At 35.0% G+C, this 72,089-nt stretch overlaps 1 protein-coding gene across 1 annotated transcript; it reads right to left on the bottom strand.

Annotated features, from left to right (window-relative positions):
- Window positions 1–42,089: 42,089 nt before the first annotated feature.
- On the bottom strand, window positions 42,090–66,588 carry LOC131154164 (uncharacterized). The gene is made up of 2 exons (XM_058106741.1): window positions 66,397–66,588; window positions 42,090–42,736 (listed from the first exon to the last, which is right to left on the bottom strand). Exon 2 carries the CDS (start codon window positions 42,732–42,734, stop codon window positions 42,390–42,392), a length of 345 nt encoding a protein of 114 aa, XP_057962724.1. The 5' UTR covers window positions 42,735–42,736; window positions 66,397–66,588; the 3' UTR covers window positions 42,090–42,389.
- Window positions 66,589–72,089: the final 5,501 nt, after the last annotated feature.

The following is a 72,089-nucleotide window of genomic DNA, read 5'->3' as shown; positions in this document are numbered from 1 at the left end:
TTTTGAAGTTATAGTATTTAATATTATTTTACAAAATTATAAAAAGTCATTTTGACCACACACTAATAATAATCTTATTTACTTACTGAGCGTCATTTCATCTCAATCATTATTTTATATTTCAGATCATTTTGAGAAGCGTACCAGAAATCTGGAGTAACAAGTGCATGGATAGGAGTAGAAAGAGTAGAGTAGAATAAAAATTTAGCATAATACAATTTAAAATATGTTTGTGTATTTTAAAATTTTAGAATTTTACATTTTAATAATTGAGACATATATTTGTAATAAAACTTATTAGTGCTCTTGTAATAAAAAATAATTTAAATTTATTTGCGTCCGCTGAAAAATTTATATATAGGAACTCACTCGAGTTCAGGTCCTTACAAAACAGGCCAACCCACATTTAACATTTATATGTTGAAAACACAATTCATTTCTTGCATAATTATCCAAAAAATTCCTTCAACTTTCCTTCAGTTCATTTCCACAAATACATAACTAAATAAGTGGTCCTAGGCTCTGAAATCATTGTTTTACATGGTTAGCATTTTAATAATTCACACCAAAACATACATATATTATAACATAATTTAATACCTTTAATTTCATAAAATCTTTTTTAATATATAATTTCCCCTTACTTGGTTCTTAAACTACGTCAACAGGGACCCCGAAAAATACCTACGGCGCTCATCCGGACCCTGAATGAAAAATCCAAATTTCATTAAATTAATCATAAATAAAATACTATTTTAATATTTCTTAAGCCCTTAAATATCAAATAAATAGTTATATCCTTAAATATAACCAATTTGCTAAATTTCCCAAATCCCACTCTCGCTTTGGAGTGGGGCCTAAAAAATCCCAATTGAAAATTTACTCATGTCAAAATGACGACGATCATGACTAGGACCCCGTGGTAGTGCTTGATCGTCAATTTAACAACAGATTTAATGAGAAATTAGAAAAAAATTGTCTTACCCCAGGAATGGTGCTGACAGCGCTTCCACGACAAATCCGCTCTTGTAGAAATGTCATTGGCGGAGTTAGGAATTCGACCACATCTTTCGTTTCCTGATCGATCGAATATTCGTCGAGAAATGAGGGGAGAGAGAAAGGAAACGGAGGAAAGTCACAAATTGAAAGTGAGAGAGAGCACAAGAAGCAGGTAAGCTTTTTGCAATTCCATTGCAAAGGAAGCGGGTATGCTTTCTTTATCCTTTTTCTTTTCCTTTACTTACTTTATCTAATAACATTATATTATATATATACTTTAACTGTTATATATATATATATATATATATATATATATATATATATCATATTATTTATTCAACAAATCAAATTTAATAATACTTAATTAATTAATTGTTTAATAATATATAATTTTAATTTTAATTAATTTTAATTTTTTTTCGGGTTATTACACCAGTTTAAATAATTTTCAGGAAACCCAGAGAGGCCGGCGGAGTAAGGCCGCCATTGAGTTAGTTGTGCTACCCCGCTAGGAGGGTAAATTTTGAACTAGGATCAGGAGATTTTTGATGTGGGATCCTAGATATACTTTTGGATATTTTGGGGATTGTATAAGTACAGTATTATTGTGGATTGTAGTTAACTCTGGCATTATGTATTTTATGGTCTGATGGATGTAATTTATATTTATTGCTGTTTAGGTTTTCGCTATATACGTTAGGTGTATCCCCGTTACCCATGGGTTTGGGTTGACTGTATTTTGTGTGTTATTATATGGTAAATTGAGCAGGTCGTTACACCTTTGCCCACAATGCTGCCATTGCTATCAATGATCTTAGCTTTTGTTTTCATAAATCGTACTTTATAGTCACGGTCAATGATAATAGCTACAGATAAAAGATTCCTCTTAATTTGAGGAACATAAAGGACATTTGAAAGAGTTTTACCTTGGCCATTCGTGGTTTTTAAGGAAATGGATCCAGTGCCCTCTACTGGACACTTTGCATTATTTCTGACAATCACATTCATAGGTTCATATAGAGGCTTAAGGGAACCATACCAGTCCCTTTCGTTGGTTATGTGTTGGGAAGCTCCATTGTCAAGTACCCATTAGCAATCTCCTGGTACTGTTTGAGCAGTTGAGCACATTTCTTCTGTAACCATGAAAAGATTTAATTATGGTTTAGCACAATTTGCTACCTATCTGACATTCCACATAGGCTTCAATGTGTTATTCTTTTCATCGTGGATACGTTTTCTACAATCCTTGGCTACATGCCCCCTTTTGTTGCAGTAGTAGCACGTACCAGAAAATCTCTTCTTGTTCTTTCCCTTCTTCTTTTCAACATTATTGTCCTTGCCTTTGATCTGCATGGTGAAAGCACTACTGCTTTCATTTTCTTTGGTTCTCAACCTCATCTCCTCCTCTAGCAGTAAAGCACAGAATTCCTTGAAGGTTAGTGCAGGAGTTCTAATCTGCGTGTTAAGAGTAATTACCAGACTGTCATATTTTGATGGCAGTACTCGAATACATCTTCGAGCTAACTCCTCACTGGTCTTTTCTATGCCCATTGCCGCCATCTGATCACACAAATTTTTGATTCTGGTGATGAATACATCTGCCAATTTTCCATTATGTAGCTTTTCTGCAATAGGTTGATTCTCCAAGTTCTGAATGTGTGTCTGGTTTCTTGTTTCATATTAATTCTTTAGACCATTCCAAGCATTTGCATCCTTGGATGTATGTTGGATCAATGTAAGTACAGAATCAGATACACTAGTGACAATAGCACAAAGTGCATCTGCATTCTGCCTTTTCCATGCTTTGACGAGGGCAACATCTGGAGGGATGATTACCTTAGGAATGGTGTGATCAGGCATGCCAATCGGTTCTGAATCCATACCTTGAGTTGTATCTAGTTGTATCAAGTAATTCATATGAATCCATAATAGCACTCATCTTGAACTTCCACAAAGTGTAGTTCATGCCGTCTAGCTTTCCTTCTGTGAATGCTGGTGGACGTATCCGAAGTGTTGGTGGAGATGCAGTAGCGGAAGATGAAGTTCCTGCCATTGCAATGTCTCAACAATTATAGTTGTTCCTTCTTAGAAGCCTTCAGCTCTAATACCATGTAGAATAACAACACCAAGATTTGTTTTGAAGAAATGATTGAAGAGATAACACAAAGTTTTATCACAACAATCGAATTACAACAATCTATCCAACCATGCACTTACTAAATGAGCTTCAATGACGAAAGGACAACAAATAGAAAAACAAAATAAGACACAATCTTGCACTCGAGATGTGTAGTGCTACGATGGGGGGGGGGGGTCTTATTTATAGCCTCTGGTTCGTGGAAGAAGCACATGGGTGGCTCACCTACCATTGTAACGCCCCGAACCCGTAAACCCGGGTCCGGTGCGTTATACCTGATCATATCTTGATAAATCATAAACCAATATATACGCAGTGGAAAATATAAACATAATCTCCATATAACACAATACCAGAGTTTACTAATTGTAACTATAATCCATATTAAATCATCCATCACCTGCATTTCCATAAATCTACATAACTCCCAAAACAATTTAGTATTTTCACAATCATTATTTACTTAATAGCCTTAAAAACATAAAGACATAAAACTTAAATATTTACATTCTCCAAAATTAACATAGAAATATACACTTTTCTTTTTCTATTCCCCAATAATGCTATAAAAACCTCGAGCTCTTAAAGCTCGATCTCGAGGAAATCCTGAAAAAGATAAATTCACATTCGGGTGAGGCACATCTCAGTATGGGAAGAAACAATATATTAAACTCATCGTGTGGCCATTATGAGATTATACATATCATTTTATAATATTTGCAAATCATTAACATAATACTGAAAGTAATTTTTTGAACCTAACAATCATATGCAAAGGTTTACCCACAAGATTACCCAAGGATAGGGGTGATTACCCGCCCATACAAGTAACACCCCTCTGCTCTGATATTTAGGCAACTCAAAGGTCGCAACTAAAGCATACTAGGGCACTCACCTTACTCAGTAAGCCCTCAAGTGATAAATTGATCTTGTACTCACATAGTTCATACAATAGTTTACTAGTAAAGGCCCTAAGGATAAGGAAATCTATCCGCCCACACAAGTAGGCTCCCTCTGCCCTAGTACGTTATGTGGCTACTGCCACATCTGTAGCTACTAGTGCACTCGCCTTACTCAGCAAGCCCTCAGGCAAAAGGTACGTCTCGCCCAATCGTAACATGTTTTACGTACATACATACTTCTAATATCATAATACATCATTCTTTCTATCATTATTCAATCATACACATCTGTTCATATTCATAGCTTAAAATTGCATTGCATTTCACTTTAAGTGACTCTTTCCCATTCGTATCATTCACGTTTCACATTTCATTTCATTGCATTGTCATTCCATTGTCATTTCATTGCATAACGTTTTCATTACATTCCTTTGTACTACAGCCGCTCTTTAGCCGTCATTAGTTAGTCCACATAGAAATGCGATAGAATCTGCTAACAGTTAGTCCACAAAGAAATGAGATAGATCTACTAACCCGGCTTTCAGCTGTCGTACATTTACCCAGCATCTTTCAACTATTTTACCCAACATCTTTAAGCTATTTACATGGTTGCATTAACACACACAAGCAACATAGTCCATATCATGTTTTATTCACAATGCATTACTTACTTAACCTGCATCTCATACATTTAACATATATTTGTACAAAATTTACATTTACTCATGTCACACAATTTAGCAATAAAATTCATACACTGTCTGTAAAATAAGCCAATCAACATTTAACGTTTATATGCTAAAAATACCTTTCATTTCTTACATAATTACACTGAAAATATTTTTCCACTTTCATCCGTTCATTTTCGGATATACATATCTAATAAATAGCCCTAAACTTAAAAAAAATATATAATTTAAATGGCTGGCATTTTACCCATACTGAAAAATTATACGTACATATAACACAATTTTTTTTTCATTTAATTCATAAAAATTCTGACTTAATATATATTTTTCCCCTTACCTTGTTTCTTGAACTACGCCAATAGGGACCTCGAAAAGATGCCTGTGGTGCTCACCAGGACCCTGAAAATAAATTCCTAATTCCAATAAATTATTCTTGAATAAAATATTATTTATATATTTTCTAGGGCCATAATTCCTAAATAAATAATAATACCCTTAAATTTATCCAAATTTTTAAATCCCACTCTCGCTTTGGAGTAGGGCCTAGAAAATCTCAATTGAAAAATTACTTATGTCAAAATGACGATGATGACGACTAGGACCACGTGGTGGTGTCCGATCGTCGATTTAACCGCATATTAATAGCGAAATTGAGAAAATGGAAAAAAATTACCTTTCCCGAGAAGCAGTGCCTAAGTCGTTCCCATGAAAAATTTGCTTCAGTAGAAATGTCGACAGCGGAACCAGGAATCTAATGGCACCTTTCGTTTCTTGATCCACCGCAAACTCTTCAAGAAATTAAGAGAAGGAGAGAGACGGAGACGGACGTGGAGCGCGCTGCAGGAATGAAGTTCAGAGTGGGGGGTGGGGGCGTTCTGTTCTGACATTTTCTTCTTCTTCTTTCTTCTTTCACTTTATATATATATATATATATATATATATATATATATTATATTAACTTACTATATAAGTGTATATATATATATATTTCTCTTATTTCAATTAGTTTGTTCATTTTTTAAATCCAATGTAAAAATATATAATTTAATAACTAATTATTTAATTATTTAATTCATCTTAATTTAATTTAATTTCTTTATTTTTATTTTTTTCTTTTTTTCACGTCATTCCGTTTATTTATTTATCTGTTATTTTATTTATTATTATTTTTTCAAATTATTTTAATCTTTTTAAATTTCCGAGTCTTTACAACCATGGTAGGTGGTGGTAGCTCACCTACCATGGCCGATTTTGACATTAGTGGCCGACTTTGACATTAGTGGCCGTCTTTGACATTAGTAGCTGTCTTTGACATTAGTGGCTATCTTTAACATTAGTGGCCTTCTTTGACATTAGTGGTCATCTTTGACATATCGTGCCCATCGTTCACACTGGATAGGCCATACTGTCTTGGGGGGCGTTGCCCCCTATACCTTCCACCGTGGCACTACCCCCAGATCCTCGTGACTCAAAGGGGAATGTCTTCTATCTTCATAGTACCATTATGGTCTACTGCTTTGACCTCATCTGAACCATACGTCAAGTATGTGTGCCAATTAACTCGTGGGAGGTGGGTATTGCATACATATACACCAACAGATTGTTGGGTAGGTTTGAAGAGAGAGCTTAAGACCCAATATTTCTTGAGAATGTTGAGCACAATGCTAGGAAGAAGCTGTGAGACCTCAAGCAAACTAGGTCAATCAAGGAATATGTGAAATAATTTTCTGCTTTGATGTTGGATATCAGGGACATGTCGAAAAAGGAAAAGTTGTCCTATTTTCTTGAGGGTTTGAAACTGTGGGCAAGATCATAACTTCATAGGTAAATAGTTCAAGACTTGTCTACTGCACAAGATGCCGCAGAATGCTTGATTGACTATGCTGGTGATAATACCATTTCGTCCAAATATTTTGGCATAGAGAGAAACATTGAAAAGTATTTTAAGAAGGGCAAACCCAAAAATGGGGGAGCCGACTACAAGATATCAACTTCAAAAGAAGCTTCATTGTCTCGAGGGTTCAACATACCCACTGGAAAGAGTAGAATTTCATGCTACTTGTGTCAACGTCGTCACAGAGTTGCTGAGTGCTCTCACAAGGCATCACTCAATGCCTTACAAGCTTCCACTGTGGAGTAGGTAGGGGAAAGTGACAGAGAAGAGGAGGATACCTTGAGGATGGGTGCAATGCGGCTGGTGAATGCATTGGAAAAGTAAGAAAATGCACCGAAAGTTACATAAGTGAAAGGATTGTTGTTTGTGGACTTAAGGATTAATAGGAAGAGTACCAATGCTATGGTGGATACCGGGGCTACCCATAATTTTATTTCAAAGACATAAGTAAGGAGACTCAACTTATCCTTGGAGAAGGATTCAGGATGCATGAAAGTGATGAATTCTGTAGCCTAGCCTACTCTAATAGTAGCCAAGCAAGTGACTGTGAAGCTTGGACAGTGGGAAGGTTATGCAAATTTCACAGCGGTGCCATTGGATGACTTCTAAGTCATTTTGGGGATGAAATTCTTGAGGAAGACTAAGAAGGGTTGAGGAAAGTGAGTGTTGGCCTTACAAGGCTTAAAATCTTGTTTTGATGATAACAAATCAGAGGAACTTAACATATTTGGTGAAGTGATCATGTTTCAGGAAACAAGCATATAAGTTCAAGATCGAATGCTCAAAATGCTCACAAGCCTTATCAAAGGAGAAAGCTTATATTTCAAAGACAATCAAATGAAAGCTCTCCGGATATTGAAGCTTGGATTTAATGAGAGATAATAGACAACTCTAATGAAGCTTGAAGTATATTGAGACATGAAGTCAAGATGGGCTCAAAGACATGGAAAAAGCATGAAGACTTAGTGCTTAAAGTGTTTACATTTAAGAAGTCTTATGTAAGTACTTCATTCAATATCAATATGATTATATGAAACTCTTTAGGATACATTATAGACTTAGAGACCAATTTTTTAAAACCCCAAAAAATGATTTTTAAAGTTATATTTGAGTTTTTCAAAAATTAAGGATTCAAAGTATTGAAAAATTGAAAATTGTGAAAATACCTAGCCGACTAACCTCAAACAGAATAGGCCCAGTTGACTGACCTGCGGAAATTTCAAATTTTAAACAGCAATGGGAATTTTTTAAAAATAAAATTTTGAAATCTAAATGTTGTAAAAACTTGGGAAACATTCCAAGTAATGTGGGGAACAAGGAATTACTTTCTAAAACTCTATAAATACTCCCTAAACCCAAAAATTTTTACACATCAAGCAATACAATCAGCATTCAAGCATTGATATTGCAAATTCTTCTAAAGCCCTCTCTTGCTCAAACTCTTGTTGAAGAATATTACTGATATTCTGCTGATCAAAAGCCTACGGTTCTTAATTTGCTACTGCATTTTCAATTCTAAGAAAGAACCTCTAGTGATATTCATTCTTGAGCTTCATATTGTCTTTATTTGATATTAGATTTGAAGTATATTTAGTGCTGAATTGTTGTACTAATTTGCACTGGTTTGAGAGTGTCTTTGTACACCGATATTTGTTTCTTATTTTGTAGACGGTTTAGGTTCTTGAATAATTGTTGGACCAAGTGTGGGGTATCACTTGGAGATGAAAGTTCAATCCTATTGAAGGAGTGACCGAGCATGGGGTATCGCTTGGAAAGGGAGCTCCACCCTAAAGGAGGGATTGTAAAAGGTTTGTTCCGCCCAGAAAGGAATAGTATAGTGGAATCCTTAGGTGGTCTTGCCTAAGGTGAGGACTTAGGCTGGGTATAAGCCGAACCTCGTAAAAACTTTCATCTCACTCTCCTCCCTACTCTTTTTAATTTTTTGTTCATATTAACAGCGTGATTGATTGTTTATTTTTCAGTTCATATACACTGCGTGGATTGAAATATAAATAAACTAAAAATTAATTTGACGTTGGGATTGCGGAAACCAAAGGGGAGTATGTTGGTTAATCAATACTAATTGTGGAAACCATAAGGGAGTACGTTGATTAGTTAACACCTAATACTCATTAATTGAAAGCTTATTTAAAATCTGAGTTTTGGAAGCGTATTGAAAATTCATATTGTGTTTCATATTGAGAAATCAAGTTCACTAATACAGGGCTATTATCAGCTACATGCATACACTCTACTTTGAGTTACACAAGGTGCTGTAACTTTGAAAGTATTGTCGGAATCATTGTGGATTGTGTTGTGGTCATCTTGATTGAATTGAATTAAATTGCTGAAAGAGATATTCAAATTGGTATACTCATTCATAAAGTTTTTAACTAAGTTAATTTTTCGCTGAACTTATAATTGTACAAACAACTTTTCTTGTAAGGTTGCTGAACTTCTTAAGATAAGTTGAAAAAGAATTATTCAAAGTAAGCATACTCATTCATTAAGGTTGATAACTAATTTAATCTTTCGTTGTACTTATTGTTGTTAATCAATTTTACATGTGTAATTGTTAAAACTAAAGAGGATTAAGAAAAAGTTTAATAAAAAGGATTTAAAGAAAATTTTAAAATCCCAATTCACCCCTTCTTGTGAGCATACATATCTAGCCACGGTGGTGGTAGATCAAGAAGTAGGCTAAGAGCTTCTTCCTATGACCTTCCAAGCTGTGTTAAATAAGTACAAGGAGGTGATGTTGGATAAGCTGCCTCATAACTTGCCTCCATGACAGGGTGTGCAACATGAGATTGAGTTGTTTCTAGGAGTGAAACCACCTGCTAAGGGTCCATATTGGATGGCGCCTTCATAGCTAACAAAGTTGAGAAAACAACTTGATGATTTCTTGGAAGTGGGATATATTCTCCCCTACAAAGCACCGTTCACAGCACCGATGTTGTTTCAGAGGAAACATAATGGGAGCATGTGAATATGTGTTGACTACTGTGCCCTCAACAAGGTGACTGTGTGCAACAAGAATCTTATTTCATTGATTGTCGATCTGCTGGATTAGCTGAGTCATGCCAAGTACTTCACAAAAAATGACTAGCGGTCAAACTACTATCAGGTGAGAATTGCTGATGAGGATGAGCCAAAGATAACTTGTGCGACGCGGTATGGGGCATACGAATTCTTGGTGATGTCATTTGGGTTGACGAATGTGCTTGCGACATTCTGTACCTTGATGAACCAGGTATTTTGTGAATACCTTGACAAGTTTGTCGTGGTGTACCTGGATGATATTGTTGTCTACAATTCCACTTTAGAGGATCATAAAGAGCATCTATAGAAGGTGTTCGAAAAACTAAAAGAAAATAGTCTGTATGTAAACAAAGAGTAGTGCTCTTTCACTCAGCAGAGCATCAAATTCCTTGGCCATGTGATTGAGCAAGGTTATATCAAGATGGATATGGAGAAGGTAAGAGCGATTCAAGAATGGAAGATCCCAACAACAATGAAGAACCTACGTTCCTTTCTTGGTCTTGCCAACTATTACAGGAAGTTCATAGAGGGGTACTCACGGAGAACTGCCCTAATGACAGAACTATCGAAGAAGGGTCAGTGGTGGAACTGGATAGAGAAGTGCCAGAGAGCCTTTGACAACTTGAAGGATGCCATGATAGATCTGGTACTTGCTCTTCCGGATGTCATGAAACCTTTTGAGGTACAAAAAAAAAAGCATCAGACTTCGCCCTTGGACGAGTCTTGTTATAGGAGGGACATCCTGTTGTGTATAAGAATCATAAGCTTAGTGAAGTAGAACAGAAGTACACAACTCAAGAGAAGGAGATGCCAGCGGTGGTACATTGTCTTTACATATGGCAGCATTACTTACTTGGGTCAAGGTTTGTGGTGAAAACAGATAATTCAAGTATTAGCCACTTCTTCACACAACCAAAGTTGACACCCAAAAAAGGCTGATGGCAGGAACTCTTGACAGAATTTGATTTCTCATTTGAGTACAAAGTGGGGCACCTGAACCAAGTTGCTAATGCACTGAGTAAGAAGGCCAAGCTGGTGGCCTTGCAGATGCTAACACACTTGACTATGAGTAATGTTACCTTGATGATGCGGGAACGCATCAAAGAGAATTTAGCTAAAGATCCAATTGTGTAGAACCTTATGAAGCTGATCAAAGAGGGGAAATCACGTTAATTTTGGATGGAAGATGGATTGTTGATGACCTATGGCAGCCAACTCTTTGTGCCATGAGCTGGGGATCTAAGGAAGACACTTTTGAGAGAGAGTCATGATACCATATGGGCCGGACATCCAATAGGGAGCGCACTTTGGCCTTAATGAACTAGAGGTTTTACTAGCCGGATATGCGTGATGATATGGTTGATTATACATGGACTTGTCTCACCAGCCAACAAGACAAAGTGGAGCAGAAGAAGATATTAAGGTTGCTGGAGCCCCAACAAGTACCATCCAAATCGTGAGAAAGTGTTTCACTGGACTTCATCACCAACCTGCTTAGAGTGGGAGACGTAAGGTCTATACTTGTGGTTATAGACAGGTTTCAAAGTATGATACGTTTATACCCCCACCAAAGTACTATTCGACGAAGGAGACAACACAGTTATTCTTCAATAATATTATAAAGTATTGGGGTGTTCCCCAAGATATTGTTAGTGACTGAGACTCAAGATTCACCAGTAACTTTTGGACAAAACTTTTTAGAATTCTCAATTTATAGCTTGACATCTCTTCGAGTTACCATCCACAGACGAATAGACAAATGGAGAGATTCAATGGACTACTAGAAGAGTACTTACACTATTTTATCAATGCTAACTAGAAGAATTAGGTGCAACTAATTGACGTGGCTCAGTATTGTTTCAATACCCAAAGGAGCTCAACAAACAACAAGAGCCCTTTTGAGCTTGTTACAGGCTAGCAGCCGCTTTTACCTCACATAGTAAACAAGCCATATAGCGGAAAGAGTCCTAGGGTGTACATCTTCACTAGAGAATGGAGACAAAATGCTGAGATTACCTGAGCCTACCTAGAGAAAGCTTTTAAGTGGATGAAGACGTGGGAAGATCAGGAGAGAAGACTGTAACACTTCAACGTAAGGGACTTGATTCTTGTTAAGCTCAATCCTGAACAAATCAGGTCACTACGAGGGCGAGATAAGAGACTACTTCATAAATACGAAGAATCTGTCCCCATCTTGGCCAAAGTCAAGAAGGCCTCTTATAGAATTGAACCTCCGGCTTGGATGAAAGTGCATCCTGTGTTTCACGTCAGTTGCCTCAAGCCATTCAGTGCCAACATTGAAGATCTAAGCAAGAGTTAGTCAATTGGAGCAAAATTGAAGATAGTGCAATCTGACAGACGTGAAGTTGAAGGCATCCTTGCAAACGGGAGTTCACATCCTCAAGGAAGAAGGGATGAGAGTTCTTAGTGAAGTGGAAAGACCTTGGCGATGAAGAAATTAACCGGATTTCTATGAAAGATATGCAACCATTCGTGGACAAAGTTAAAGTGTACCTAGCGTCAAAGTCTACAAGGATGTTGACCACATAAGCGAGGAGCGTCACGAGCTGAGCTTGTTCAGAGCATTATGTTTACCTATAACCACTTATACCGTGTGTTTGGGATGCTTTTCCATCATATAAATAATAGTGTAGTGTCATTTTCTAGTAGTAGTTTTTCCCTATGCTAACAAAGGCAGTATGACTCCTCGATCACTTTGATGTTTCCTAGTGTGAAAGTGAGAATAGCATAGAAAGCTCTTTAGGGGAGGGAGAGTGTTCATCAGCTTGTAAAACTCACTAGCTACTGTCAATGTGTTTAGCCGACTTACTCCCTCACTAGGCACACAATGTTAACAAAGGTGTAAAAAAATGTCATTCATTAAGGGTAGAATTTATTTTTTTCATATACGCTTAAAGGTTGACTATGTAGGGACCCGAATTCAGAAAATAAATAAAGGAAAAGAGAAGGGAAATTAAAAAGGATAAAACAACAGAGCTCGTCGATGAGATTCCATTTCTCATCGACGAAGCCTATTTTGTTGCTCGGCGACGAGACACAAAGACTCATCGATGAGGAGATACCAATGGATTTTTAGAGATTCTGAAATCTCAGGCTCGTCGACAAGAACTCCGACTTGTTGACGAGGCTGGCCGGATCAAACTAGTTATAAATAGAATATCCTTTTCTTCCTTGCTAAGTTATCCTATATTCTCTCTCTCTCTCTCTCTCTCTAGAACTCGAACCAACCCTCTCTCTCTCTTTAGGATTCCATGCCATCTGATGCGGGAATCAACAATTCGACATCACTACGTGGATTAGGAGGAGAATCTCTACAATTATAGCAGAACATATTTTCGTTCTGAAGATTTTCAGGTTTTTTTCCTAAAATCGAGGTAAGGATCTGATTTCATTTTTGGTTTGGTATATATGTAGTGGTCGAGACTATAGTGAAGTATTGTTCTTTAGTTTTTTGGTTTTATGGATCCCGAGTCATTGTTTTGGATCAATTCGTTCGTGTTCCGGTTTTTGGGATTAAGTTAAGGGGATTTGTTTACATCATTATTTTTAGAAAACTAAACTGCTAGAAAGATGGCTTATGTCCTTATGCACATTTTGACTGCTTATCTGCAAAATTTTACCGAGTATAAATGTTGTTTCTTACAATTTTACAGTTTTACGATTTTTGGAAAAAATAGGGGTTTTGGTATTTGAACTCCAAACTTTCCAAAACTACTTTAATTGTTTTAAAACTGCAGTAGGAGCTGCTTAATACCCATGTTTGCGGTCCAAATGGCATTTTTCGAGTTAAACACTGTTTATAGCGGATTTCGACGAAACGAGCGTGACATATGATATGAAGTGGAATATACTAAACTGTTATAATTGTAAATGATCTTTGAAAATTGGAATCCTTTATGTTATCTGAAAATGTGAAAAAATAGGTGCAGGTTAATCACCGATCTATATATGCAAAAAAGGTTGAACTGAGAGCATTTGTACCAGTTAACACCACTGTTTGACAGAAAGAAAGAATGCATGAAAGATTGCATGATTATGATTGTGAAAATACTAAAACCGCACAGGTTGTTATGTTTTATTGTAAATTATATGTATGACTAATTGGAACCACAACTTGTTACTGAAGGAGTTGAAAGACACTCCAAAGGAGTTGAAAGATACTCTAGGTTATCTGAAGCTTTGAATAGCTTGAGGCTCAATTCCGTTGCTAACTGAGGTACAGTGCAACCACACATGTGAATCAGTGTGGGTATCAAGAAAGTCGACTTGTAGGAGTGTATGGGGCCACTGGTGAAATAATAGACCAGGTGGGACAACCAGACTATATCTGTGACACTTGACAATACCTGCACGAATAGGGTTTTGTCAGAGTTATCAGTGCACAACCCGTGCCATGGGGTAATTAGGCATATTCTGAAAGTTCCAAAGCTGGTCATTGTCTTAAATTTTCATATACATGATTTAAAAACTCAAATGAGTAAAGTCACAGGGTTGAGTACCGTGTGGAGGGAATCGTACATTGTATGGGCTTGTACCCTACCCTAACCTCGGGGAATCTCACTTGTAATGATGTTGTATTATGTTTATATATCTCTTATATTACTGGACTGTGAATGTGATAATGTACAACTGTCTTTAAATTGAAATAAACTCATGTAGTCACGTGCTAATGTAATATTTTCCACCTTACTGAGAAGTGTCTCACCCCAATCTTACAACCTTTGTTTCAGGTCCTATAGGGCGTCGGTCCTAGTTCTTCTAGAGGGACTTTGGCGTGTATAGTCTTGTTAGTAGACGTAAGTTTTTGTATCAGTACTAGGTTATTAGCCTGGTAGAATGTAAGAGGGTGTAATATGTTTATGTTTTAAACATGAATCTTTTGTACGGAGGAATACAGATAAAACTATGGTATATGTCTAATAGAACCCCGAATGAGAATGTTTATGTTTTCCGCTATGCATGAATACAGATATGTATGAGATACACCCGTTTGTCCCTATTTAGGGCGGGTTGTTTATATATGTTTATCACATACATGTATAACATATGTGTAGTAGCACTATAGGTCCGTATAAAGGACCGGGACATTACAGACTAACCCAATCATTAAAATTGCATAACAAGATAATTTTGCTATTATTTGGGAAAAAAATTAAAATATAAAAAAAATTAAGGATTACTTAAGTACTTATAATTGTAATACTAGCTAGAAAATGTTTATTAGTAACATTGGAATTTGCTTGTTTTTTAGGAAAAAAAAAAAGTTAATATTATATTCCTAACATACCAACCATAATAAAATTGAGAAAAACTAGCAAATCGATCTACTCGAACAAACTAACTCAAACTTTAGAATCAATCAACTAATGTAAATTTGAATTAATTTTTTAAACTATTTATTATTTACATTTTAAACATAAAAGGGACTAACTTTGGGCCTATATTCTTTTGTCCTTTCCTTATAAAACATAATAATTAGAAGTCGAAAAAGGTAGACAAATGTGGTGCCACATCATACTAACATGAATGTAAAAAAAATATTGGGTATGAGGTGGGTCTCACTTTATTGACTAAAATGTACCTTTCCTAGAAAAATGGTACTGGCCAAAATGATGATGTGCCGATATATTTTTAGCATGGAGAGCCGATATATTCTTAGCATGGAGAGGATACATGAGTTAATACTATGAACATATAGAAAGAATTAAATTAATTGCACCGGATAAATTCTTGCACATCAAATAAACCTATAGATGAAATCTTTTTAAATACAAATATTCTGATAATTATGGTGCAACCCCAAAAGGGGGGGGGGGTGAATTGGGTATTTAAAAATTTGTTGCCTAGGTCTATTGATTTTAACAACAATGTAATTTAGCCTAGGGTTAGTCTATGCAATCATCAAACACACATACATGTTCAGTAAATGTAAATTGCGGAAATGTAAAGAACACGCACGATATGTTATCAGGGTTCGGCCAACAGTGCCTACGTCCCCGCCTTGGCCACACCAGCACAAGGATTACCACTATAATGCTTACTTAAACGGGTGGAGCGGCACCTATACAAATCAAGTCAATTCAAGGGGCTGACCTCAACCGACACACCTTAACAGGATGACGCACCTAGCTTTCCTAATCGGGTCTAAGCCAATCCGGAACTATTCCATAGGGCTAGTCTCCCTCTTCAGGCCCATGCTTGGAATACAACCAATGTGTATAAATTGTTTGTACACGGAAATGTGCTTCAACACAAGCAGATGTGTGCACCAATATAGCTCAGTCAATAATGCAAGCACAAATGATATGTAAATATGCTCAGTGCTCTAATGTGTGCTAAACACTCAATCACGTATATATTTTCAGTCCAAATCTAGAGTGTATATCTAAGCAAGATTTGAAACACAATATTTGAGTATCACAATGTCATATCAGGGTTTCAAATATGCTAAGCAAGATAAATCATATAAACTCAATAGTATATTTCAATGTGTAAAGCTCAATGGAGTTGTTTGAAAGACTAGCTTTTTAAGAAAAGATTTTTGCACACAAAATCTAGGTTTAGGTAACTTGCAACAATAATGCAAGAACCAAAAACCCTCAAAGTCTTTCCACACTAGATTTATCAAATGAAATCGGTGGAAGAACTTTAGGCTATACTCTCAAATAAAATCAATCAATCAATATACATAAGAGAGTATATGCTAGAGAGATTTAAGCACAATAGCCTTATAGAGATACTCACAATGCTTAAAGAAAGAGAATGAGGAGTATGTGAGTGTTTTCAAGAAGTATTTGGCTAATATAGGGTTTTTAGGGTTTTGAGAGTTGAGAGAATTTTTGCCCTAATCAAGTTTGCTAATCCTTACTAATTAAGACAAATGAACCGGTATATATAGGCAAGGAGGATTTTTTGACCGTTGGGGACACAATGGGTGTAATTAGAATTGTTTAAAACATCATTAAGAAAATTAACCCAGTTTACCCTATTTAAAAATCAGTAAAACTTATTTTAACCCGCAATGTTTGGGTGCCCGGCCTGTGGTTCGGGTGCTCAAACAGACACAGTCAAAAATTCAATTTTAAGAGGTTCGGGTGCCTGACTTGAGGACCGGTTGGCTGAAACAAAGTCAGTAGCCACATTTCCGTGGTTTGGGTGCCCGAAGCTAAGTTCGGTTAACCGAACTAGTCAATTTGGTTGCTCGAGCCTTTATTTGAACATAAACATTCGGTCGCCCTACTAGTTGAAAAGTGCTCTGACAAGCATTTGGGTGCCCGACGACGATACGTTCAAAAGAGGTTCGGTCGCCCAAAGCTAAGTCAACATGTTGACTTGTTCGGTCGCCCGAGTCGCCTTACACAGCATAGGTTCGGTCGCCCGAACCCTCTCAACCTTTTCAATTTTTAGTCCAATTTTAGCCAATTTAAAATTCCCCTGATATGAAGATGATAATGGGGACTTTTTGTACATTTGTTTAGAGACATAAGGACTTTCTATCCTATTGGAAAAGATCCGGTGTCGGTCGACCTTCGATCGACTGAAGGGTGATCCCTAAGGTCTGTGTAGGTACCTAAAGTCCAACTATGGTCGTTTTGAGCATACCTACCTACCATGCATGATGCAAATTATTATAAGTCATACACGCGCACAGTTCATAATAAATTAAATCCTAGAATGAAGAAATAATCAAATGAATACAAAATACAACACATAAATCTTTATTCTTCGGCACGAACACCTCACGCCATCATGATACGTCTTTCAGTCCTAAAGCGCGCACAAGGTGAACCTGCATGCACTTCTCAGTACAATCGTCAGTACCAAGAGTATTTGTCATAATCAAAACTAGGTGTGACCAATGAGGTCAATAATCTCCCCCCTTTTGATGATGATAAATACCTTATGCAAAAGTGGGTTTAGCCAAAAAAGGCACCCCCTAACTTTATGCATAAAGATAATTAACGTAAAAAGTAATAAGAGATGTAAGCATAATTCATCACAGTATTACCCACTTTTGCCTCTTCTCCCCCTTTTGGCAACAGCAAAAAGGTTTAAGCAATAAAGCGCAAAGGCAAAGGACTTCAATTAGATACAAGAGGTATATTGGGAAGATTAAAAAAATTTGGCAGCATGCCATTTGAAAGTAGACTATTCCCAATCATATTACTGTACCTAAGTTACCTATTTGGAGTTATAGTGAATAGTATATAGCATATTTCAATCAATTAACTCAAACAGAATATGCATCAAGGAAGTATAAGTAGCATGCAGCACGTCAACAATCTTAATATTCTATACTCCCCCAATGGATGATTATGCAAGGATGAAGATTAATTTTTCATTTGGTTTTCACTCATCATTTCAAAAATATTTTAAAGTTAATTTTATCATAATTATGTCTAGTTTCCAGAACAAACAAGTATGCCCATAAGGTATAGTATTTTAAACGGGTGAGTCTGATACCAATCGTTATAACTACGTGGTAGAGAAGATTCCAATTGTTAAAACCGCTAGTTATAAGGACATATTGTTAGTTTTGAAATGAACATGATATCAAATATAGATTTACCAAGATGTGCACATTGATACCAATTGTTATTATATTTTCCAAAAGATATAGTGGTGAATGCAAAAAATATATATTTATTTTCTCAGAGTCTAATGATTTTGAGATAAATGACTCCCCCTAAGAATATGCATTTTTTTTTTTATAAATCAACTTGAGTAAAATTCACAATTATCTTAGAAACGCACTCAAGTTTTAAGGAGTTTAGTATTAAGAAAATGATATTAGGTTATGTGCAAAGGTTTCAAAAATTTTGGCAGCATTTTGTCTAAAGATGTAAGCAATCCATAAGAATCTGCCAGTATTCTAAATAAATATGCACAATCCGGCCCTAAGGAGTTTAACCAAATAACGCAAATGAGCTAAGCGTAAATATTTAGACTTTAAGTATAAATCATATTTGCACACAACAAAGTAAATCATCTCAATTATTTTGGGCAAATGTCTACAGAAAATTCGGCAGCATGCCGGCTGTAAACAAAACATTTCCCAAAATCAACCTGCACAAAAATGATTCCCAAACAAACAGTATTTCAAGAGTAAGGCATGCGAGAACCTATAATCTACCAACAGAAAATTCTCATCCACTACATCCGCCATGTAGGAGGCTTTTTATACTAAGCATGTATTTCAACAGAATAACCATTTAAACACAAACACATGCAAATCAAAGTACTGCATATATATATCATAATCAAAGGCACAGTCACCATATCATAGTATCTGTGTGTGTGTGTGGTGAATGTGAATGTCAAATAGGAACAGATATATAAGCTGTTTTAAGTATAGATACAGACCAAATAAAAGAAAATGTATCTAAATAAAATAAAATAGATAATCAAATAAGGAGTTGTAGAATGACGGACTGGATCCTCATGAAGCACTCCTAGGTCTCTCTGTCGTCATGATCGTCATCTCCCTCCTCCCCACTGAACTCCATCTGGTCATCCTCACTGATATCTTCATCATTCATCTCTCGTAGTTGCTCACCAAGGATGTGGAAGTTAGCCCACACCTCGGACTAAAAGTCGGTGAACTTGCTATAAAGGGAGTCAAGTCTAGCCTAAGAAGAAGATGCCTACTCAATCATGGAGACTTGAAACTCCTAAAACGAGGCGGAGAGATCGGTGATGGCTGCCATGATCTCAGCGGTAGATGGTACATGGGGCAGCTCCTGTGGGACCTCCTGAGCTTCTGGCTCTCTCTCATGTGCAGTAGGCAACCACATGTTGCTAGTGAGCTCGTAACCCATCAACTTTAGAGTAGTGGAGTTAAAGAAGTTGGATGGTCGTACTTTCTTAATGGTGGCAAGTGGTGACCTATTCAGCCTTTCCCTAAAAAATATCTTAGATAGAATCCCACCGTAGGGCAAAATGATCCTCTTTCCCACGGTTTTGACAAACATCCACCGTAGGATCAATCTAGGCAGGTCTAGCTTCTTCTTGGTGAAGAGGAACCACATGACGAAGCAGTCCAAGTAGGACACATGATCCCTCGATCAGGTGGTGTACCACCTTTGCCTCTAGAGTCAAGGATCTGTAGCTGGGGGTATGGGTCAAATCAGCTACTGGATGTGCCATGACCAAATTAACGAAGGTACTTACAGTGAAGTCCTGCTCAGCTATCCAGGTAGAGGAAGAATCGGGGCAGATGAAGTCGCCACGTTGAATATCCAACGTCTCCACCAGGTATGCATCATCAAAATGGATATCTTTCTCTAGAACCTTGGTGTAGTAGCCCTGGCCATCTTGGGCAAGATTGGCATAGAAGAGCTGGACGAGCAGCAGGTACATCCCCCTGGGCTGAAAGGCAATGAGCTCGTACCATCCCTGATATCGAAACATGTCTAGAACATTGTTGAAGTGGGTTTGCATGAATTCAATATCGAGGATTTTTCCTAGAATAGGATCCTTCAGATGAAACACCCTCTCATATTTTATTCTCCGATCGGGTGTGGGAAACCACTGATCCAATGGGACACCCGTGAAAACACTTCTCTCATCTCTGGCCATGGAAATGAATCTAACAAAGGCTGGGGAAGGATGTGAGAGGAAAAGCTAAGGAGGCTCTCAAATGTGTGGAGAAAATGAACCATTTTTCGCGTAGAACCATATATATAAATGCGGTTCGGGCGCCTGAGCCTTGGTTTGGTCGTCCGAACTGCTTTAATTATGAGGGGTCATTAAGTCTGTTCGGAGGCTCGAAGCTAGGTTCGGTCGACTGAATTTCAAGTGCCATTTTGTATTTTCTAGGGTCGGCCGCCCGAACAGTTTTTGAACTGAATCAATCGGTCGCCCAAAATACTCAGTTCGGTAGCCCAAATATATATTCAAGGACCCGAAGACGGTTTGGCAGCCCGAGCATATTTGAACACGAAGATTCAGCCGCTCGAAATGTGGTCAACGGCTTGGTCAACCTTCTGGTTCGGTTGACCGAAGTACAAATGTACTTGAAGGTTCGGTTTCCCGACTTGGGTCTATTTATTCTTATTTTATTTGTTTCTTGAAGCAAGAGACCCTATGGATTATTTGTAGGGGTTAGGACAATGAAATGGCTTTAAGGTAAGATTGGGGGTAGGATTTATGACTTTAATTCCAAATCTTAAGGCTGAACAATGGATTATCTATACTTAATGTAAGATGTTCGCAGGGGTTAAGAAATTTGAAGTTTAAATGCAAGGCACTCATGCCATGTCCATTTAGGAGAGGATTTTAATTTAAACAGCCAATGATTTATATTTAAACCAACAAGAATATTCATTTAGACCAGATTGGTTTTGTACTTGAATTTACGTATTGGCTTAATTCTCCGAGATGCTTGGTATGCTTTTGAATGGTGAATATATAGGATTTCATATTAATTAGCCCCAAGTCACTACCTAACCCTTTAGAGAATGCTACCCCCTACAGCTAATCCTATCTACTAAGGAAGAGTTATGTGAACATGTAATTCTTGTTTGAGCAAGTCCTTCATTTTCTTTCTTAACTACCCATACCATTTTTCTTTGATGGGTTAAGAGTTGGTGATTCTATGGCTTTCCATACTTGTTGAGGTTTCATACCTTTTCTTTTAAACGGGCAATCAAATTTTGTGTGCCCCTTCTTTTTACATAAGATGCATGTGGTATGAGTGTATGGACTAGAGAAGGTACTGACATAGTGTTTCAATTCTTTTACAAAGTACCCCATGTATGGGTTCTTTCTTTTCTTATTTTTAATCCCATTATAACCTATACCTTCTTTATCTAAGGTCATCTTCTGTGCACCTAGCAGTTTATCAAAGTTTTCCTTGCCTCTAGTGAACATATAGATGATCTTAGATTGGTCTTCTATTTTCTTTTCTAAATCTTGAATTTTTGAGTTTTCCAAGTTTTTGCAAACATTCTGAAGTTTCAAAAGTTCTTTAGCCATGTTGTTTGCTTTACTTTCAAGATTTTCTATCAGGTAATCTTTATTATCATCATTAGAAGTTTTAGATTTCAAAACAGTTAACTCATTTTCTAATGATTCATTCTTGGTTTCTAGTCTATTGATTTTCAAAGTATTTTCTCTTTCAGCAAGAACTTTAGAGTCACATTCTTTCATGCATGCTTCATACTTGTTTTCCAAAACAGAGTATTTCTTATTACATTTAACAAGTAAATTATGAGTCCTAAGATATTTAATTTGCAATTCCTCATAAGTAAGCATGCTTTCACTATCAGTGCTATCATATGATTCAGTATCAGATGCAGTATTTAAATCAGCACATGAATCATGCTCATATTCATCTACTAAGACGGAAGGAACTGAAATAACCTCATTATTGGTTAAAGCTACATAACATTGGTTACCTTCCTTAAGATCAGTGGAGCCTGATTCGCATTGAGAGATGACTCCCTTTTGCATGGACGTACCATATCTCCACTCAAGTTCGTCCCAAATCTGCTTAGCACTACTACAAGCCATAACTTCACATAAAACATTAGAATCTAAAGCATGTAGTAAGGTATTCATGGCATCAAAGTTTACCTGTACTAAGTCCCTATCATGATCATTCATTTCAAACTCAGATTTAGGAATATCTATACACCCAATAGACTTCATAGGCACACAATCACCTTGATCAATGACTTTCCAAAATTTCCAATTTGGAGCTTTTAAATACACATTCATTCTAAATTTCCACATAGCATAATCAATACCACATAATACAGGTGGGTGTGTGACTAATCTTCCCTCACAAGAAGGGGATGCACTAACAAGCCATCATGATTTTTTACTAAATAATTTCTAAGTCTAAGTAACGAGGCTCTAATACCAATTGATAATTATGGTGCAACTTGAAGAAGGGGGGGGGGGGGGAGGTTGAATTGGGTATTTAAAAATTTGTTGCCTAGGTCTACTGATTTTAATAATAATGTAATTTAGCCTAGGGTTAGTCTATGCAATCATCAAACACACATACACGTGCAATAAATGTAAATTGCGAAAATGTAAAGAACATGCACGAAATGTTATCGGGGTTCAGCCAACTGTGCCTATGTCCCCGCCTTGGCCACATCGACACAAGGATTACCACTATAATGCTCACTTAAACGGGTAGAGCGACACCTATACAAACCAGGTCAATTCAAGGGTCTGACCTCAACCGACACGCCTTAACAGGATGACGCACCTAGCTTTCCTAACCGGATCTAAGCCAATCCGAGACTATTCCATAAGGCTAGTCTCCCTCTTCAGGCCCGTGCCTAGAATACAACCAATGTGTATAAATTGTTTGTACACAGAAATGCGCTTCAACACAAGCATATGTGTGCACCAATATAGCTCAGTCAATAATGCAAGCACAAATGATATGTAAATATGCTCAGTGCTCTAATGTGTGCTAAACACTCAATCACGTATATATTTTCAGTCCAGATCTAGAGTGTATATCTAAGCAAGATTTGAAACACAACATTTGAGTGTCACAATGTCATATCAGGGTTTCAAATATGCTAAGCAAGGTAAATCAAACAAACTCAATAGTACATTTTAATGTGTATAGCTCAGTGGAGTTGTTTGAAAGACTAGCTTTTTGAGAAAAGATTTTTGCACACAAAATCTAGGTTTAGGTAACTTGCAACAATAATGCAAGAACCAAAAACCCTCAAAGTCTTTCCACATTAGATTTATCAAATGAAATCGGTGGAAGAACTTTAGGCTATACTCTCAAATAAAATCAATCAATCAATATACATGAGAGAGTATATGCTAGAGAGATTTAAGCACAATAGCCTTATAGAAATACTCACAATGCTTAAAGAAAGAGAATGAGGAGTATGTGAGTGTTTTCAAGAAGTATTTGGCTAATATAGGGTTTTTAGGGTTTTGAGAGTTGAGAGAATTTTTGCCCTAATCAAGTTTGCTAATCCTTACTAATTAAGACAAATGAACCGGTATATATAGGTAAGGAGGATTTTTTGACCGTTGGGGACACAATGGGTGTAATTAGAATTGTTTAAAACATCATTAATAAAATTAACCCAGTTTACCTTATTTAAAAATCAGTAAAACTTATTTTAACCCGCAATGTTTGGGTGCCCGGCCTGTGGTTCGGGTGCTCGAACAGACACAGTCAAAAATTCAATTTTAAGAGGTTCGGGTGCCCGACTTGAGGACCGGTTGGCTGAAACAAAGTCAGTAGCCACATTTCCGTGGTTTGGGTGCCCGAAGCTAAGTTCGGTTAACCGAACTAGTCAATTTGGTCGCTCGAGCCTTTATTTGAACATAAACATTCGATCGCCCTAATAGTTGAAAAGTGCTCTGACAAGCATTTAGGTGCCCGACGACGATACGTTCAAAAGAGGTTCGATCGCCCAAAGCTAAGTCAACATGTTGACTTGTTCGGTCGCCCGAGTCGCCTTACACAGCATAGGTTCGGTCGCCCGAACCCTCTCAACCTTTTCAATTTTTAGTCCAATTTTAGCCAATTTAAAATTCCCCTGATATGAAGATGATAATGGGGACTTTTTGTACATTTGTTTAGAGACATAAGGACTTTCTGTCCTACTGGAAAAGATCCGGTGTCGGTCGACCTTCGATCGACTGAAGGGTGATCCCTAAGGTCTGTGTAGGTACCTAAAGTCCAACTATGGTCGTTTTGAGCATACCTACCTACCATGCATGATGCAAATTATTATAAGTCATACACGCGCACAGTTCATAATAAATTAAATCCTAGAATGAAGAAATGATCAAATGAATACAAAATACAACACATAAATCTTCATTCTTCGGCACAAACACCTCATGCCCTCATGATACGTCTTTCAGTCCTAGAGCGCGCATAAGGTGAACCTGCATGCACTTATCAGTACAATCATCAATACCAAGAGTATTTGTCATAATTAAAACTGGGTGTGACCAATGATGTCAACATATTCCTATCATATAATTAAAGAAAGAAAATAGCTCCTAAAACCTCTAATTCTATGTTTACTATTTACCCTATAAACAATTTGTGTTATTATTTTTTGGTAATTAGATTTGATCTGCATGATATAAACTATGAACACTACTATAGAACCAAGATATGCTATATTTTATTTGTAAGTAGTTTTTTTTTTTTTTGAAAAATTGGTTTTGAAAATAAAATTGAAAAATATTTTGAAAATTCAAATAGACTCATTAGACAAACTAAAAAGACATGAGTTAAGCAAAAGTGAAAGGCCTAAAGTAAAGAATAATTTTGGAGATGATTTTATCATAATATTTTTAATAGAAGAAGAACCCTCAACTTATTTGAGGCTATCTCTTAACGGTAGACATCTATGCGGGAAGAAAATATAAATTCTCTATTATTTTTAAGATTCGGTGGATTTACTTCTAGGAACTCAAATCCTTGGTGATAAAGAGAAAGTGTAGATCACTTTAACACTTATTCTCCTCCCATCCTATGCATCATTAGAACACTATTAGCCATTACATTTTTGCATAATTTTATAATTGACATTAGAATAACTTTTTTGAATAGTAATTTAGAAGAAGAAGTATGCAGATTCTAGGATTAAAATCAGTAAGTATAGAAAATTAAGTTTGCAAATTAGTTAGTCATTATATGATTTTTAAACATGCTCCTAAATAGTGAAATGGAATTTTAATACTAAACCCGTTTCAAATGAGTTTAAGGTAAATAGCACCAACAAATGCATTTATACTAAATTTAAAAATAATTTAAAAGCCATTTTAAATTTGTATGTGAATGTTATGCTAAAAGTTGGGTCTTAACTTGATGTTAAAAGAGTTACAAAAAATTTGTTGTCTCATGATCTTTTGATATGAATGAGCTGGATGAGGCCAAAGTAATCTCAGGTATAAAAAAAATTAAAAATGAAGAATGACTTGCCCTTGTTTAGTCTCGTAGTATTTAAAATCTACAAAAATGGTTTGGCTATATATAATAAGTCATTAGAAACATTGTTTGAATCTATCATACACTTAAAGAAACATAGAAATGTATCTCAAAAAAGGAGTATGGTAAAAAAATTTGTCGTAACGTCTCAAACAAGGGTCCAGAGTGGCGTGAAGTGATATTCATATTGGTTCCATGAAGTTGTCACTAACCTGTTATTTTCCTAAATGCGGTTAGTTGCTTAATTATTACTACACGTTGATTGGTCTCTAGACTAATCTTAAGGCTAAGGAATCAGTAGTCTTAGTCCACTTTTACTAAAATTGGGATCGAGAGTACAGTTATGTGAGGAAAAGGTATTAGTACCCCTTGCTCACCCGTTCTATGAACAATAGTGGACGAGTTGTACAGAAGAAAGACTCTTAGGGCATACAACTTCACCAAAGAATAGAGACAGAATGCTGAGATTTTCCAGGCCTACTTGGAGAAAGCTTCTAAGAGGATGAAGAAGTAGCCAGATCAGGGGAGAAGACCGCAACGCTTCAACGTAGGTGACTTAGTGCTTGTTAAGCTCAATCCTGAACAGATCAAGTCACTACGAGAACGAGATAGGATACTACTTCGTAAATATAAAGGACTAGTCCTAGTCTTGACCAAAGTCGGGAAGGCTTCTTACAGAATTGACCTTTCGGCTTGGATGAAAGTGTATCCTGTCTTTCACGTCAACTGCTTCTAGCTGTTCAATGTCGACCATGAAGATCCAAGCAGAAGTCAGTTAACCAGAGCAAAATTGAAGACAGTGTAACCTGACATACGTGAAGTTGAAGACATCTTTGTAGACAAAGAGTTTACATCCTCAAGGAAGAAGTGGTGGGAGTTCTTAGTGAATTGGAAAGGCCTTGGTGACGAAGAAATCAAGTGGGTTTTTGTAGAACATATGCAATCATTCGTGGACAAAGTTGAAGTGTACTTAGCGTCAAAGTATACTAGGACGTCTACCATATAAGTGGGGGAGCATCACGAGCTGATCTTGTTCAGGGTATTAGGCTTGTTCGTGACCACTTGTCTCGTACGTTTGGGATGAGTTTCCATCATATAAATGTTAGTGTAGGGTCATTTTCTAGTAGTAGTTTTACCCTGTACTAACAAAGACAGTATGACTTTTCGGTCACTTTGATGTTTCTTAGTGCTAGAGTGAGAATAGCATAGAATGCTCTTCAGGGTGACGGTGTATTTTCATTAACTTATAAAACTAACTAGTTATTGTCAATGTATTTAGCCAACTTGCCTCACTTGTTAGACGCACAATGTTAACATAGATGTTGTTAATGAATTACGTTTCTTCAATATTTGCTATTTAAGTGTTATTGCTTTCATAAATTGCTTACTGCTTCCGCTTATGTTTGATTGAATGACAATGAAAGCATTTTGTTGGTGAATTGTGGTAAACAATAGACTAGTTAGTTAAAGAAGAAGGCTTTTGTTAGCACCGCATGATCCATTCACAAAGGTGTGAAATATTCGACCTGTGACACATGTGCCTACATAGTGCAACAACTTATTAATTGGCACAAATGTTAAATATATAAAAGTATAAGGACATGTTTGTGAGTTTAAAATAATTTAATCTTTCTCTAATTTAATTTCATATTTTATTTATTGTCAATGATCAAGATGAGTTGCCAATCATCCTGGAATAACAAGAAATTAAATATTTACATAACTAGAAAAAAAATATGCAAATATTTAGGACCTATTGTGATGTCAAATAAATTTTTTGTTTTTATTTTTATATTTAAAAAAACTGAAAAATTATTAATTAAATTTTAAAATTTTCAAGATTTATGTAGAAAATATAATATCTGACTCTTAGAAATAAAAATTCAATTTTATGGTTTGGTTTTAATTACCCAAAATACCCTTATATACTAGTTAATTAGAAATATTTTAAAACATCTCTATAACCACATATAACTACTCTTAAATACCCCATGATCAATTATACTTACATTTCAATCAAATTTATATACCCTTCAACTACTATTCATTTTTTTTTTAATAATTACTTCTTCAAAGTTAACATTAAATTAAAAAATAAAAAGTAAAATCTAGTAACACCCCCTAAATTTTTAAAATATGATGCTCTACCCACTTAGCTTCTAAAAATTAGCTAAAAAAACGCTTCAGATTTAATTTATTTTTCTCAACTTAATTTATTAATTTATATCATTTTCCTATCACAGTTGAATAAAAAGGTAAAAAATGACATTCATTTAAGGTAGAATTTATTTATTTTCATATATACTTAAAGGTCGACTAACCCAATCATTAAATTTGCAAAACAACATAATTTTGCTATTATTTGGAAAAAATATTTAAAATATATAAAAAAAATTAAGAATTACTTAAAAACTTATAATTGTAATACTAGCTAGAAAATTTTTATTAGTAACATTGGAATTTGCTTGGTTTTTAGAAAAAAAAAAAAGTTAATACTATATTCCTAACATACCAACCATAATAAAATTGAGAAAATCTAGTGAACCGATCGACCGGGACAAACTAACTCAAACTTTAGAATCAATCAACTAATATAAATTTGAATTAAATTTTTTTTATCTATTTATTATTTACATTTTAGACATAAAAGGGCCTAACTTTGGGGCCTATATTCTTTTGTCCTTTCCTTATCAAATATAATAATTAGAAGTCTAAAAAAGTAGATAAATGTGGTGTCACATCATACTAACATGGATGTGAAAAAGATATTGGGAACTACCGCTTTGTTGCCTAATATGTACCTTTCCTAGACAAATGGTACTGACCAAAACGATGACGTGCCGATATCTTCTTAGCATGGAGAGGATCCATGAGTTAATACTATGAACTTATAGATGGAATGAAATTAGTTAGGTCTGATAGTTTTTTGCAACCTATATATTAAATCTTTTTAATTAGAAATATTCTTATCATATAATTAATGAAAGAAAATATCTCCTAAAACCTCTAATTCTATGTTTACTATTTAATTATCCTATAAATAATTTGTGTTATTATTTTCTGGTAATTAGACTTGATGTGCATGATATAGACTATGAACACTATTATAGAATCAAGAGATGCTAAATTTTATTTGTAATATTTTTTTTTTGTAAAATTGGTTTTGAAAATAAAATTGAAAAATATTTTAAAAATTCAAATAGACCCATTAGACAAACTAAAAAGACATGAGCTAAAGCAAAAGTGAAAGGCCTAAAGTAAAGAATAATTTTGGAGATGATTTTATCATAATCCTTTTAATACAAGAAGAACCCTTAACTTATTTGCGCCTATCTCTTAATTGTAGACATCTTTGCGAAAAGAAAATATAAATGATGAACTTAACTCTATTATTTTTAAGACTTGGTGGACTTATCACTAGGAACTCAAATCCTTAGTCATTACATTTGTGCATAATTTAATAATTCATCCAATGGACTTTAGAATAATTTTTTTAAATGGTAATTTAGAAGAAAAAATATACATGAAATGAGTCTAAGATTAAAATCTGTAAGTATAGAAAATGAAGTTTGCAAACTAGCTAGTCATTATATGATTTTTAATTATGCTCCCAAATAGTGAAATGAAAATTTTAATGCTAAACTTGTTTCAAATAAGTTTAAGGTTAATAGCACCAACAAATGCATTTATACTAAATTTAAAAATAATTTTAAAGCCATTTTAAATTTGTATGTCAATGTTATGCTAAAAGTTGGGTCTTAACTTGATGTTAAAAAGCTACAAGAAATTTGTTGTCTCATAATCTTTTAATATGAATGAACTTGATGAGGCCAAAGTAATCTCAGCTATTAAAAATTTTAAAAAGAAGAATCATTTGCCCTTGTTTAGTCTCGTACCGTTTAAAATCTACACAAAAGTTTTGGCTATATATAATAAGTCATTAGAAACATTGCTTGAATCTATCATACACTTAAAGAAAATTGGAAATGTGTCTCAAAAAAAGAGTATGGTAAAGCAATTTGTCGCAATGTCTTAAAGAAGAGTTCAGAATGGCGAGAAGTGATATTAATATTGGTTCGATGGAGTCGTCACTAACCTGTTATTTTTTTAATTGCGGTTAGTTCACCTAATTACTACTTGTTGATTGATTACTAGACTAATCTTAATGTCAATAAACTAGTAGTCTTGGTCTGCTTTACCAAAACTGGGATCGAGAGTACAATATGTGAGGAATATGTATCAATACCCCTTGCACACTTGTTCTATGAATGATACCTAATTAACTATAAATTATCCTAATTTGAATCTTATAGTGTTCAATTAACTCTTAAACAAGTCCAATAAATATTGAAATTACAAAAAAAAAAGAAGGTAAAATTAAGTGAGATTTAGGAATGTCTAATAAGACTTTCAAAAGATGAGATCTTATTAGATAAACTTCCTTCAGAACTAATATAGGTGAGGTCTAAAACATCTTTTTACCATTTGTTTTATCATTGAAACGCACAAATACATAAAATTTTAAACAAAGTTTTAAAACAAATAAAATGATCATGTAAATTCATCAAATTTAAGCAAAAATGATATTTAAAACATTCCCATATTTCAAAAAAAATTTCAAGAATATTTTTTGGAATTCTTCAAGATTTTTTTTTTTTTTTTTTTTACAATTTTTTGGATTTTCAAATAATTTTCTCCATTTTATTTTTCTTAGCATTTTATGTAGAGACCCGAACCCGTAAAAAATAAGAAAAGTATAAAAATGGGATTTTTGCAGGCTTCGTCGATGAGGCCAATGTTCTCGTCGATGAAGGCAATTAGTGCTTCATCGCCGAAATTCAGAGTCTCGTCGACAAAGAAATCCCGACCGACATGAAAAATATCAAGCTTGGGTTCGTCGATGAGGGAGGCCAGGAGGTTCAGCAACGAACAACCTTCTATGACTCGTTGACGAGGGACCAATTCGTTGATGAGTTGGACCGGGTCAAAAGGCCTATAAATATAATTTTTCATTGCTTAAGGGTTAAGAAACCCAAAATTCTCTCTCTCTCTCTAGAACTGGCGAGTTCTCTCTCTCTCTCTCTGTCTCTCTCTCTCTCTCTCTCTCTCTCTCTCTCTCTCTACAGTTCTTTGCCGTTCGTCGCCTATTTCGACAATCAAAAGTTATTGCGAGAATTAGGGAGCTAGGATCTACAGTTCTAGCAACTTTGATTTTCAGTTTGGTGATAAAGGTTAGGATTTGGTTTTCAATCGTTTTGGTTTCTGTTTCGAAATTAGGTAAGGGAATTATGTTTAATGTAGTGTTTTATCATTTTTGACCAGTGTAAATGTTTATGGTGTGAGTATGTTTATGTTTTCAGTTATTTTTTTGAAAACCAATCGTTCAAAAAGCTTGTTTTTAAACTTAGGATATATGATATGATATTTTGCATAGAAATGAACTGTGGAAAGATCGGTTTGTTTCTACAAACCATTTATATAGTGTTTTCATGGTTGCCTATGGGCTATATTTTTAATATGGAAAACTGTGTGGCAGGTGAATATTCTTTTGAGAATTTTGAAAATACCAGAATGGGTATGTTTGTGTAATACTGAATTGTTTGCGAAAATACTAGAATTATTTTGAGAAATATAGGAACTTATGAAAGGGTCGAGGTCGAGTTTGTATTAAATAACCGAGGCCAGGTTTTATAAATAACAGAGTTTATTTTGAGGTAGAAGTTTGTATTAAACAGTCGAGTTGTAACAAAGGGGTTGGGGCCCGAGATTGTACTTTATGAGAGGGCAGAGACCCAAGTGGTGTTAAATAGCTAGTGGCCCAGTTTTGTGAGAGGAGCTTTAAAGTACAATTTTATTTACTTAAATTGCATGATATGTTTTAGAAAACTTGTGAACCCAGTGTTGCGAGTGTGGTATCGTTGCTAGAGAGAGTTTCACCATTTAACTGTGTGCGCCCACATTTATGAGCGTGCGGTGTTGGGTGGTCCTAGCCGATTGACTTAGATACAATCGGACTCGTAAGCAAGCTTACGGAAGCCTGCTAATGTATATAGCAGGGAGTTGTCCTTGCTTGGGTTGATCCCCCGAGTTTTTGTCTAGCCTTTGGGCCACACAACCTTGACCATGAGGGTTTATACATGGCGAGTAGCTCCAGAGTGTATCTTTTATGCATATCTGTATATTTATGTAATGATGTAAATATTTTCCCAGTATTGATATATGTTATGAGAAATGAGAAATGAGTATACATACTATATTCAGTAAAAGAGAGAGGTATGTGCCTAGTATACATTTAAAAACATGCTGGCACACACTGTTATTAGCTTAATCTTCCTTATTGAGAGGTGTCTCACCTCGTTGTACAACATATCTTTTCAGGGAATCCCAGAGATCGAGTTTAGCGGGATCTAGGGAATGGAGACTAGTTTAGTTACTTTTTGTGAGTGTCTTCAAGAACTCAGATATGAGTAGATTTGGTAGTATGCCTTCGGGCTTGTATCGTTGGTCATGTGGACCGATCGTCTAGTTTTTGGGATGTAATATGTGTATGGAAAGAACCTTGATTTTAATGGTGATTTAGACTCTGGTAAATGTATATTAAGATTATTTCATTTATTCTGCTGCATATTGTGTATGATATGATAGTATCAGGTACTCAGACATCACTAAAGTAGCACCTTGGGCCCCCGTGTCGGGTCAGGGCGCTACATTTTATTTTATTTTTCCTTTTTTTGGTTGTTTGAGCAAAAAATGACATAATAAATTTTAATTATTTTTCTAATTTTTTCCAATTTAAACTATTTTTTATCAATTTTATTTGAATTAAAAAATAAATTAATCAAAATAAATAAAAATGGGCGGTCCAAGATGATAAGATCGGTTCAACCGATTTGAATCAGGTCAACGAGTCAACCTGAGTTGACCCAGCTTAAACTAAGTTGATTTGATTTGGGGAAGGGGCAAAGAGTTGGTTTCCATGTCTTAGTCTCTAACGACAACACGTGACAGTAAGAGGTATTTCTATTTTTTTTTTGAAATTAAGAGGTGACACACAGTAGGGTGATGTCACCCATCACGTGACAAAAGATGACAGGTGCAAAAAATCTGATATAGATCGCTGATGTGGTAGCAATACGATCATCCGGATAAAACACAATTTGGATGGCTAGGTTTGCATCTTGTCGCCACTAAAATGTCTAGTCTGGTTGTTCCACGTGTCACTGTCCATATAATGACGCGTGTCCCACTAACTTCTTTTTTTATTTTTAAAATTATATATATATATATTGTTTATTTCTTTTCCTGTTTCTTTTCTTTTCTCTCTCTCTCTCTCTCTCTCTCTCTCTCTCTCTCCTCTCTCTCTCTCTCTCTCTCTCTCTCTCTCTCTCCTGCGTAGGGTTTAGGGTTTCATGGATATGGTATTCAGGTGTGGTTTTTCAAATTCAGGAATTTGAGTTTTTTGGGTCAAAATTTCAGGAATTATTTGTTGAATTTTTTTTTTTTACTGAATTCGGGATTTTAAGGGATTTGTTTTGGATTTTGGATGCTAAATTTAAAATTGAAAATTGAAAATTTTAGATTACTCCAATCCCAAATCAAATCATATGACACCTTCAGGTTAAACCCTTTTCATTTTCAAATTGCATCGACAAGTCAAATTCTATGAAATTTGAGAGAAAGAATACTAACCTTTTAAACCTTAAAACTCCTCCTACGTTGTTGCTTTTCCCGAGAATGCTTTCTCAATTTCTTTCATCTTTGACTAGTCTTACCCAATTTCTTTGGTCTTTTGAAATCTGAACTTTGAAGCCTCCCAGTGTGTAACGACCTGCCTAATTTTCCATATACATATATTCATATTCATTTATTTTTTTTTTCTACATAACAACATTCATAATAACTCTGGTATCTTACTAAATTGATATAATCATGGTCAACCCGGACCCATAGGTATCGGGGATATACCTGTCATACATCTCTGATACCTAAGTAGCGGAAAATATAAATTACATACATGTCATACAACAACGGGCACAATACCAGAAATCTACTGATTCTGCTAAATATATACAGACATCCACAAAAGGACCCAAAAAGCACCCTAATGTCTTAAAAAAAAAACCAATCGACCCTATCTCAACTACTTACCCTTTTGACAGGATAGTTTGGTCAACCTCTACTGCTGTGGAACTCTATCTGCCCTTCTATCTGGATTTCCTGAAATGTTTGTAATGTTAGAGTGAGACACCTCTCAGCAAGAGAGATAAATTAATATCAGTGTGTGACAACATAAGTATTATTGTGCTTAAACATGAACTGTACATAATACGTATATAACTGATAAAATTGGCTGTATAATTTTGAGTAAAACATGATTCATCATATTATAATAAATAAAATACTAATTTTGTAATCATGTAAACATCTTCTGTAACTGTACAATACTTGAAATAATACCCAGGATGGATGACTAACTGATGTCATGTCTTACCCCCCACATGACAGGGTTATGCAGCCCGTAGGCGGGACCTAACAATGGCTGACTGACCATGCCAAGTCAACCATATGTCTGTAAGTACGATGGGCTTGCCCCACCTGGACCAGACTGCTAGGGGGACACCTGCACTACACTAAAGCCACATGACCTGCTATCTCCCACACTCTATCTGAGATGTATGGTAGTACTAACATAAACTTATACTTGAACTTGATCTTATCATATAGCTACGGTACGGTACTCTAAAATCTAGACTAAGTCATCCGGGTTCTGATAACATATAGTACATTTCATATTACTGATACATAGCTGTTTCATATTCAAAGTAATACCTGACGTGATAATATTTTCCTGATTTTTGACATAACATGCATAAATCACGGCTGCGTCGGCCATATCATAACATTTAAATCATGGCATCTGTGTCGGTCATATCATAACATACTGAACATGAAATTTTTGCATTGTTTAACATAATATTTTCAACCATAGTTTATGTACTGCTTTTATGGTTTTTCTAAAAATTGTCGTAACATGCTTATTCTGGAAAAATCATAATATTCTGATATAACATAAATTTTATGGAAATTTATACTCATGCCACACAAATGTGAGTAATACTCTAAACAGAAAATTTGATTTGAAATCATATTTTCTGATAAAATGTATTAAATCTATTTTCCTATTCAATAACAGTATTCTCAAACATTATACCATAAGATACCAAATTTATGAAAATAAATGCTGTATATTAATAAATAATTTCATAAAAAATGTTGACTTAATTTATCCCCTTACCTGACTTACTAAGAAGCCCACAAATCTAACCAAATATACTCTTGTGTGTTCCCAACTTAATACCCTGAAATTTACATTTCCCCAACAAATCAACAATCACCAGTATAATATCTTCCTACACATTCCCTTCAGTCCAGAAATACCCTATAACTTATAAAACTTAAAATAACTAACTTACCCAGATTTTGGAATGGTGCCAAAATTGTAACGACCTCGACCCGCCACGTAGGCCCAAAGTACTACTTTAGTGACGTCAGTGTACCTGATACCTTATTCATCAAATATAAAACACACATACGCAGCGGAAATAAAATATAAAATCTTCAAATTACATTACTAGAGTTCTAACTATTTTTATACACAAATATATCCATTTTCACATAATTACATCCCATAAAACTAAACAAAAATAAAATCTCTATCTACACACTACTTACATAAATTTACACCTTTAGCCCGACTCTTCTAGCCCGCTAGACCCGATCTCTAGGATTTCCTAAGAAGATAATTTGTAAAGTAGGGGTGAGGCACAACTCAGTAAGGGAAATACTAAGTTAATGTCAGTGTGTGGCCAACATGCATTTAGTGTACACAAAACAACCAGTTCACTAAGTAGATAAATACATTTATGAAAACATTCTTATTTTACACTCACACACACAATTAGCCGAGGATAGGGAAGATTACCTACCCATACAAGTAGCTTCCCTCTGCTCTAGTACCATTACTGCTACCAGGGCACTCATCTTTCTCAATAAGCCCTCGAAGTTATCTTATTAATTAACCATATTCACGTACTCCCTATGACAAACACGTCATTTACATCCCTATGGCACGAGTTGTGCGGTTCGAAGGCTGGACTAAACCTGGGTGATCAGCCCAAACAAAGTCAAAAACAACATCCTCTGCAAACACTTCTGCAGGCATCCACAGCAAAGCTGCAGATCTGACGCCCTTACTTCAACCTCACGCAGGCAGTCGGCTGGACCCCTCTACACTTCTATCCAGACAGTGTGGGTGCACATGGTCTAACTAGCAACGATACCGTGCTTACAATACACTAGTCCCCAGGGTTCCTAAAGCATATCATACAATTTAGATAATAGAAAACACCATTTAAAATATTAATTCACATATATTCCCTATTATTCCAAAACCTGGCCCCGACCACAAAATACAATCCAACACATAGCCATCAATTAAAACTCAATCCTCAGCCGTCAAATAATAATCTTGGCCTTTGGCCACTCAAACAATACCCGGCCACTGGCCATTAGTTCAAACACCTGCATTTCACAAAATAGTTTCAATATTTTCACAAGCATTTTCTATATTTCTCAAATAATTCAGTATTTCAAAATCCCAAATCCAGATATACAATAATCCATACTAATTAAATCATGTGCCACACGGTTTTCCACATTTTAACATATCCACATAAACAAACAAGTTTTCCACCGTTCTTTTTATTCAAAAATACCACACCATATAGTCTAGGTTTGTAAAATCCATTTCGAACGGTTGGTTTTCAAAATAACCTTTAAATTCCCAAATGAATATATATATATATATATATATATATATATATATATATATATATATATAAACATAACAATTAAATTGATTCAATTTTCATAAAATTACTGACTTAACTTAATCTCCTTACCTAATTTCTGAAAAAGTCCGATAACACCCCACCCTACACCCCAGGTGTTCAAAAACCCCTGAGCCCTGAATATCAAATTTCACCATATTATTCATCACAATTCATAGAGTAACTTTCCCTAAAATTCCCCTAAGTTCTGAATACCCTAAATAGCCTAATAAAAGCCTAAATTATCAAACTTACCTTAATTTAAGATTGGCACGCCGGAGCTCTAATTGGAAAACCCACTCCGACTAGATTGTAGAGAATCTCCCCACGAGTCTCTTGACAATTTCCATTCGTTAATAGGGCTTATAGTTTAAGAGAAATGGAGATAAGTTTGAGATTTGACCTTACTCCAGGAGATATGCTTATGTTGCTCTCACGACAGATCTGCTCCAATAGAAATCTTGGTGGCGGCGAGTAGAGCCCAATGATATTTTCAGATTTTTGATTGGCCGTACGAGATGGAGGAAAGTGGGAGAGAGAGGACGAGGAGATGCATGGGCCTTCTCTACTCCTTTCTTACACCTGAAGGATCCTCATGATCCTTTAGAATGCGTTATATATATATATATATATATATATATATATATATATCATTATAATATTATATTATTATTATATTATATGATTTAATTAATAATAATAATCAATTAATTAATTAATATTTAAAAAAATTTAAATCTTAATTTTTAATTTAATTTAATTTTAATTTTTTAATAATAAAATTTTAAAAATTTTTTAATTTTTTTTTAGGATCATCACACAAATGCTCCAAATCAAAATTCTGATCCGGTAGTGTTGTAAAGAATCTTCCCAGGAATAACGTGACAACTTCCGATCGTCAAACTGGCGAGAATCGAAGTTGGAATTTTAGAGAGCAGGCAGAGAGAGTCGGATTCTAGAGAGAAAGACAGAGGTTATATGCAAAAATTCTCGCTGAATCCCGAGTTTGAGCTTATTTATAGAGTGTTGTCCATGTGGCCTCGTCAACAAGCCACGCTACCTCGTCGATGAGTCCAAGGAGGGAGTTCGTCGATGAAGACTGTGGGTTCGTTGACAAGCCCGCACGTCCTTAATCCTGCTCTCGATTTCTCTTTGTTGGCGAGACACGTGTCCTCGTCGACGTTGCCGAGAAGGCCACTTGTCGACAGATATTCTGTGCTCGTTGACGAGATCCTGCTGAGCTCCCTTGGAAAAATCATTTTTCTCTCTTTTCCTTTATTATTTTATTACTATAATTCTCCGAGTCTCTACACAGTATATCAATTTCCAAGTCCTTTTTGTCTTGCTTTCTCAATATTTTCTCTATCCAATCACAATCACTTAGTATTTGGTTTACTTTTTTCCTTTCTCCAATTCTTTTTCAATTTTTTTCTTTCACCATTCTTTGAAGTGCACCATTAACACGCAAGAATGAAAACAACAAATCAAGTTTAATTGATCAATCAAATTTAAAACTAATTTGCTATTTTTTTTTCATTTATTTGTATTTACCATCTACTTGACACTCTCTTATGATGTGTGCAGGTATAAACATGGAGGAGCTGACCCACCATTTAAAAAAAAAAAATGTATATACATATATTCTGATTTTTTTGTTGTGCTAATGAATAATTGCTAAATAAGGCATCAGACAAAATAAAGTGTCTACACAACCGATAGTTTGAATTATTTAAAAAGTATGTATTCGACTTGATATTACTTTTATAATTCATAAATTAAGTAGGTTCACTCAAAATCCTAATAAGGATTATTGGACTAAGATGTCTAAAGTAGTGTTTAGATACTTAAAATATGACAAGCTATGATATGCATCATAGTAGTTATACATGAGTACTTGAAGAGTTTTATTGATACCAACACAATATTAGATAATTTTAACCTAAACTTCCACTAGCAAACGCTTATTCACTTTAGGTGGTGGAAAATTCTCCCAATATCTAGCAAGCAAACATGGTAGGCAAGATCTATGATGGAGTCTGAATTTGTTGTCATAGAAAAGGAATGTGTTAAATTCAACTTGTAAATACAAACTAATTTGTCAAAAGATCTGTTGTAATAATGAAAAAGATTTCTGCATAGACATCAAAATTGATCAATAATATCTAAATATAATAAATTGGACCGAGTTGACTTATTAATAGAATGTGCTATTTCATTACAAAACTTTGATTTGATCATAGAAAAGACAAGGTAAAGTACATTAACTAAAAAAATCTTTTAACTTATAATATGGGAATAACTAGTTCTATTGGTAGCAAGACATTGTGATAGTTATCCAAAGATAGCTCAAGCAAACATTTAAAAATATATATATATATATATATATATATTTTTTTTTTTTTGAAAACAAATCATTTAAGTGAAAAGTCCAATTTTGGGAAACTCGCGCTGATTTGCCTTCATTTTAAGGATTTTTGAAGATTTTTTTTTTATTTTGATAATAAATTTTTTTGGTAGAAAATTTAATTTTGGGAAAACTGATTTACCTTCATATTTGAGAGAAAATAAATTATTTTGAAAAATTTTATCAAAGTAAAAAATTCAATTTCAGAAAATAGGGATAATTTACCTTCATTTTTTTTAATAACATATTGTTTTTATGAAAATAAATCATTTAGGTGGAAAATTCAATTTGGAAAAATAATTTATGTGATATTTTTGAGAGAAGAATCAACATTTTGAAAAATTTTATTTTCTTTTTCTTTAAAAAGACTTTTGTAACTTCCTTTTTTTTTTTTTTTTTTATTACATAGGAATTTTAGCCACCATCGAGCCTTTCAGACCCCTTGGTGCGGCACCAAACATCTGTATCAGCGTCCTCCGCCCCCAAGTACTCTCGTTGATCTGAACAAAGTTCAAAATACAGATTCGACTTCTGTGCATCAGTTGGACGTTGGCCAATTCGACTCTCGGGACACATCTTCATTACCATCCATGGTCCCCTCTAGCTCACAGAGAACTCTCACCATCGATGGTCCCCACTCACTCATAGAACAAACTCTCACAATCCACAGTCTCCGCTGGTTCATAAAGTAAACTCTCACCATCCATAGGTTCAGCTAGCTCCATAAGTGTATCTATTTGGAATTGAACCTTCGATACTCTTTCTTACTTGTTGATGTCTTTCTATCGCGTAATGCCCGTGGGGGCTTGCTTTTTAAATTAAACATTAGCGATTTGACTTTTTCTAAAGAAACATATGCTTTATTGATGAAAAAAAAAAAAATCCTATTGCCATTAATTTTGTCCAAAATCTTAACCCATTCAATCCAAAATACAAGTAATCTTAAAATCGTTAAGTTCGACAATAGAAACTAATATTTTTAGTATTGTTTTCAGTTTTAAAAAATTTTTAACAAAAAATAAAATAATCCAAAGAAGTAAAAATTAAATATATTAATCTATCTAATTTTAAACATTTAAATTATATGAATTTGAACATAAAATTATTTTACAAAAAAAAATCTAATTAAAAATTTAAAATTCATATTCTTAAGATGAACTCAATCTACTCAATTTGAGAATAAATTTGAAAAACAAAGAACACAAAATAAGAAATCAATAAAAGCCTCGTGCAGAAAATTAAAATTGGATACCGATTTTGATTATGATACACGCAAAAGTCAAAAATAAAATAAAAATAAATTTTGATGATAAATAAAATACAAATATAAAATCAATTTTGACGAAGCAGGTAAACTTTGACTTAATAACCCTAGAGAAGGCAAGGCCACTGACGTTTACAGCGCGTGTTTAACGCGCCCACTCACCTCCTCAAATATAATCGGTTCCTATTCCCACGGGCTCTCTAAGCGCGTTGGAAGAAGTTTTAAATATAACGTGATGTTTGGGTGCTAAGTCAAGATTCTCTTTGTTTAATAATATATCACTCACTCAATTATTTGCTTGTATCTCTTTCTTTTGTGGGGTATTGTTTGCCTAACCAACTTAGAAAAAATAAAAATTTTTTGTTAGATTTTTTGAAGGGTTTGGTCCAATACGATGCTTCGAGTGATAGACTATTTTCTTTTATTTTTTAAAAAAATTTTAAATTTAATGTCTAGTGTAAAACACGAGATTTATTTTTCAGTATGTCAATAGAGTGGGAAACGGTAAAACTCAATATTAGACTTAATTTGAAAATATAAATTTATTTTGATTTGAATGTTGTGTAATGTGTAACATAATTTTATATTATATTTTATCTAAATTTGTATAAAATCGATTTAAAGTCTAAGTTTCAAGTAGGAAAGTAAAAAAAAAAAAACCTTGAACATTTGAGATGATCTTATACATAACGGATCAAGTTCTCTGAACACCAACCCATTTGTCCCGTGTTACTTGCATTGGAATTGAACTTGTAAACAATAGGAGAAAAGGATGATGAGTTAACTTTAAAAGCACAAAATTGACCTTGTGCTTAACTCAATGTTGTAACTTGCAAGAGGTGTGCATTCAAATCGATTTGATATAGTGGAATATGTGAACTTGACTCCACTCGATCTTGTTCGATCTCAAAATTGTTAAACTCAAAACTCGATTCAATGACAAATTCTTAAAACTAGAGTTCGATTTGATTAAACTCAACTCGATCATAAATTATTATTAAATGTATGCATGAACATTATATAATGCATACACAATATTTAATATATGTATAAATATATATTGTATGATCAACTTATATAAATAAAAAAATAATAATAAAATTAAAAAGCTTGATTAGGCTCGCAAGTAGTCTAATAAAACTACTTAAATATCTTGACTCAAATTTAAGTAAAATCAAATCGAGTTATAAAGCGAATCAAGTTTAAGTAACTCGTGAGTAGATTTAGATTCAGTTATAACCTCTAAAATCAAATGACAAGTTCGATTTCCTTTATTCAAGTTTCCAATACACCCAACTTTTTTAAGAGAACATCTTAAAATTAAAGAATAAGTTGGGGGAGAATCTACTTGGGCCCAACAGCATGGGCTACACAACCATAGTGGGGTGAGCAATCCTTCCCATAGGCCATATCCATGAATATATTCCAGCCTCATTTTCACTTTAAGGGGAAAATTCAATTCTAATTTCAACTTATAAAATATACAAATATGAATGTAATAAAGTGGAGACAGCTTAAATAAGAAAATGCACAAACAAACACACAAATTTTTAAATATTTCACATGAATAGTGGGTTACACTCCACTGCTAGATTCAAGAGAAAAACCTAATTTGAGAAAAGATCTCCAATTGTAGGGTCTGCAGATCAACATTCAAAAGGGCATCAATATATACGTAGTAACTTCAAGATTTAAGGAATTGGTTGAAAACACTTATAGAAAAGTACTTAAAAAAAAAAGTATTTACTGAAAAAAGTGCTTATCTAAAAATCATTTGTGATTACTTATTATAAGTACCTTTTTAGATAAGTACTTTATATATATATATATATATATATTTATAAAGATACCTATTTTTCCTAAAAAGAGTAGTTTGAAAAAGGAAAATGTTAAAAGGACATGGGTCTCTAATGACACGAGCCAACATGGCAAGTGTTGAGTGGCTCATTTGGATAAGTACCCTCTTCGAAATAAGTACTTATCCAAGTTAAACCAAATACTATAAATACTTAAAATAAGTACTTTTTTTTTTCTTTCTAAACAGTGCTTATTTTTTAAGACGTTCCAACCCCGAGCAGGGTGAGGGGGGGGGGGGGTGGTGTTTATTGTAAATCAACAGATGATCCCAGTGGACTCGTGTCATTGCTGGAACAAAAGTAGCTGTAGAGACCCTTGAAGCAGAAGCAAATCCAACAAGATATTCTCAGTTCAAATAAGCTGCACACCTGCTTCCCTCACACTGTCTATCACAGCTTTCACCTTACCATGGTATTTCTGTTCTCTCTTCAAAGCAACAGAGACAGCAAGTATGTTCTTCAGCAGTAGGCGCTCGCCCAGTATCTTCCCAATTTTTGCAGCAGCTGCCATGTCTCGAGTGCATCCGATGCTTGACCTCAAGGCCTTTTCTTGTGAGCTTGCAGAAGAGGCTACCATGGCAGTTGGTGAATGGAACACTTGGGCACTCACGCACTCGATAGAAAAGTGCATCCTCAGGACATAAGGCTTTAGAAAGTTTGTGAGCCTAGGTGGCCTGACTGGTGGAGGAATGACCATCTCTGCATGCAGATAAAATGTCGATCGCATTAGTGAAAACATTTTTGTAGTTCAAATTACATTCTCAAGATTGATAGATATTGAAGTATTTATACAAATTCTCTCCCAAAAGTAGGCTACTTTCAGGGAATTCAGTTATAAATAGAATCAAACACATCAAAGGAGTATCTCAGACAGAATAGAAATGATGATAAGTGAATAACACGAACATAAATCCTTTTCACTCATTATGTATAATTTAGGGCAAAATATTGTAAAAAAGTTGGAAGTACATCAAAATCAAATCCTTCTTTGCAACCTCAACCAACTGTTTAGTGTGTGCATGTGTGCATTCTTTCACACAATGGTGTACATTGCGTGTGCATGTGCATGTGCATGTGTTTTATGTTTATCATATCTCTCTTGTATGCGTGTGCATGTTGGAGAATTTTTAGGGCAGCTACTGATTAATCAAATACTTTGCAACAAAATAATGGTCGTTTAAACTTTCTAATGGGAGTCATATATTAAGAATTCTATACACCACAGAAAAAGCTTTATTTTCATGTAGAGTTCCATACAGTTAACCCACTGAGCAAAACGTAAGAATGAGGTAAAAATATGAAATTCCAAATTTCATTATTTATGATCCAATAAAATAAGAAGCCCCATGCAACTGAATCTGAACTGTATGATTGACTTAAGATGAGTCTTATTTTTGGGAAATTAAAAATAATACAAACACAACCTATCATTCAGTTGTTAAGAATTAAGTGGTACGGATGGGCTGCAGAACTCGGGTATTCATGCTTTTCATTGTTTACAAAGCAATTGGGGGCAAGAGCCAAAAGACCATATCTTTTATTGGCTGTTTCTATTATAAAGATACATGAGTTAATTCTCTCATCTGATGTTTCTAGAGTTCCTGGTGATTAGTAGGTAGTCTCTGATTGAGCTAAGCAATGACTGAGAGGTAAGACTTTATTTGTCATTCTTCTCAAACTAGGCTGGTTTGGGACAATTTATCATGTTTGGAAGGAGAAGGAAAGGAATCAGGGGTTGCATCAATAAAAATTCTTTTAGTCAATTTTGCTCATTATTATGCACATTAGATGAAAAATTGTTGCTCATTTCTAATCTTATTAATAAGCCCAATGATAGTGTTTTTTTGGCAATAAATGGGCTTTTTTTTTTTGGGTATTAAGGGGGGACAAATTACTTTTCCTTTTTGTGGTATGTTGATTGCTCTTTGTTGCTCTGGCTAAGATTCTTATGGAGGTCTCTGGTTTTGGGTGTGTGTGTGTATATGCTTTTTTTTTTTTTTTTGGGCAAATGAAAAAACCTTTTTCAACACAACGCCCATTTTCCCCTTTTAACTATTGTGTGTGTTTGTGTGTGTGTGTGCAAGAGATTATTATTATTATTTTTTTGGAAATGAAAATGTTCAATTAACACAACACTGTTTGCCTTTTACTTCCTAGTAGTTTTTCTCAACAAAACAGAGGGAAGCTTTAGCTTTCAGAAGAAAAACCTTGGTGTAAAAACAAAACCCATTATTACTGTTCATTCTTTTCCTCACTGGTATTTTCATTGAACATGTGGCACATAATACATATTAGAATAACCAGATTCACCGCAGGCGCAGACCTTTATCTAACAAAATCTGAAAGCTTATCGAAGGGTAAAAATAGAAAGTGATTCAAGTGAAAGGGTAACGTGCTAAAATAAAGTTTCCAACCTCCAGAAATATTTCAGTGAGGCATAATTGAACCAGCATTATTCAAACCATTATTAGAAAAGCAAGACCCTAATATTCAGAGATTAAAAAAAAAAAATTCAGCAACAGGGGTAGGCAGCAGAACTTGGGTATTCGTGCTCTTACTCATTGTTTCCCAGCATATTGTGCATAGACCAAATATCCTTATCAGCTGTTCATGTTCTAAAGATATTTGGTTAGGTCTTTTGCTTCACTGATATTTGAACTCCAGTGATTGGTGGGCAGTGTTTAATTAAGCTAAGTGTTAGGGAGTGACAATGTAATGGGATAAATGGGGGGGGGGGGGGGGGCGGGGGGGGGGGGGAGGAGATTGCTTTACATGTATTCTCCAAGGGTTTATAATGAATATTTGATTTCCTGCGTCAATGATTGTATGATTGTTCTCTTGAATTGAATATGAGAAGTAGTACTTTTTCATCATTGTGTTGGTGTTTGGGACAGGGTTGTACCTTATTGTTTTACGAATATCCTTTGCATACGAATGCCTTGCCTATGTGCTCTATTGTCATTTGTATTGACGCCTTTCTAGACTCTCGTGGTTATTGATACTTATCTGGTGCTCGTGCCTGCAGGCAATAAAATTATGTGTGGCGCTAGTGTCAATCATGGCCTTGGTCATCTTCCCATTCAACCATAGATCCACATACATTAGACCCTTTGCCTGAGGCTTGTTAGTCATTGCTTGACGCTCCAATGCACCATCTCTTGTTTCTCTCCTGAGTCTAATTTCGGGGTTTTTGTTCCCTCTCGTAGGGCTTTCAGGGTATTCAAGGCCTTTCGTTCGGGGCACTCCGCTTCGTGATGAGGTCCCATGCAAAGAAAGCCTGAAATCGGTGGTCAGTACTCCCTGCCCTCTATTTGTCTGCTCTTCAAGTCCCTAGTTGTTGAAGACCTTCTATCTCTCCAAGAACCATTAGTTCCTCTGTTACCTCCCCTGTTTGTAGGTTTATACACCTTGTTGGGCTTCTGTTCATTATTGGCAGTCATTGGATACTTCCTTTTTATAGAACCTATGAAAAATCATCTAGTCGATCGGCTGCTACAAGAGCAGAGGGGAGGTCACAGACCCCTTGCCTTAGCAGCTCGTTCTTTGGCCAAGTCTTCAGTCCCCGAAGGAAATGGAATAGCCTATCAGCTTCAGTCATGTCTTTAATACCAAGAATTAGGGTCTGGAACTGCCATACATAACTCCTTATCGAGCCTATTTGCTATAAATTATATACTTTGCACCACGCCATGTACTCTACGTTCTCAGAATAAAATTGTGTCTTCAATGCTTGTTTCAATCCCTCCCAGTTATCAATAGTACATCGATTGAACTGCATGTCTTTGCATTTGGTTCTCCACCATAACTTAGCATCCCTAGAAAGGCATACTCTTGTGATGTTCACTTGGTCCTCTTTTGATTCGATTTGTGAGCACTTAAAGTAGTGTTCTAGGTCGAAGATGAAATTATCTAGTTCCTTTGCATCTCGGGTGCCCCCATAACTTTTTGGTTTCGCTAACTTTATTTGAATCCCCTCAATGGTATCAGTTATTGGCCTACGGGACATTTGCACCACTACATTCAATCTTACACTCATCTTCTATAAGTTGTATAGAAATTGGTCCATTGTGTTTTGGAAGTGGCGTATTCTCTTCAGATCTTCTTTCAAGGCAACAGTGGACTCTTTCATGTTTTCTGCAAGCAAATAAAAATTTTCAGTTAACTCCCATAGGGAGGCCTCAAGCTCTATTGGCTCCCTCCCTTGAGATGTAATGGATGGCAACATGCCCTCAATGTGTTTTAGCCTATTCTCAAAGGCTTCCAACTGCTCAATGTTCCTCTAGAAGGCCTCAAGCTCTATTGGCCTTTTCTACAGGGATTTTATATGTGGAATGAATTCCTCAAGTTCCACAATTCTTTCCTCAAGTTGACAATAAAGGTTTCCTCTAATGTTTTCTCTGGCGGCCTCAAGCTCTATTGGCACGCCTTTCTTTTTTAACAATTCCATCACCAACCCTTGGAGTTCAAAGAACTTTGTCTCCAAGGTTTCAAGTTTTGCCACTCTTGCCTCAAGTGCCTCAACGCGTTTTGTATTTTCAGACTTTGAGGTTCTCATGCTACTACTCATGGTGCTCACACACAAGCTCTGATACCAACTGTCACAAACCCCTGAATAAGACTTAATTTAGGGCCGTGCCGCACTCGTCAAGAGCTCTCCTAGAATCGAGTGACTCAAGTTAGTCGATAATCACACGTTCAAAACCTGTAGGCACGACCACCAAATAAGTATCAATAACCACGAGAGACTAGAAAGGCATCAAAACAAATGAAAATAGAGCACATAGGCAAGACATTCATATGCAAAGGATATTTGTTGTGATATATGGCTTACATACCGAGTTGAAGACATATTCAAAGGGAAAGCATGAAGGAAATCAAGTAGTAGCAGGGAAAACCATTGACGGTAGGGCTCTAACCTTCGAAGATTTGTAGTATTTCAAACAATTTACATTCTGTCTGAAACCGTCAACGGTTTGGCCCAAAATGTCGACGGTTTGGCTCGGGATACCCAACGCAGATTTCAAATTTTGAAAGGTGAATGTTAATATGGTTGGGGTTTGGAGGGACCGAGAACTCTATTTATATGTCTTCTTAGATGTATTTGTAGAGGATGGTTGAGAGATGGTTGTAATAGTTGAGAGGATCAATGTATTGTTCTTGTAATTTGGACAAGATAGTGAATCCTTGCCATTTCCTCTCGTGGATGTAAGAATTGCCAAACCACGTAATTCTTTGTGTTATTTGTTGTTCTTGCTTTCATTTACTTGCTGTGGTTGTCGATTGTTTTGTATATTTATCATTTACTGCATTGTGTTTGATCCTACACATATATTCTGCTGTGCAATTTGGGTTTTTTTGGCCTCCGGATCTTCATCTGTAAAATTTTACATTGTCGAGTTTGATGGAATCGGGGATTTCAGTTTGTGGCAGAGAAGGGTGAAGGATCTCTTAGTGCAGCAAGGGATGGTGAAGGCTTTATACGGAATTCAACCAGAAAGCATGGATGAAGCAAGTTGTATCAACCATCCAACTTTGTTTGGCTCATGACATATTGTATCATATCATGGATGAGGATTCTCCGACATCAGTTTGGCGAAAACTGGAAAGCTGATATATGTCTAAGGGTCCGTCAAAATCTACAAATGTAGTGGAATGAGACTCAGGAAGCAATGATGATGATATGCTATGTATTTCATTGGGTTCAGAGTGCCTCACAGATTATTCTTGGATCCTAGATACTGGATGCTCTTATCACATGACCGTAAATAGAAAATGCTTCAACAACAATAGGTTAGTTAATACTGATAGTGTTTTGATGGGACATGATATTTCATACAAAATAATTGGTATTGGAAATGTCAAAATCAAAATGTATGATGGTATTGTGAGAGCCTTATGTGATGTAAGGCATGTACCGGATCTAAGGAAGAATATGACTTCATTGGGCACTTTAGATTGTAACGGATATAGTTACAAGTCTGAAAGTGGGGAAATGAAAGTATGTGCAGGTAACTTGATAGCGGGAAATATCTATACACTGCAGGGTGTTACAGTTGTAGGTGGAGCTGCAGCTATAGAATTTGAGTCAGATGTTATGTGGCATATGCGGTTAAGGCATATGGGCGACTACATGTATTCAAATGTTTAGGGACCGGAGAGGTAGCATCACGGGGTAGATATATGTTTTTACGAGTTTATCACGAAAGGTCTTGGTGTATCTCATGTGGCACAAGTTTGAGGTGTTTACTAGGTTTAATTTGTGGTTGAGGTGGAGAACCAGATCAGGAGAGAGATCCTCAGGTCAGACATTGGGACTGAGTACGTTGGTTTCGTTCAAGGAGTTTTGTGAGCAGGACAAGTTATATGTAGGACTTGTAGGGAACTTCTTGGTGAAGTCAGTGAGTATGACGCGTTTTTCGTTTAACCAATCGCCAAATGCATCACTAGGTGAGAGAGTTGCAGGTAAATTATAGGCAAGTTTTGCGGTAGACTACTCGGGTGTGAGTGGATGTCCACAAGTGCACTATTCTAGTGATGGAGGATCTAAGCTTGGTGTTATGTCCGGACAGTACATCTTTTCGGGGTATAAGAAATGTGAGTGCAAACTGGGTGATCCTATGACAAACAAAGGGGTGATCGAGGTCATGACTTTTGGTGATAAAGTCATGGGGCAGTGTACACAGGTAAAGAAAGAGAAACAAATGCCAGAAAACTGTAGCAGCAGTAAAAATGTAATTCAGGTGGAGTTAGATACTCAAGGCAGAAATGTAGGAAGTTATATCTTAGGTCAACAATATCATAGTATAAATGGGTATGTGATGCAGTTGGAGCTACAGACTTAGGGCAGAGATGACATTGTTCATATTGCAGAGAGTTTCAGCTCGGGAGACCAGAAGGATCACGATGGGCTTAGGTGCACTATTAGATCACTACTCAGGTATAAATTTGAAATTCTGGTATTTTATGCATTCATTACTACCAGCAGTAATGAAAGTAGGCATTATTATAGACAAAAACTTAAAAGATAGCTTTGTGGATGTAATTAGAGTAAGGGATAGAATTATAAAAATCAAAATGGTATTAGGACAAGAGATAATAAATATCATTAGTGCTTATGCTCCTCAAGTTGGCTTAGCAGAAAATCTTAAGAGACAATTTTGGGAAGATATGGATAGTATTATACAAGGCATACCAGGGACTGAGAAAATATTTATAGGAGGAGATTTGAATGGACACGTTGGAAGAGATAATAAAAATTATGAAAGGATACATAGAGGATATGGATATGGAGACAAAAATGAGTCTGGGGTGATGATCTTAGACTTTGCTATGTCATATGATTTTAGTATAATGAATACTTGCTTTAAGAAGAGAGAAGAACACTTAATAACCTTTAAAAGTGGACAAAATAGAAGTCAAATAGATTGTTTTTTTAACTAGGAGGGTAGATCATGTATCATGCAAGGATTGTAAAGTTATTCCAGGTGAAAGTCTAACCGCACAACATAGAGTCTTAGTGTTAGATATATGCATTAAAAAATGGAAGAAAAAGGATAAAATAAACCAATGTAGGAGAACTAGATGGTGGAACCTAAAAGGAGAAAATATAATAAAATTTAAAGATAAAATGATCAAAGATGGGGATTGGACCTTAGAGGATGGGATAGATTCAAATACTCTTTGGAATAGATTAGCTAGCTCTATTAAAAAGATAGCAAAAGAGATTTTAGGCGAATCAAGGGGAAGATTCTCAAATAGCAAAGAAAGTTGGTGGTGGGATAAAGATGTACAAAAAATCATAAAGACAAAGAATTTGGTATAAAACGTGGCAAAAATGTAGAAACAGCGATAACTTTGAAAAATATAAGGAGGCAAGAAAAGATGCAAAAAGGGCCGTTAGTGAAGCTAAATATAGATCATTTAATAGTTTGTATGATAGATTAGGTACCAAAGAAGGGGAAAGAGATATATTTAAACTTGCTAAAGCTAGAGAAAGGAAGAACAAGGACTTAGGAAATATAAAATGTATAAAAAGTGAGGATGATATTGTCTTGGTTAAGGATGAAGATATTAAAGAAAGATGGCGAAGTTACTTTAGTAAGTTGTTTAACGAAAATCAAATAGAAGGCTTAAATTTAGAATTGTCAAATGAGGAAAGACTAAAAATATAAGATTTATTCGAAAAATTAGAGTTAACGAAGTTAAGTTTGCACTAAAAAAGATGAAAAATGGGAAAGCTATGGGACCAAATAACATCCCAATTGAAGTTTGGAAATGCTTGGGTGATAACGGAATTATATGGTTAACTAATTTATTTAATACAATTGTAAAAACTAAGAAAATGCCAGATGAATGGAGGAAAAGTACTTTAATACCTATATACAAAAATAAAGGAGATATTCAAAATTGTAATAACTATCGTGGAATTAAACTTATGAGTCATACGATGAAACTATGGGAAAGAGTAGTTGAACAAAGATTAAGGTTAGAAACGAAGATCTCAGAAAATCAATTTGGTTTTATGCCTGGGAGATCTACCACAGAAGCTATTTATCTTTTAAGAAGATTAATGGAAAAGTTTAGGGAAAAGAAGAGGGACTTGCATATGATATTTATTGACCTTGAGAAAGCATATGATAGGATACCTAGGGAAGTTCTATGGTGGGTTTTAGAAAAAAAGGGTGTATGTTGTAGGTATACCGATGTCATTAAGGATATGTACGATGGAGTAATGACTAGTGTAAAGACTATAGATGGAGAAACTAAAGAATTTCCAATTACCATAGGTGTACATCAAGGATCTGCTTTGAGTCCTTATCTTTTTGCTTTAGTGATGGACCAATTGACTAAGAGTATTCAAAAGGAGGTTCCATGGTGTATGTTGTTTGCAGATGATATTGTATTAATTGACGAAACTAGGGATGGAGTAGAGGCTGAGTTAGAATTATGGAGAGAAGCTTTGGAATCTAGAGGCTTTAAGATTAGTAGAAATAAAACAGAATATATGAAATGTAATTTTAGTAATGATAGGAGGAATATTGGAGACAAAGTTAAACTTGATGATGAAAAAATAAATAGCACTTGTAGATTTCGATACCTTGGATCTATTATGCAAGCTGAAGGAGAAATTGAAGATGATGTAATGCATAGAGTTAAAACAGGTTGGGTAAAATGGAGAAGTTCTTCAAGTGTTCTATGTGATCGTAGAATACCCTTAAAATTGAAAGGGAAGTTTTATAGGACAGCTATAAGACCAGCTATGCTATATGGATCAGAATGTTGGGCGACGAAGAAACATAATATCCAAAAAGTAAAAGTTGCCGAGATGAGGATGCTTAGATGGATGAGTGGTATAACATTAAAAGATAAATTAAGGAATGAACATATTCGTGGTAAGTTAGGTGTAGGTCCTATAGAAGATAAGATAAGGGAAGGACGAGTCAGATGGTATGGACACTTGCAACGTAGGCCTTATAGTGCACCTGTGAGGAAGAGTGACTTAGTTACTGTGGGGGCAGTAGAAGGGGTAGGGGTAGACCTAAAATAACTTGGGAGGAAATAGTGAGTAAGGATTTAATGTCTTTGAATCTATCAAAAGAAATGGTCCATGATCGCATAAATTGGGGGAAAAGGATTCATATAGCCGACCCCACTTAGTTGGACCAAGGCTTGGTTTTGTTGTTTATTACTACCAGCAGTAAGGTTCTTACTATTTTTCAAGTTGCAGTGCACATCAAAAGAAAAAATAGATGGATAAGTGCTATGGTGGAGGAAATGGAGTTACTGCATAAGAATCAGATGTGGGAGTTGGTTAGGCTTCCAGTAGAGAAGAGGGTCATAGCATGCAATGGAGTGATGTATCTGTTGTTTGTGAATGACATGTTATTGGCTGGAAAGGCTTTGACTGAGGTTAATCAGTTGGGAACTCTGTTGAAAGATTTTGACATGAATATTTTGGGTATGACCAAGAAGGGTCTTGGCATGAAGATTCGCATCAAATAGAGCTGCAAGGAGATTAGTGTTATCTCAGGGTGGCTTTGTGAACGGAACCGTAGGGAGACTTTGTTTACCATCTAAAGGGGGTTTTGTGGAGAATCAATGTGAAATGTCTACTGCTCAGTACCTAAGGACGGACTGTGATGTCCGGGATATGTCAAAGGTCCTCAATGATGGTGTAATGAGGTGTTTCAGCAGGCAACAAAGTGGACTGTTAGTTGTGAGATTTGTTGAAGACTATGCATGGGGCTTTGGTTATAAAAGGCTTGCAGCAGATTTTGTATTTACTATTGTGGAAAGGCCTTGTTGGAAGCCTAGGGGGAAGTCTTCTAGTGTAACATCTACGATTGAAGTGGGGTTGATGGCAGAAGCTAAAGCTGTCATTGACAAGTTAAAGCCTTACTTGGACTTGGTGTCTGTCTCCAGTTGCTAGACGGGAGACAGTTCCGACTTAATGTCCCAAGTTCAAGGTAGAGCAGCGGGTTCATGTTTTTCAGTTTCTCCTAAAGGGTGTATGTTCGCCAAGGTGGAAATTATTGTGATATGTGACTCACATACTGAGTGGAAAATGTTGGCCTAACAAGGCTTTCACATCTTGTTTTGATGGCAACAAATAACATAAAATTTTAACGTGTTTGTGTTCAAGTGATGATATTTCAGGAACTTCAAAAAGCCAAGATTCAAAAAGAACTTTCTAAAGATCACTAAGGCCTCAAAGACATATTACAAGGTGATCAAGAGAAAGCTCAAGGAGACTCAAAGCAAGAAAGGACTCAATGGATAAATGATGATCATGAAGATTTCAATAAGCAAGAAAGTTTTCATATTTTTGGAAAGCTTCATGCAAGTATTTCAAGTATAAAATATCATTTTGAATGAAATGAAGCTCATTAGGGGATATAAATGGACTTAGAGACTTTATTTTAAAAAACCCGGAAATGTTTTTCAAAAGTAAGAAAGCAAGAAAGCCAAATATTTTTTAAAAAGTGAGAAGAAAACAGATTTTTATTGTTCAGGCGACTAAGGTTTTATCCTCAGGCGACTGAAAATTTATTGAAAGAAATCAGAATAGGCAGTGTTGCTTCAGGCGCCTAACCCTATATCTTCACGCACCTAAACCCACTTCAGGCGACTGAAGTTGCACCTCAGGCAACCGAAGTTCGGCAACGGCCAGATTTTTCAAACTTCTTGATTTCAAATTTAATTTTCTTGCACCCTAATCTTTTTAGAAACTTGGGGGCACTCCAAGTAAACTTGGGCAGCACAAATGAGAGTGTTTCTAAGCCTATAAATACATTGGTTATGAACTTTAAACTTACCAAGAATTGAATAATCTCTCAAAGCTCTCTCTCTCTCAAAGCCTTCTTGCTATTGAATTGCTGACTGAATTGCTGCGAAATCACTGAGATATTTTTGAGTATATCACGTCTTCTCAGAAGCATATAATCTGAGTTCTTGATCCTTATCAAGAGAAGTAATCCGGTGATATAAATCTTGAGCTTTCTACTTCATTCTTTTGATATTTTTGAATTGAAGTATATTAGTTTTTCAATTGTACTGATCAGCTCTATCTGAGACCACTCTTTGTACACATCTATTTGTTATATCTCTTGTAGATTGTGACGAGTCCAAGGTTTTTGGATCGTTGGACCAAGCGAGGGGATATCGCTTGGAAAGGTGATTGCTCTATCCTAATTGAAGGAGTGACCGAGTGAGGAGATATCACTTGGAGAGGCGGGCTCTAGCCAACTGAAGGAGTGTGTAACGGTATGGTTCTGCCCGGCAAAGGAACTGATATAGTGGAATCCTTTGGTGGTTTGCTAAGGGCGAGGACGTAGGCTGGGGATAAGCCAAACCTCATAAAAACCGTGGTCTCACTCTCTCTTTCCCTTGCTCTTTATTTTCAGCACATATATTAACTGCATGCATGTTTTAAATTCCTAAATCATATATACTACGTAAATTTGGAAATTAAGTAAACTTAAAGTTTAATTTTGATTTGGGATTGCGGAAACCGAAAGGGAGTACGTTAGTTGATCAATACTTTGCGGAAACCTCAAAGGGAGTACGTTGATTGGTTAACCCCCAAAAATAAATTAACTAAGAGTTTATTTGAATTCTGAATTTTGAGAAGAGTGTAGATGTTTTGTTGAATATCAAATTAAGTAACAAATTTCACAAATACACGGCCTGATTCAAAATTTCATTCACTACAGGGTTGCAAACAAACTAAACATCTTAATTGAATAATGTGTCACTAATTGATTGGTTACTTTGTGATTAATTGGTTTGAGTGGTTGATTGAATGTTTATTTGTATTGTGGTTGTGGATTGAATAAAAGACTTAAGCTTTTGTTGTGTATTGAACAAATCAATAAAAGGTTAAGACTTCATTAAAAACAAAAAGAATTTAAAAGAAATTTTAAAACTCAATTCATCCCCCCTCTTGGGACTACACCTTAACTTTTGTTGGTCTAACAAGGCTTTCACATCTTGTTTTGATGGTAACAAATAAAATAAAATTTTAACGTGTTTGTGTTCAAGTGATGATATTTCAGGAACTTCAAAAAGCCAAGATTCAAAAAGAACTTTCTAAAGATCACTAAGGCCTCAAAGACATATTATAAGGTGCTCAAGAGAAAGCTCAAGGAGACTCCAAGCAAGAAAGGACTCAATGGATAAATGATGATCATGAAGATTTCAATAAGCAAGAAAGTTTTCATATTTTAGGAAAGCTTCATGTACGTACTTCAAGTATAAAATATCATTTTGAATGAAATAAAGCTCATTAGGAGATATAAATGGACAGAGACTTTATTTTAAAAACCCCGAAAAATATTTTTCAAAAGTCAGAAAGCAAGAAAACCAAATGTTTTTAAGAAAGAGAGAAGAAAACAGATTTTAACTATTCAGGCGACAGAAGATTTATTGAAAGAAATTGCTTCAGGAGCCCGACCCTGTATCTTCAGGCACCTAAACCATCTTCAGGCGACTGAAGTTGCACCTCGGGCAACTGAAGTTTGGCAACGGCCAGATTTTTCAAACTTCTGGATTTCAAATTTAATTTTCTTGCGCCATAATCTTTTAGAAACTTGAGGGACACTCCAAGTAAACTTGGGCAGCACAAATGAGAGTGTTTCTAAGCCTATAAATACATTGGTTATGAACTTTAAACTTACCAAGAATTGAATAATCTCTCAAAGCCCTCTCTCTCCCTCAAAGCCTTCTTGCTTATTGAAATCTTCATGATCATCATTTATCCATTGAGTCCTTTCTTGCTTTGAGTCTCCTTGAGCTTTCTCTTGATCACCTTGTAATATGTCTTTGAGGCGTTAGTGATCTTTAGAAAGTTCTTTTTGAATCTTGGCTTTTTGAAGTTCCTGAAATATCATCACTTGAACACAAACATGGTAAAATTTTCTTTTATTTGTTACCATCAAAACAAAATGTGAAAGCCTTGTTAGGCCAACAATCCCCCCATTTTTTATGATGACAAATAAGAAGCAAAAAATTAGAAAACCTTCAAAAGAAGACTCCTCCTTACAATAAGCATATTGTTTAACAAATTTAAAGTGATGTTTTCATATATTAGTCCAAAACTCAAAAAGCCATATCTATCATAACATTGCTCATATTCATTAATTCAACATATACATATGGATCATGTCAAAATCATACTTCTGCATATTTTTGCTCTCTAAAACATCTCTCCCCCTTTGACATCAATCAAAAAGAAATAAGCAAGAGTAATACAAAGAGCATAAAACATAGATATTTAGATAGATAGGCATCAAGAGTCAATAGTCATACAAGCCAAACTTATCACAAAAGTGAACTAAGCAAAATCAAAATATAGAATTGTTTAAGAACTCAATCATCAGCATCATCATCCTCTTCTTCTTCATTCTCATCATCCTTTTCTTCTTCATCATCATCATCCTTTTCTTCTTCTTTATCATCATCCTTAGATTCTTCATTACCATCATCCGCTTCTTCCTCATCTTCATCTCCTTCTTTATCTCCTTTCTAAGATGCTTCTTTCGAGGAATCATCACTACGACGTATGAAGCTAGTGTCCATAGGATCACCATGAGAAAAAATACCCCGTGTCTGCTCAATGCGCGTAAGACGCTGATCTAAGGAAGAGTAGTTGTCCTAAAGAGACTTAAGACCTTCACGCATATCATGGTTGAAGGATGTGAATTCAGTATAGAATGGTATGAACCAAGAAAGGGCTTCAGCTCCAGGTCCGTGTGACTGAGCCTGAGGTGGAGGAGAAGGTACAATTTCCGCCCTTCGTTGTCTACCTCCTTTTAAGAACCACTCCTGATTACGTTTTTCATATCCCATCTGTTTGAGGGTCGTGGAGGTAAAGTGGTCATACCGAGTTCTTTTGATGAAAAAGTCTGATGAAGTAGTGATATTTAGATTTGCAAAAATCATATTAAGAGCACCACCGTATAGAAGGGTGACTTGAGTTGCATCCATCTTAGCCCACATCCATTTCATAATGAGGCTAGGCAAATCAAGTTTCTTCCCCTTTAAAAGACGCCACACTACAAAACAGTCTATATATGAGATATGGTCATATGATCTGGTTTGTGGCAGGATGTTATTGGTGATGATCTTTTGAAGGATTTGTGCTTTCAAGTTGAGTTGCTTATATAGTGGGGGATGTCCAAAATAAGTAGGTTCATTTTCCATAATTAACGGTACAAATTTTTCTGGTGTAAAATCTTGTTGAAGTATCCAAGATTGGGCTAATGTGGGGCATTCAAACTCTCCTGGAGTAATGTGGAGAATGGGAGCTAACGTTTAAGGGATGAGAACAATTTTCTTACCCTTGACTTCAATTGACAAGGTATTCTCCACTTGAACCATATTAGCATAGAATATCTTGACAAGGTTTGGAAAGAACCCTTTAGCTTGATACACAATGAAGTTTTTCCATCCTATGCTGTGAAATAATGGTAGGATTTCAGGAAACTCAGTATTGAAGAAATGAACATCAAGAACCTTACCGAATATTGGTTCTATAGACTGAAGACGGGTTCAATATATATGCTTTGAATGAGGGGTTACCAACCATTGCTCGATGTTGGGATCATCTCTACCAAAGGACGAACCACGGTTTGTTGTCTGCTTGGTTCGAGGCATAGTGAGGATTTGGGGAGTGAACAAATATCGACCAACAAACCCTAGATTTCGTGGGGAAGAAGAGTAATCGTGCAAAGGAGCTAGGATTTGTAGTTTTTGGAGCAAGGGATTTGGAGAAAAATGGTGAGGGAACTTAGGGTGTTTGATGTACCAGAGTTTAGGAGCCTGAAGTTTAGAAAAGAATAGGGTTTCACGTGTTAAAATATAAGGGATTCGCGACTTCAGGCACCCGAAGAATAAGTTATGTTGCCTAAAGAATTTCTGAAATGAAATTCAGTAGGCAGTACCTCTTCAGTCGCTTGCGGTCTAGAGCTCAATCGCCTGAAGTACCTATAGGTGCCTGAACTTATTAGTTTAGTCAACCGAAGTTCTCCAATTTCTGAAATTTCTTTGTTTTCTTGTTTTGAAACCTTTCTAACTTACTTCCCTACTGTGTAATAGTCCAAGTTCTCTTCTTATAGACACAAACCTTTCTTCGGGTAGAGGTTTAGTGAAAATATTCTTTTCTTTGAAAACTTATGCAATAAGCTCAGATTTTATTACATATGGATTCCCAATATTCATATTTCTTTTCAAAACTTAATACTTTCTAATTTAAGCCTTGTATGATTCATTCATTAATTGAGGCCAACAATTTTCATTAGTTTCAATAAGATAAGCATTAATAAGCTTGAAAAAATTTTATCTTTAATTTTGTTTAATATCCTTGTATGATTTTCCATAAATTTGATATCAATTGAAATTGAAGGATTTTGTCATAGTATTTCATCTTGGTACCCATACTTTCTTGGGTCCAGATTGTTTAGAAAGTGATGTTTCTTTAATTCTCCAAACTTGTTTAGTTTTCACACCCTTTCTCTTAAATGGACATTCAAACTTTATATGTCCCTTCTTCTTACATAAGTAGCATATGGTGTAAGTGTAAGCATTTGAAGAAGTGCTTGCATAGTCCTTGGAGGCTTTTGTAAAGTACCCCATATAGAGGTTCTTCTTTCTTGAATTTTCAACTCCATTAAATCCTGTGCCTTCTTTGTTTAAGGTCATTCTCTGTGATCCTATCATTTTCTCAAAATTTTCTTTTCTTTTTGTGAAATTGTAAATGATCTTTTCTTTATCTTCAATTTGACTTTTGAGATCATTTATCTCAATATCTTTCTTACCATCAATATTCTCTTGTGATTTCTTTTATTCTTGAGACATTTTTTCTGATTTTATCCTCTAATTCAGAAATATATTTGTCTTTCTCATTTTCCATAGCGGATTGGGATCGAAGATCTTCTATCAACTTTTCATTCTTGTTCTCTAATTTCTTGATTTTCAATTCTTTATCTTTTTCAGCAAGATTTTTAGATTCTAATTCTTTTATCACAGCTTCATACTTATTTTCTATTTTCTTGATTTTTGAATCTTTATCACTTTCAGCAAGCTTAATTGATTTTAGCTCTTTCATCACTCCATCATTCTTGTTTTTCAATGATGTGTATCGTTTAGTTACTTTGACTAACATCTTATGCACTTTAAATAAATCATTTTGTAACTCTTCATAAGATGGCATACTCTCGTCATCGGATTCATTAGATGAATCACTACAAGAACCATTAACTGATTTGGATGAGGAACTTTGTTCTTCATCATCATACCATGCCATAAAACAAGTGTAAGCAACTTCTTGGTCACTTGATTCACATTCCGAACTACTTGTACTCAAATTATCCCAAGTAATGGCTTTCATAGTCTTTTTCTTTTTCTTTTTAGAATCTTTCTTAAGTAGTGGACATTCCGGTTTTATATGTCCAGTTTTGTTGCAATTATAACATGTGGCGATTTTATTCTTTGATTTCTTTATATTGGTTTCTTCTTCATCTGATTCGGAGTTTTGAATTCTTCTTTTTAATTTATTCTTCCTTCTTAGTATTCTTGCAAGTTTCTTAGATATGAAGGCTAGTTCATATATAAAGAAATCAGATGAAGAAGAAACCAATATAAAGAAATCAAAGAATAAAATCGCCACATGTTATAATTGCCACTAGTTCATATATATTTGTCTTTGAAATTAAAAAGAAGATTTCAAAACTCTGAATCAGATGAAGAAGAAACCAATATAAAGAAATCAAAGAATAAAATCGCCACATGTTATAATTGCAACAAAACTAGACATATAAAACCGGAATGTCCACTACTTAAGAAAGATTCTAAAAAGAAAAAGAAAAAGACTATGAAAACCACTACTTGGGATAATTTGAGTACAAGTAGTTCGGAATGTGAATCAAGTGACCAAGAAGTTGCTTACACTTGTTTTATGGCATGGTATGATGATGAAGAACAAAGTTCCTCATCCAAATCGGTTAATGGTTCTTGTAGTGATTCATCTAATGAATCCGATGACGAGAGTATGCCATCTTATGAAGAGTTACAAAATGATTTATTTAAAGTGCATAAGATGTTAGTCAAAGTAACTAAACGATACACATCATTGAAAAACAAGAATGATGGAGTGATGAAAGAGCTAAAATCAATTAAGCTTGCTGAAAGTGATAAAGATTCAAAAATCAAGAAAATAGAAAATAAGTATGAAGCTGTGATAAAAGAATTAGAATCTAAAAATCTTGCTGAAAAAGATAAAGAATTGAAAATCAAGAAATTAGAGAACAAGAATGAAAAGTTGATAGAAGATCTTCGATCCCAATCCGCTATGGAAAATGAGAAAGACAAATATATTTCTGAATTAGAGGATAAAATCAGAAAAAATGTCTCAAGAATTAAAGAAATCACAAGAGAATATTGATGGCAAGAAAGATATTGAGATAAATGATCTCAAAAGTCAAATTGAAGATAAAGAAAAGATCATTTACAATTTCACAAAAGGAAAAGAAAATTTTGAGAAAATGATAGGACCATAGAGAATGACCTTAAACAAAGAAGACACGAGATTTAATGGAGTTGAAAATTCAAGAAAGAAGAACCTCTATATGGGGTACTTTACAAAAGCCTCTAAGGACTATGAAAGCACTTCTTCAAATGCTTACACTCACACCATATGCTACTTATGTAAGAAGAAGGGATATATAAAGTTTGAATGTCCATTTAAGAGAAAGGGTGTGAAAACTAAACAAGTTTGGAGAATTAAAAAAACATCACTTTCTAAACAATCCGGACCCAACAAAGTATGGGTACCAAGATGAAATACTATGACAAAATCCTTCAATTTCAATTGATATCAAATCTATGGAAAATCATACAAGGATATTAAACAAAGCTAAGGATAAAATTTTTTCAAGCTTATTAATGCTTATCTTATTGAAACTAATGAAAATTGTTGGCCTCAATTAATGAATGAATCATACAAGGCTTAAATTAGAAAGTATTAAGTTTTGAAAAGAAATATGAATATTGGGAATCCATATGTAAGAAAATCTGAGCTTATTGCATAAGTTTTAAAGAAAAGGATATTATCACTAAACCTCTACCCGAAGAATGGTTTGTGTCTATAAGAAGAGAACTTGGACACACAGTAGGGAAGTAAGTTAGAAAGGTTTCAAAACAAGAATACAAAGAAATTTCAGAAACTGGAGAACTTCGGTTGACTGAACTGATATGTTCAGGCACCTACAGGTACTTCAGGCGACTGAGCTCTAGACCGCAGGCAACTGAAGAGCTACTGCCTGCTGAATTTCATTCCAAAAATTCTTTAGGCGACTGAACTTATTCTTTAGGCGCCTGAAGTCGCGAATCCTTTATATTTTAACGCGCGAAACCCTATTCTTTGCTAGACTCCAGGCTCCTAAGCTCTGGTACATCAAACACCCGAAGTTCCCTCACCATTTTTCTCCAAATCCCTTGCTCCAAAACCTACAAATCCTAGCTCCTTTGCACGATTACTCTTCTTCCCCACGAAATCTAGGGTTTGCTGGCCGATATTTATTCATTCCCCAAATCCTCACTATGCCTCGAACCAAGCTGACAGCAAACTGTGGTTCATCCTCTGGTAGAGATGATCCCAAAATCGAGCAATGGTTGGTAACCCCTCATTCAAAGCATATATATTGAACCCGTCTTCAGTCTATAGAACCAATATTCGGTAAGGTTCTTAATGTTCATTTCTTCAATACTAAGTTTCCTGAACTCCTACCATTATTCCACAACATAGGATGGAAAAACTTCATTGTGTATCAAGCTAAAGGTTTCTTTCAAAACCTTGTCAAGATATTCTATGCTATTATGGTTCAAGGGGAGAATACCTTGTCAACTGAAGAAAAGGGTAAGAAAATTGTTCTCAACCCTCAAACGTTAGCTCCCATTCTCCACATTACTCCAGGAGAGTTTGAATGCCCCACATTAGCCCAATCTTGGATACTTCAACAAGATTTTACACCGGAAGAATTTTTACCGTTAATTATGGAAAATGAACCTACTTATTTTGGACATCCCCCACTATATAAGCAACTCAACTTAAAAGCACAAATCCTTCAAAAGATCATCACCAATAACATCCTGCCACAAGCCGGATCATATGACCATATCTCGTATATAGACTGTTTTGTAGTGTGGTGTCTGTTAAAGGGGAAGAAACTTGATTTGCCTAGCCTCATTATGAAATGGATGTGGGCTAAGATGGACGCAACTTGAGTCACCCTTCCATACGGTGGTGCTCTTAATACGATTTTTGCAAATCTGAATACCACTATTTCATCAGACTTTTTCATCAAAAGAACTCGGTATGACCTCTTTACCTCCACGACCCTCAAACAGATGGGATATGAAAAAAGTAATCAAGAGTGGTTCTTAAAAGGAGGTAGACAATGAAGAGCAGCAACTGTACCTTCTCCTCCACCTCAGGCTCGATCACAAGGACCTGGAGCTAAAGCCCCTTGGTTCATACCGTTCTATACTGAATTAACATCCTTCAGCCATGATATGTGTGAAGGTCTTAAGTCTCTTCAGGACAACTACTCTTCCTTAGATCAGCGTCTTACGCGCATTGAGCAGACACGGGGTAGTTCTTCTCATGGTGATCCTATGGACACTAGCTCCATACCTCGTAGTGATGATTCCTCGGAAGAAGCATCTGAGAAAGGAGATAAAGAAGGAGATGAAGAAGAGGAAGAAGCAGATGATGGTAATGAAGAATCTGAGGATGATGAGGAAGAAGAAGAAAAGGATGATGAGAATGAAGAAGAAGAGGATGATGACGCTGATGATTGAGTTTCTCATTTCTAAGTTGTATTCTTAAACAATTCTATATTTTGATTTTTCTTAGTTCACTTTTGTGATATGTTTGGTTTGTATGACTATTGACTTTTAATGCCTATCTATCTAAATATCTACGTTTTATGTTCTTTGTATTACTCTTGCTTATTTCTTTTTGATTGATGTCAAAAGGGGAGAGATGTTTTAGAGAGCAATAATATGCAAAAGTATGATTTTGACATGATCCATATGCATATGTTGAATTAATGAATATGAGCAATGTTATGATAGATATGACTTTTTGAGTTTTGGACTAATATATGAAAACATCACTTTAAATTTGTCAAACAATATGCTTATTCTAAGGGGGAGTCTTCTTTTTAAGGTTTTCTAAATTTTTGCTCCTTATTTGTAATCATCAAAAAGGGTGAGATTGTTGACCTAACACGGCTTTCACATCTTATTTTGATGGTAACAAATAAAAGAAAATTTTAACGTGTTTGTGTTCAAGTGATGATATTTCAGGAACTTCAAAAAGCCAAGATTCAAAAAGAACTTTCCAAAGATCACTAAGGCCTCAAAGACATATTACAAGGTGATCAAGAGAAAGCTCAAGGAGACTCAAAGCAAGAAAGGACTCAATGGATAAATGATGATCATGAAGATTTCAATAAGCAAGAAAGTTTTCACATTTTAAAAAAGCTTCATGTAAGTACTTCAAGTATAAAATATCATTTTGAATGAAATGAAGCTCATTAGGGGATATAAATGGCCTTAGAGACTTTATTTTAAAAACCCCGGAAAATATTTTTCAAAAGTAAGAAAGCAAGAAAACCAAACATTTTTGAAAAAGAGAGAAGAAAATAGATTTTTACTGTTCAGGCGACTGAGGTTTTATCCTCAGGCGACTGAAGATTTATTGAAAGAAATCATAACAGGCAGTGTTGCTTCAGGCACCTGACCCTGTATCTTCAGGCACCTAAACCCACTTCAAGCGACTGAAGTTGCACCTCAGGCAACCGTAGTTCGGCAACGGCTAGATTTTTCAAACTTCTTGATTTCAAATTTAATTTCCTTGCGCCCTAATCGTTTTAGAAACTTGGGGGCACTCCAAGTAAACTTGGGCAGCACAAATGAGAGTGTTTCTAAGCCTATAAATACATTGGTTATGAACTTTAAACTTACCAAGAATTGAATAATCTCTCAAAGCTCTCTCTCTCTCTCTCTCTCTCTCTCTCTCTCTCTCTCTCTCTCTCTCTCTCTCAAAGCCTTCTTGCTATTGAATTGCTGACTAAATTGTTGCGAAATCACTGAGATATTTTTGAGTATATCACGTCTTCTCTGAAGCATATAATTTGAGTTCCTGATCCTTATCAAGAGAAGTAATCCGGTGATATAAATCTTGAGCTTTCTACTTCATTCTTTTGATATTTTTGAATTGAAGTATATTAGTTTTTCAATTGTACTGATCAGCTCTATCTGAGACCACTCTTTGTACACATCTAATTGTTACATCTCTTGTAGATTGTGACGAGTCCAAGGTTTTTGGATCGTTAGACCAAGCGAGAGGATATCGCTTGGAGAGGTGATTGCTCTAGCCTAATTGAAGGAGTGACCGAGTGAGGAGATATCACTTGGAGAGGCGGGCTCCAGCCTACTGAAGGAGTGTGTAACGGTGTTGTTCCGCCCGACAAAAGAACTGATATAGTGGAATCCTTTTGTGGTTTGCCAAAGGCGAGGACGCAGGCTGGGGATAAGTTGAACCACGTAAAAACTATGGTCTCACTCTCTCTTTCCCTTACTCTTTATTTTCAGCACATATATTAACTACGTGGATGTTTTATATTACTAAATCATATATACTATGTAAATTTGGAAATTAAGTAAAATTAAAGTTTAATTTTGATTTGGAATTGTGGAAACCGAAAGTGAGTATGTTAGTTGATCAATACTTTGCAGAAACCTCAAAGGGAGTACGTTGATTGGTTAACACCCAAAAATAAATTAACTAAGAGTTTATTTGAATTCTGAATTTTGAGAAGAGTGTGGATGTTTTGTTGAATATCAAATTGAGAAACAAATTTCACAAATACAGGGCTTGATTCAAAATTTCATTCACTACAGGGCTGCAAACAAACTAAACATCTTGATTGAATATTTTGTGGATTTGATTGATTATTTTTAAAGTTTGAGTGGTTGATTGAATGTTTATTTGTGTTGTGGTTGTGGATTGAATAAAAGACTTAAGCTTTTGTTGTGTATTGAACAAATCAATAAAAGGTTAAAACTTCATTAAAAATAAAAAGAATTTAAAAGAAATTTTAAAACCCAATTTACCCCCCTTCTTGGGACTACACCTTAGTTTTCAGAAAACATACACAAAGGGAAAGTATGAAGGAAATCAACCAGTAACAGGGGAAACCGTCAACAATAAGGCTCTAATCATCAATGGTTTGGAGCAGTATTTCAAATAATTTACATTCTGCTTGAAACCGTCGAGGGTTTGGCCGCAGTATTTCATAAAATTTACATTCTATATGAAACCATCGACGGATTGACCCAAACCATCAATGGTTTGGCTTGGGATACACAACATAGATTTCAACTTTTGAAAGATAGACGTTAATATGGTTGGGGTTTGGAGGGAAAACCTCCGGGAACTCTATTTATATGTCTTCTTAGATGCATTTGGGGAGGATGGTTGAGAGATGGTTGTAATAGTTGAGAGGATTGATGTATTGTTCTTGTAATTTGGACAAGAAGATAGTGAATCCTTACCATTTGCTTCCTTGGATGTAGGCATTGCCTAACCACGTAGTTCCTTGTGTTACTTATTATTCTTACTTTCATTTACTTGTTGTGGTTGTGGATTGTTCTGTATATTCATCATTTACTGCACTATGTATTTGATCCTACACATATATACATATTCCGCCGTGCAATTTGGGTTTTTTTTTTTTCAACAATATTCATAAAACAATAAGGTACAACCCTGTCCTAGACACCAACACAATGATGAAAAAAGACTACTTGTCTTATTCAATTCAAGAGAACAATCATACAATCATGACACAAGAAATCAGCTATTCATTATGAATCCCTGGAGAATACATGTAAAGCAATCTCCCCCCCTTCCCCCCGCCCCCCAATTTATTTCATTACACTATTATCACTCCCTAACACTAAGAAATATTTGAAAGATCAGGCATTATTTGTCAGATTAAGCTAATCAATGTTATAACTAAGCAATGTTTAACTAGGCTGGTCTGAACACACTAGTATGTTTGGAAGGAAAGGAATCAGAGGCCGCATCAACAAAAATTCTTGACATCGGTCTTATTTTTGCATATTATTACACTGTAGATATAAAATGTGGCATTCCCAAACTTGATAATAAGCCTAATAATGCTTCTTTTTTGTTTTCAATAAAAAGGGAATTACTCGTTGCATTGAGGGAGGTATAAATGTGTAATCATTTTTCCCTTGTGGTATCAGCCTGTCAGGTATTCTCTTTGTTCCTCTGGTTGAGCTTCTTGTAGAGGTCTCTCTATGCTGTGTCTTTATAGCATTGCAATCACCCCAGCTACTGTGCATTCTTTTTTTTCTTTTTTTTTTGGCAGCTTCCAAAAATGTTGTTTCTTTTTTAGCTATTATTTTTTCTTTTACGAAATGAAGACTTTCATTTAACACAACACCCAAAATATATTTTTACTCTTTTTTTTTTTTTTTTTAATTTTATTCTCCATACTTGCCCAAAGTTTTTCTCAACAACCAAACAGGGGAAGCTTCAACCATCAGAAGAAAAACCTCAGTCTAAAACCAAAACCCATTGTGACTGTTATCTTTTTCTCACAGGGATTTCATCAAACATGTGATATGCAACATATATTAGAATCAACACAGAACGTTACGGGACAAAATCTGGAAAGCTCATCAAAGGGTAACTATACAACCAAAAGGGTGTCCAAAATTTACAAGTAGTATTCAAAACCAGAGAAGCTAACGGACAAGAAACTCACCCGAAACACTTCCTGCCTTTTATCCAGTTAACTCTGCTCTGAGATTTGCATACAGAGTCGAAGCCCGAAATTGTTCCTTTTGCCGAGCGACCAACCCACGAACGGCCAAACTGTTTGCTTCGTTGAATTATTTAATTTGTAGATAGATGAAATACTTTTAATTAATCCGTAACTTATGAATTGGTAGTGCTCCTGCAATTATTATTATTATTATTATTATTATTTTGAAAGGAAGATATATTCTGGACTCATAAAAAGTTTCATATTATTTTTTGTTTTATGACATTAAAATAAATTTTTATATAACTAATTATAACTAACCTATTATAAGTAATATATATTCCTAATAATAGACGTTTCACCTAAGGTTTGTGAAGACAATATCCCTTTATAATAAGAAGGATATTAGAGGCATCGACTAATATCATCAAAATTAGTAGGCTGGTAAAATGTTAGAGTTTATTAAGTATTATTTTCTGTTCAAAATTATTAGGTTGGTAAAATGTTAGGGTTTATTGAGTATCATTTTCTATTTTTTGTATTTTACTTTTGTTTCTACGCAGCGGAAAAATAAATTATAAAAATGTATTTGTATATGCTATCAATTTTTTTTGTTGGTTTTTTCTTACTTGTGGAAAAAAATTGAAAACTAGATTGTACGATTTTTTAGTTGTATTGGCAATGTTGGCATGGTATTTTAATATCCAAAATTAGCTTTTTTGAGTTAAAATTTACATCTTATACATTTTAATTAAAACAAAAATAAAATGATCATATGAATTTGGAATATAATTAACATAAAATGTCCATGAAATTTAAAGGAAAAAAAAGTTATTTTTCAAAATATTTTTACTATTTTTAATTGTCATGTACAATAAGATTTTTCTTGTAGGGTAAATTTTGAAATAAAATAATTTAAAAAAATAATTAAAATAAATTTTATTTTATAGTATTTTTTTTATTAGTGACATTTGTATGTTTATTATTTTGATTATGTTATAAAAGATGTAGGAAAATAAATAGAGATGAGACCGAAATTTACATGATTTGATTATGCTTACTCCACAGGCGGATGAGATAAAAAACTTCATAATCTCGGGAGAAATTACAATATGATTTAGAATCGATCTTGTACAAAATATCTTTGGTCTTGTAAAATTCATCTCTCTTTTCTTTATCTTTCCTCTTCTTTCTATATACCTACTTACTTTAAGCATGGAAATGTGTATAACATGCAATGTGTGTATACAAGCATGCAATGTGTATATTCCAAATGAGCAGGAGGGAGTGTCCTTTTATAGGGCAATAAGGATAGCAAAGCATTTATTGGGATGAAAAAAATGAAGGGGTGAGCGCCATTAAACTATTATGATTTTCATAACACTCCCCCTTAGATGTTTTTCATATATTAACTCATTTTACTAAAATCTTTAAGATATCTCATTCCGATGAGATAAACCAATTTCTTGAATTTTACGTTACAGTAGGCAAAGTTTTGTTGAACAAATCTGCTAGAATATTACTTGATCGGATCTGCTGAACATTTGTATCACTATTCTTCTGGAGTTCATGTGTATAGAAAAATTTTGGAGAGATATGTTTTTTTTTTTTTTTTCTGTCACCCTTTGTGTATCCTCCTCTTAGTTGAGCTATACATGCAACGTTTTTTTCATATAAAACTGCTGGAATATCTTTAATTGATTGAAGACCGCAATTTACTATCATTGATTTGAGTCACACGCATTCTTTACTAGCTTCATGGATAGCTAGTATTTCAGAATGATTGGAGGATGTTACTATAATTGTTTGCTTTAATGATTTCCAAGATATAGTAGTTTTTTTCGTAAAGAAATCCATATCTAGTTTGAGATTTAGCATTGTGAGGATCAAATAGATATCCAGCATCTGCATATCCTACTAGCTGAGATTTGGAATCAAATGAGTATAATAGACTCAAATCAGATGTACCTCTCAAATAGCGTAAAATGTACTTAATTCCATTCCAGTGTCGCCAAGTAGGAGTAGAGATATATCTTGCTAGTAGATTTACAACAAATGTAATGTCAGGTCTTGTACAATTGGCTAGATAAATTAGAGAGTCGATAGCACTTAAATATGGTACTTCAAGATCAAGTAATTCCTCCCCCTTAGCATGAATTCAAAATTGATCCTTCTTAATATCAAGTGATCGCACCATCATTGGAGATCCCAAAGGATGACCTTTGTCCATATAGAATTGTCTTAATATCTTTTCGGTATATTTAGATCGTTGAACAAGAATTCCGCCATTTACATGTTCAATTTGTAAGTCAAGACAATATTTTATCTTTCCTAAATATTTCATCTCAAATTATGCCATTAAATAATTAGCTGCTTTAGTGAGCTCTTTAGGAGTCCCAACTAAATTAATAATCATCAACATTAAAAACAATTATAGCAAGTTCGGATTCTGAACTTTTAATAAAAATGCATGGACAAATTAGATCATTTATGAATCCTTCTTTCACAAGGTACTCACTTAATCGATTGTACCACATGCGTCTAAATTGCTTTAATCCATATAAAGAACATTGAAGTTTAATTGAATATAAATTTCTGGGTTTTGCTTCAGGCAATTTAAATCTTTGAGGGATTTTCATATAAATTTCATTATCCAACAATTCATATAGGCATGTTGTTAGTACGTTCATAAGACGCATGCTTAGTCGTTCAGCGACTGCTAACCCAATTAAGAATTTGAAAGTAATTCAATCAATTATGGGAGAATATGTCTCCTCATAATCAATTTCAGGTTTCTACGAGAAACCTTGTGCCACAAGCTTTGCTTTATATCGAGTAATTTCATTATTTTCATTTGGCTTCCTTGTTTTCTTACTTTTGAAATATATTTTTCGGGGTTTTAATATAAAGTTTCTAAGTCTATTTATGTCCCCTAATGAGCTTCATTTCATTCATAATGATATTTTTACCTTTGAAGTACTTACATGAAGATTTCCTAACAAATTTAACACTTCTTGTTCTTTTAAAACTTCATGGACATCTTGAAGCTTTGAGTTCATTCTATCTTCAGATGTCTTTGAGCTTCCCTTTTTTATCACTTCATGACACATCACGTACTTTTGAGCTTGTTGGTGATCTTTCGAAGTTTTGTTGAATTTGGCTTGCTAAGTTGCCTGAAACCATCATTACTTGAACACATAATGATATTAAAACCTTTTATTTGTTACCATCAAAACAAGAGGTGAAAGCCTTATTAGGCTAACAATCTCCCCCTTTTTTATGATGACAAATAAGGAGCAAAAGAATTTAGAAATTGTAGAATGCTTCCCCTTACAATAAGCATAAATTCAAGTAATGTTTAAAGTAAGCCAAAACTTATGTTTAAAATATTGTTTTTGCAAAGCTCATATATATATATAGCATTCATATTGCATTCATATTGAATAGTTTATTTGCAAAGCTCATATATATATATATATATATATATATATAGCATTCATATTGCATTTTCAGCATATAGCATTTTCAACATTCAACATCATATTTTTGCTCTCTAAATCATCTCTCCCCCTTTGACATCATGCAAAAAGGGATACAAATTTTAGTACAAAGAGCAAAGCATCAACAAAAAATTATAAGGAATACAAACCAAAACACATCACTACGATGTGGCATATAATCATACAATGCATCACAATGAGAAATTGTTTTTAGGTTTACATTTTTAGAGCTAAGAACATTTAATCATCATCTCTTTTAGCACCATCAGAAGCTTCATTGTCTTCTTCCTCTTCTTCTTCATCTTCATCTTCTTCTTCTTCCTCTTCATTACCAACTTCCTCTACTTCTTCATTATCTCCTTCTTTCTCTTCTTCAGATTCTTCAACTGATGAATCATCGCTACAGGGTATGGAGCTAGTGTCCATAGGATCACCGTGTGAGGAACTTCCCCGAATCTGCTCAATGCGCATAAAACGCTGATCTAAGGAGGAATAGTTATCCTGTAGAGTTTTAAGACCCTCGCGTATATCTTGGCTAAAAGAGGTGAATTCATTATAAAACGGTGTGAACCATGAGGGGGCTTCAGAAGTTGAACCTTCTGACTAATCTTGAAGTGAAGGAGGAGGTGTAGCAGCTGCCCTCCGTTGTCTCCCTCCTTTTAAAAGCCACTCCTGATTTCATTTCTCATATCCCATTTGTTTAAGAGTGGTTGAAGTAAAAAGTTCATATCTAGTTCTCTTGATGAATATGTGTGTTGGTGAGGCTATACTGAGTTTTGAAATAATAAGGCTGAGAGCTCCATCGTATGAAAGAGTTATTCGAGATGCATCAAGCTTATCCCACATCCATTTTATGATAAGGTTAGCCAAGTCAAGTTTCTTTTCTTTTAACAAACACCACATAACAAAACAATCGACATATGAAAGATGATCGTAGGATCCAACTTATGGTAAAATGTTATTGGTGATAATTTTTTGAAGAATTTGAGCTTTTAGGTTTAGCTGTTTATATAGTGGTAGATGCCCTAAGTAACTTGGTTGATTCTCCATAACTAATGACAAAAATTCCTTAGGTGTAAAGTCTTGTTGGAGTATCCATGATTTTCCTAAAGTTGGGCATTCAAAACTCCTAGGAGAAACATTCAGAATGGATGTTAAGGATTGAGGTGAAAGCACTATTTTCTTACCCTTCACATCGGTTGTTAAGGAATTTTCCCCAGGAGTCATATTTGCATGGAAAATCTTTATCAGGTTGGGAAAGATTCCTTTGGCTTGGTACTCAATAAAATTTTCCCATCCTATGTTTCTGAATAGAGGTAAAATCTCAGGGAATTCGGTATTGAAGAACTGAAGATCATGCACCTTACCAAATATTGGTTCTACTTTAAGGAGTCGGGTCCTATAGAGATGTTTAGCTTGAGAGGATACCGGCCATCATTCGATATTCATATCATCTCTACCAGAGAAAAGAGCCACGATTCACAGTTTGCTTTGTTCGAGGCATCATGAAGGTTTCTTGGAGCAACAATTGGCTTCTTATCAAACCCTAAAATGGGTGTGATTGTGCTGAGGAGCTTGGAATCGAAGGTTTTAGCACCGGAGATTGAAGGAGGTTTAGTGTTTGGAACTTCGTGTGAGTGATAGAACTTGGTTCAGGAGCCTAGAGTTTAGAAAAATTAGGGTTTCGCGCATTTAAAATATAAGGACTCTGCGACTTCAGGCGCCTAAAGAATAAGTACAGACGCCTAAAGAATTTTCTAGGCTGAAATTCAATAAGCAATAGCTGTTCGGTTGCCTGAGGTACATGCAGGAGCCTGAAGTTTTAGTTCAGTCAACCGAAGTTCTTCTACTTCTGAAATTTCCTTATTTCCTTGTTTTGAACCTTTCTAACTTATTTCCCTTATTGTATAATAGTTCAAGTTTCTCTTTTTATTGATGTATATTTTTCTTTTAACAACACTTATGCTATAAACTTTTAGATTTTCTTATTTTTGATACCCATATTTTCTTGGTTCCTGTTGATTTGTCAAGAGATGTTTCTTTTATTTTCCATACTTGTTTAGTCTTCACACCCTTTCTTTTCAATGGACATTCAAACTTGATATGCCCCTTTTTCTTACATTGATAGCATATTGTATTCGTGTAGGCATTACTAGAGGTGGTAGCATAGTCTTTGGATTCTTTTGAAAAATA

The sequence above is a fragment of the Malania oleifera genome, chromosome 4, assembly GCF_029873635.1.
Source record: "Malania oleifera isolate guangnan ecotype guangnan chromosome 4, ASM2987363v1, whole genome shotgun sequence".
Taxonomy (NCBI): Eukaryota; Viridiplantae; Streptophyta; class Magnoliopsida; order Santalales; family Ximeniaceae; genus Malania; species Malania oleifera.
This window is presented reverse-complemented; position numbering and strand designations above follow the sequence as displayed.

Coding starts and splice junctions, on each gene's coding strand:
- LOC131154164 (XM_058106741.1), bottom strand. CDS start 42,734: ATGGTCATTCCTCCACCAGTCAGGCCACCTAGGCTCACAAACTTTCTA.